Source organism: Tinamus guttatus, unplaced genomic scaffold (assembly GCF_059628265.1).
Source record: "Tinamus guttatus ecotype Peru unplaced genomic scaffold, ASM5962826v1 Tinamus_guttatus_pri_ptg000044l, whole genome shotgun sequence".
Classification (NCBI taxonomy): domain Eukaryota; kingdom Metazoa; phylum Chordata; class Aves; order Tinamiformes; family Tinamidae; genus Tinamus; species Tinamus guttatus.
In genome coordinates, this window is record NW_028288578.1 from 359,616 (window position 1) to 420,563 (window position 60,948).

A 60,948-nucleotide genomic window follows, 5' to 3' on the forward strand; every position below is an offset into this window, starting at 1 on the left:
CTTCCAGACTTTACAGAAAAAACCACCAAGCCACCTCCAGTACTCATTCCGCAGGCTACACCAAGGTTTGGAAGGTTTATTCTCAGATTTCTGAATACAGCTCATGTCAATCACTCCCAGAGAAGACTTTTACCAGTATCAATGAAAACACTCTCTGCATACTTTATATTCAACCCCTGTAGTGGAATCCTACAGAGAGAGGAACAGAGCACTCCTGACAGTTACTACCTCTTTAGCATTCATCAGAAAGCAAGCATCTCCCAACATGTATTTGGAAGGGGAAAAAAAAATAAAGAAAAATAAAGAGGAGGAGACTCCTAAATCATGCAAGCTCACTAAAACAACTTCATTTTAACACTTCCAGTAATGAAATGCTGCCAGGCAAAGTTATTGAATGGCTTCTGCCAGTCATGCTGGACATACCACAGCTAAAACTCCTTCAGTTGCCACAGCTACAGGAAGGCGAGTCTGCAAATGGAGAGTCTCAGTGACAACCCAAGATTCTAGCTAGCAATCCATCTTTGAGCCTGAGGTTATTACAGCAAGACTTGCATCCAAGATGAATGTTCTCACTTGTGCCAGCCACACTGCTTATATTCGCACCAGAACCTGCAATGCATCAGAAGGTGGCCCGACCTCTCGTTCCCATTATTTCTTTGAGAATCATTCAAACCCACACACGTTGCACTTCAAATGTTGACAGTTTCAGAGAGAAAGCTAGCCTCAGACCCTCAACCCAAGAAAAAACTGTACGAACAGTATTTAAGGGGAAGAAGGTAGGTCATTGTTATCCACACAAGTATAGTGACAACCATACTGCTACACTCAGAGATTAACTACTGGGCAAAAACATGGAGAGGAGAGAATGAAAAAATGCAAATGCATCCTTATCTACCACCATTAGGCCACTATTCAATTCTTAGCCCTTCTAGGACTACTATACACTGCAAGCAGACCAATTTATAAGAGAAGTGTTAGAGGAAGCCACAGTGGAACACTGCAGCAACTGTAAGAGAAGGTAAACAGGAGCTTTTAATCACTCAAGAAAAGTAGTGTCCTTTCTCTACCCCAGAAGTTCTCCATTGTTTCACCAATACTGGAAGAATTTGCATTTCTCACACATACGGCTTGCAACTGAAAAAAACTTATTGGCAGTTGGAGCAATCCGAGGCAGGAGGAAGATGTCTTCATGCAACAGCTGCCCTAAGAGCTTCAAGGAAGCTAAGTCAACTGTACTTTGAGGGAAGATGCTGCCACAATATCTAGATGCTGGACTAAGAGCATGCAGAATACTTGCCATATTTTCTCTCCCTTCCTCTAAAGGTGCTACTGACAAACTAATACGATTCAAATCTTTCATCTCAGGAGCGTTGACATTTTCGTTGCTTTGGTATAAGAGGTTATAAATGCATGATCAGACAGAGCAGTATACTATTTTCTTTTCATAAAGATGATAATTCACAAAAATAACCATATTTCAAACTTCATAAACTACTACTTTGGTTTTTCACTATAAAAATATCTGAAGTCTTCATCTTCTACTTTAATACAGTGACACAAAGCAGGACTGAGATAACAAACAAAGCAGTAGCTACTGCACAGTACCTCCTTGCAGCTTCTCAAAGACAAGGTAGTATCTTGCATCATCTTCAAAAAATTCGATTAATTCCAAAATGTTCCTTTAAAAAAAGGAGTGGGTGTAGAAGAAACAACACACAGTGTAAGTACAGCAGTGGAGAGTTGCAGCATGGATAATTAGAAAAAAACAGAAATAACCAGAAATAAGAATGCTAATTAAAGAAGTTGCTTTGGTTGCCTATGGCATTAAAAATAAGTATTTCCAACTCATACTGAAATTTAAGCAGTAGAAACATGTCCAACAACAACAACAACAACAAAAAAAAACCCTGCAGACAGGACCACTAAACGGTTCTGCTACTGTTCAATTGACAGGAAGATAACTGATAATACATTGTATTTAGCAATTTTTAAGTGTATTTGTGGTGAATGCAAGAACAAATAATAATAAATTGGCATTCCTTCTCCTTGGAAGTTACAAGGCAGTGTCTTGTAAGCAGACAGACATCTGTCAAAAGAATCTTAGGACCAGCACGTTAGTTTCCACTTTTAGACTAAACCCTGTTTAGACAGTCTGCAGTGTTTGCAGCACAATGAAGACCACACAGGTCATCACAATAATATCAAACAGATCCTTACAATAAACAGAAAAGTTAAATTCTGCATGTGGCCACAAGGGCTTGTGGTTTTAATCAGTTACATTCTGGATGACCGTATACTCTTAACCACAGACAGAACAAAGATATCTGCTTCTCTGTTATACAACCTAAGCTCAAAAGATGGCTAAATAAGCTTTATTTTAAACTGTCCTTAACTATTGTACTAAAAATTTATAACAAATGCTCAATATGAGATACACAGCTGTACAAGACAGTTGTAGGTTACTCCCCCTTTTCAGTCACAAGTTGCTTCATCCTGTGGCTGTGTGAATTCAGCACACTCATCCAATGAGACCTATATTAGTTTTTGGCTGATGCAAGAGCTCCAGAGCAAAAGCAGGAAGCCTCACACAAAGATGAGGGCAGATCACACAGGAAGGAAAGGAGGAGCAAGACTGTCCCTTTCAGCAGTATCTGGTAATGTGGTCAGTTTTTGCTGGTGGTGAAATCACCAAGGAGAGTCTCAAAACGTTAACTCCTTATTTGGTTGAAATCTCTATATAACTGAAGAGATTGGGGCTACACTGACCTGGCTAAGATTGGAGTTATGTCACTTTTAATTTACAAGCATTTCCTTAAATTTCACAATTACAAGAAGAAAATCTTGTTCTGAACAGGTTGCAAGTCTAAATTTTAACTGGTGTTAAGAAGACTACTACAAAGGTCCTAATCTAGTCCAAAAGAAGCTTCAAAACACAAGATAGTTAAATAAACATGAGAATCTACACTTACTTGTTACCCTGACACTGGTAGAGTGTTTCTATTTCACGAAATACCCGACTCCGACTGTGCCCAGCATTTTTTTCAATGATCTGTGGAAAGAGAGTTCATGTTGAAAATTTACTGCAGGAACTGTATACATGGCTCTGGCTTTGGATAACTTCAATCTAGAGCCTGAATCTCAGACATGCCTGGTATAAAGAAAAAGTCCACCTTTGTTGGCTTAAATCCTCATCTGCCAATTACTTATGTGCCAGCAGAGCTCTGGAAGGCATTCAAAGTAAGGAAAGGAAGAAAGGAACCAAGCCAACATGTTACCACTGACACAAGCTGACAAAAAAAAAAAAAGCCCTCCTTGGTAGCTCTTTGGCATTTTAACTGTGAGATGCAGAAAAGGAAATCCTTTCGAGTTCTCACAAAAAATAAATTTGAGCATTACAAACACCTAACAGTCAAGATGGTAGAGATTAGTGCCTGTAAGCATTAAAGAAAATAGCACCAAATCCACTGCAAAATGAGAATTTGATTCACAGTGCAAACCTCATGGAAATCCAATACTAGAATATATCCTATTAAAAACGACACATAGGGAATCTCAGTGCCCTTCTGCACTGCCATCAACATCACCTTCCTTCATGCACTCCTCAGACTCAAAGAGGACAAGGACAACAGACCTCCACAGAGACTGCCCTCATATGACATCTCTGCAAATACTACCATCTATATTCAGTATTTCTTATATTTACAGTTAGATGTCTCCCGTAAATAGTGGGTAACCATCTAAATACTAAAGAGGACTTGATGCTTCAACACACCTAACAAAACAGCTAATTGTTCATTCTAGATTTTCAAATTCAAACATTTTTGCAAAGAATTTACAAAATCTCAGCATTCATGAGATCAAAGTTTTTTAAGGGGCTTAAAACTTTGTCCCTGTGTTTTTTTGCAACAAAATCAAGCATAAAGTTTCCTAGTACTATTGCTTCTGCTTGCAGCTAATTTGGAACTCAGAATAACCACAAACCTGTAAAAGCACCCTACCACTCAACACAATGGTATTGCAGAAGTTTCACCTCTACTAAAAAAAATAGCAGGGAGCATTCCATGAACTGCTGGCAGTAACTGGGGCTCTCTGAGCAGCTTTCTCAAAACCTTGTATTAGTTGGTAGGCCTTTGTAGATAATGACTCTTTTCTTTCCTAAGAGAAGAGAAAAACCACTATGACTATCTTCCCATCAGGACAGGAGAGGAAAGCAAACCCTGAGACCTACCCATCACACTGCCATTTTTGAATTCCATCTGTGGCAGATATCCCAGCCCATTCTGGTGGCACAATACTTAAGATGACAGATCTATCAATGCTTATAACACAGGCTCATTTCAAGCAGCAAGAATTTTCTAAAAGCTTTTGCTATTACCTACTCCATTACAGCTTTTCAGATCTTCATTGAGATATGAAAGAAGACGTTAGACAGAAGCGACATTGCTGTTATATTATACTTACTTTTACTGCATATTCTTTCCCAGTTTGGAGGCTCACAGCACCCTGAACTTTGGCATATGCTCCCTCACCAAGCATCTCAGCAGTCAGCTTGTACAAGTCTGCCAAAGAAATCCAGCACAAAAGACACATTAGCCAAAGTATTTCATCATATAACATCAAGACAAGCTATTTATCTGATAAGCAACCCTCATATGACAGCAACTGAAAAAATTCCCTTGGTAATGAAGATGGGAAATAGCTTTATGCACTATTAGAGTGAAAGCATCAGCTTTAATTATATCTCATTTTTCACCTTTTCCCCTCAAGTTCTAAGCAATTTAAAGTAGATTTCATCCCAGTAGCAAAAATACAATTTGTTCATACAGCTATTTTATAACTCGGTGATTACTAGAATCTCATCTCATCACATCACCTTCCATGTCTTCATTTAAAACCCAGGACTGATTCGCACATGGAAAACATTTCATTTCTCCTTGATCAAAAAACACCTACCATACAAGATCTACTTGCAGTGAGTGTTTTAAGTATAATTGAGACGTTAAGGTTTAACCTTAACCACCATCTCGATTCATAATCTGTCCCACAATGCTACTTCCCCACTAATAAGTTTTACAGTGGAACTAAATTCATCATTAAAGAAAAAGACGAACCAAGTTAAAACTCTGGGGATGAAAAAACACAAAACTATTAACTTATGATGTTGGCCAAAAAGTAATGTTTAACCAGGAAAACTGAGAACAAAAGAAAGAAATCAGAACAATATAAGTAAGAGACTGAAAATTGCCACCAACCTTCAAATTTTCCAGGGACATGATCTGTGGCTCTGGTTCTTTTTTTCTTTTTCTTTTTCCCATTTTCCACTATGGGGACAGGCTGACTGCTGACCATCTCTGTGTGGCAGAACATAAAGGTGTCTTTTAACACAAAAATCAATTGCTTTACTTAGGAGACAATGATCAGAGGCTCACGCGTTTATGTTGTTGAACTATCCCAAAGATTTTTTTCTGCTTTTCTCTAAAGGTGCCATCTCTCTCCCTGAAATCAGAGGAGGCCTAAAAAGATAATTTGAGCACTAATTAAAAAAAAGGGGGGCAAGGGAGGCTTGATAAACAAGTGTAAAAGCGTAAAAACAGAAGAAAAAAAATGTGTGCTTATTAAGATTCTTCCTCACAGAGCACACTAAGCCAAAGCACAGGGATAACCCTGCCAACAGTCACCATGAGCTACGATCAACACAAAACATGTGCAGAAGTCAGGATTTTCAGCCTTCACAAGGGTGCTATGTGTAAAGCCATGCAGCTGTTCCAGAAATATTTCCAAGACACTCTGCTTAGGGAAATGTGCTTCCAAACAAAAGGAAATTGGAGAATTGGAATTCCCCAACACACCAAGAAAAAGTAAACAAGAGTTAAGAGGTCAGAGGAGCAATCTAGGTCAGTTTATACTTCTAACACACCAGCCTAACATTCCTCACAGAACCAAGATGTCCCCTCCTAAACCGCAGATCAGCATAGATTATGCTTCACAATAACTACTGCTTGAGGCCTTTACATATTTTCTCTGCACTATATATCTGCAGATGTTAAAGGACCTTAGCGAGAGGTAACAACTCAGCAAGCTAAGCTGACAGAAAATTAAAAAACAGGCACTTATTCTTAGGGAAAGTCTAACTAAAAGGAGCACATACACGGCTCTGCCATAGGCTACTCCATGCAGCTGGCATATTTCTGAAAAGGTTAAATGATTCCACACTCAACTCACACAAACACTTAGTTCTAAGTCTAGTCACATCCTGCCAACTTGGCCCTAACTGTTAAAAATTTTGGTTCGAATCTTCAGGCTATAGCAAAGCACTAAAAAGATATTTTACAGCAGTGAAATTTTCAAATAAATTCACATTTAAAGAACCAGTACTACAGAAAAAAAAAGTAAACTCCCTCGGATAGTGAAGTTATGAAAATACCAGCAGTGAAAAAGAGCAAGTCCTAAATAAAACAAAATAAAATTCTCTAGCAATTCTATTTTAACAAAGGGCATTTTAAAGTTGCTGGAGGGGGCTGTTAGTTTGCTATTTTTAAAATTAAATTTTTTTGTGCCTTTCACTGTTTCAAAAGTGTTCTTAAAACACAGGAGAAGCTCTAAGACAGAAAATATTACACAGCAAACTACCAATACATAAAACACAAAGGTGAGGAAAAAGTATTTTTCTTGTCAATAGCTGTCAGTAACAGCTATTCCGAGCACTTCTTGGAACTCACAAGCTGTCTCAATTTGAGACAAGCACTATTTTGAAAACCATTTCACTTCTACAGCAGCTCGCCAAAACATTTAAAAATGCATCTCTCAAAGCCAACATCATCTACTCCAGATTGTAGTAAATCATCATTTTCAAACCTTAAGGAAAATGCTTTAAGATATCATCATGATGGAAGACACATGTGACTTCTAAAATACACTGAGAAATATACAGGCATATATTTCACCAACTTCTGAAACAACAGCTTCTTTTTAACTCAAATTTACACCCATACAGTTTTGAATTTTGACATAAATGGAAGGCTAGACTTCAACAGCAAGTTCTAAAATGCCATGAGTTCGATCTAATCTACATTAGAAGTTATTCAGAGTTGGGGATCAAAACAACAGACACAGAGCTATTTAGAGGTAGTTACTCTACTTGAAGAGATGTTCAATATCCAGGTGTTAACCAAGTCACTTTAATGACCTGAGCTTCTTCAAGTCATACCTAGACAGGTTCTATGGCATTTTAAATATTACAGATTCGGGGCTTGTAATAGAGGATGAAAGTTACACACAAAGATGCGAGATGAATCCTGCACCTTAGCACAGATGACATATCTCTTCACGATTCTCCTGCACTCTACTAGCTGACATATTTACAATCTGATGTTTCATAGTTTGCTACATTACTTCAATTCCCTTTAGTCTGACTCAATTCCTAAATTACAGAGAAGTGCTTCCTTGAAACCAGGAAGTTCACTATTCATGTATACAGAAACCAAATTACTGAAAAGCTAATCTTTCCAACCTCTAGTCTAGATCAAATTTGCTATTGGCATGAAATATTTGCTATATTAACTTTTTATTACCCTTCTGGTCTGCCATTTCATGTTATTGTGTTGTTCACTTCTCTAACAAAAGAAAACCTTTTCCTTTAAAGGTATTGCAATTTCATCCTCATTTTTCATTTTGTTATAATGAACCAGAACCAAGCTTAAACAACAGCGGGACTTAGAACAAAATGCCTTTAGTCCAGCCAAATACTTTACAGGTTCTACCTCCTTGATGAGTTATTCTTCAAATTTCCAAACAAATCAGTGTTTTTTATGACCATATAAACTAAGACAGCTTCTTTTGGCACTCTAAGACAGTGACCCTCAACCATCCGTGCCTTGTTGAGGTGTCTTGAAAGCTGCAGGATCTCCTTCAGTGCCACAGGCACTGTGGGCACTTAAGAAACTCACCTTGCCAGATGGGACGCTTAGAGTCAGCACAAACTGCTCCAGAGTAAATGGCCCTTGGACAGATCAGGTCCAAGAGAAAGACTGACCTCTGTCATTTAAAAGTCATTATACGACATAGGTGAACAACTGTTGACTCCTGCTTCCACCAAACCAGCCTGTCTCTCCACTTTGCAGGCTAGTTGGAGTACAAAGAGGTCGGAGCACAGCACTACGTTGTTTTGTGAGCATTACTTGCAGCAGATAGGGAAACCCTTTGATAAAGAGCAGTTCTTAAATAACTCTCAACCGTAAGAGTTGGACTGTTTTTCTCAGGGACTGTTTGCCTAGCAGTTTGACAAAAGCTGAAGAAAAACAACAGTTCAAGTTCTGGTTAAGAAGCAGATACCTTGTTTGTGCGTTTGAGTTCAGTGGAAGAAGGCAGCTTAAGCAGAGATTTTGACTAACAGCATGTCCTTCAAAATCAGATCTTGCCTTAGCAGGGTTGTTCTCTAACTGAAAAGTAACAAAAAAAAATAAATAAAATCACATTTACATTCAGAAATCATGTGAATGTTGTTATATACATTAAGGTAGTGCCCAGAGTCTCAAAAGGCTGGAAGAACCTGTACTATTGGGCTCCATGTGAACACACAGGAAGAGCATGCCCCTGCATTAAAGATTTTGTAACCTAGAAATACAGAAAGCAGAAGATAAGTTCCACAGAGCTCTATTCACTTCCACAGAAGAGCAGGCCCCCCTCCTTACATTCTTGCAAAAACAAGAAAGGGATCTCTGGTATTTCTTAGTTCTAATTGCTGTAACACTGTCATATCATTATGAGTTTAAGAATTACTCTTCAAGGACAAGATGACTCCTATTCCTACCTTAGATCCTCCTACCTTAGTTGGCTACCAAGACGCCGAGCACTACAACTACAGATAAAAAAAAACTTATCTTGCAACTGGTCTTGATGACAGCTGAACAAGTTCAGACAGACCAGCAGCACGAATAAACACTTTTCACCAATGGAAATTTTCTACTGAGGATAGATACTACCTGAATTCACTCCTAGCTAATGACAAGTAACAGAGATCAGATGAGACCAGTTGCCATAACAAAAAAAAAAAAAAAAAAAAGGAGAATCATGACACTCAAATAAAACCTCAGTGGATTTACAGAGAACAGCCACAAGCCTCAATTTGACAGGGGAAACAAACTCTCAGCTGATGTGTCAGCATGAGATGTTTTGGACCACCAAGGTGATACCTAAACATATGCAACTACAGAAACATTATTGTCCCACTGCAAAAGCAAAGATTTTTTTACATAGACTGAATAAAAGCCCACCGAGATTTTTGCTGAGGCTTCCCTGAGGTCCGGAAACACTATTTTTGGCTAACTGAGCAAAAAACGTTCTGAAGAGCATCTAACTTCTCTCTCTTGATTTAGACATATTTTGAAAGCTAAGGTTTATAGGTCCAATCAACTACTGTCAGAGTCAATGAAACCAGTCCCTAGATTCCACAACGATGACATACCTATGGCACTTGAGCTTCAAATGGAAACGCGTATCCTCAAAACTCTAAGTTAAGCCACTTCAAGTTTCAGACATCCAGGGCTTTAGACAAAAAGCCCTAAATGAAAGCAGCCTTCAGTCTCAGCTTCCTCCCAGCTCAGGTGTTCATCAGGTGCTCACATGATCCTTGGACGCTCCCTTCTTCAGGCAGCACTTTGAATTATGCAGTTGAAACAGGAATCAGTCAGCAGGTGCCAATCCTGCTGAGACCTGACAGTAACAGGAGGCTCATAAAAAGTAACTTTTGTAAAAGTGACTGCACAATGACTAATTGTGGTTCCAACATTGTAAGTCAACAACAGTTCCTTAGGGTAGTCCAAAATCCAGAGACTGATTATTTTAGCACTCATGTTCTGTAGGGCATTAAAATTTGAAATAAAACTCTTTAAGTGAGCATTCTTACAGGTCATTGATTTTTTACAGTAGTTTGCCATAATTCATTCTTATTTGTAAAAGCTATCTTCTCACCCTCTCTACAAGGAAGTTTCTAGTATTATTTCTCAATCTGCATTATGCCTGGAGAAGGAGGAACTTGAACATTCAGACATCTTCCCAGTAAGATGAGAGAGCATTAACTTTTAAAATGAACATCCAAAAGTCCATAGGAAGCCTGGGTGACCTGACTTCATGAAAGAGCAAGTTTGAGGAAAAAAAAATCTCATTTTTACATTCTTTTCAAAAGCATTACTGGAACACCTGCTCATTATAGTAGCTGACACTATCCTTGTAGAATTCTTCACTCTTCAGAATACACAGGTTAGAACAACCGCTTCCTTCTATTTGTACTTCTTTTTCTGATTCCCTTCCGTCATGCCTCTAGAAGACCAGAGTCACCACATCTTTTCCGGCATACACAAGGTGCAGATTCTAACACTTTGCACTCTCAGTCACCCACTTCCCTTGCAAATCAAGCATGGGGGTTTTGAGGGCTCTGAGTCATACCCTCCAGCAATGGGTGGATCTCACTTTGCAGTATAACAGAGTTACTTCAGATGGATTCCCACCCCAATTTATCACTTCACTGTGATTACTACTGGGGAAACAGGGAGAACATTAATACAGTGGAGAGTATTGAGCACTCCATTTCCCCCTCCTGTTGAGAGGAAATAGGGTATGTTTGCACACATGCTTTAGACAGCAGTTCTGCTGAGGTCAATGTTTACAGGCACACATGCGTTTCTTTACATGCATCACTTGACATTCAGAATAACAGCAAGAGAAATGTTACCTCTCCACTAGAAAGACACAAAAGCAAACAAGTGAGCTGACACTGCTATGAGTTAGCAGCAAGGATAACAAGCAAGACTGGAGGTGGCTTAAAATACCCTGTAATTTTTTTCAATTTCTTGGTCTAGGATTAAGTGGTAATGCCCCGAAGCAGCCACATGACATAATAGGATGTTATATTTCACCAGGCTAGCAAACAAACATAAATGGTAAGCCCTGCCTGGGATGATAAGGCACACACCCTGGGTAGAGCACTCAAAACTATCCTCCTTCCTTCCTTGCAAATACTTCAGTACAGCTAAGCAAGATACTTAATGCTACTGACCAGATGATTCCTATTGAAGAGCTTCTATCACGCTGCAGTAGGAAATCAATTACAAAATTATTTTAAACACCCGATTTTATCGATTTCAAAAGAAAAAATATCCATGTAATAGTAATTTGACTCAACTACTTGGAGTTTCTCTAACCCCTAGAGCAGTTTTAAATTGAAAAGGCATACTGGGCAAGTAAGCTCTGAGGGCCACTTACAAAACCATAAGCTGCTTACCCTCTTCCACACCTGATGGCATGGAGAACTCTCAGGGGACTCTCCCTGCATCACCAATCAGCTTCTCTAGCCTCAGCTGGCTCTCTCACTACTTTTCAAGTGTAAGCCAAAGACAAAAGCGTCTCAGGAGATACCTTTTCATTTAACACAGCTACAAGATAAGCATTTCCTGCTGCTAGTCATTCGCCCTGAATGACCAGATGATGACATTTCCCACCAGAAAGAGACTACACAACCTACTCCCATATCAGTAAACAACCTTGTTTCAAGAGGCGAATCTAAACAAGTTTTAAAAGTCTGAAGCAAGACTGATTTTTATTCCTTTTTCCCCTCCTCTGTACTCCCAGCTCTAATTTTAATATCTTTATCTACTGAATTGTCAGATTTTCTGTCATATAAAATTTGCATCTATGTTTTGACACCTTCTTACCCAGAAAGGTATTGAAACGTAAGTGCAGACTCCTCACACTACTAAGCAAATTTCTGAAAGCACCAAGAAGTTCCTATTCAACATTTGTATCAGGATAAAAGTGTCATGACTGGCAATACCCAACTTCAAGAGACTTTCAAGGGTCCAAGGCACCCAAACCTACTTTACCTGGAAGCCTGCAGACAGCAGGAATACCTTAGACCTGTAATGGATGATCCTCAGCTCCGCAAGCACTGTTTTTCCTTACTTCCACCCAGCACCTAGAAGGCATAAAGAACTGTGTTCTGAAAGAAGCCAAACTATAGTTTTTCAAAGTTACGAGAAAAATATGCCAGTCCTTTTGAACTAGTCGTATGGCATAAGTTTGTGAAGGAGAAAAAAAAAAAAAAAAGACTACCGTTTTGACCACGTCTTACAAAACTATGAAGGGAAAAGAAAATAAAGTTAACCAGGGCATTATTTTTAGACAAATCCCCGGTGCTTCCCACAGAAGCGCCAGCCGCGCCAGGGCGCGGGACGGTTCCAGCCGCCGCAGAGGCGGCAGCGGGGCCAGGACGCGGACGTTGCCCCGCGTTTTACTGCTCTGCGCTCCGGAGGGTGACCCCGGGCGGCCCAAAACACCCGTTAAAGCCGGCCAGGCTTTCGGCGTTCCTGGAGGGGCTCGTAACCACCGTTGTTTTATGAGAAATAAGCACTGCCAGAACTGGAACATGGAAAGATCGCTTGCGAACGGTCCAGCGACACGTTCCTTTACTTTCCTTAGTCCAGTCTTCTTCTGCTCCGTAAACCTCAATAAAGAACATCAACCATAAAACGTTACAGCCTATCTAAAGGCTCTCTATTAAACATATTTGCATGTTATACACATAACGCGGCGGTTTAAGCCTTCGGGGAACAGCCACCTCCGTACGGACAGAAGCTCCCCTCTGCTAGGGGTGTCCCGGCCGCAGAGCCACTTTCCACCCGCGGGCGCCGGGCCCGGGGGGAGCGGCGGCACCGGGAGCCCCCCCGTCCCCCCCCCCTCACCTCCATGGCGCGCGCGGCTCCCGCGGCGGGGCGGGGGGGGGCTGCGACTCCCGCCCCGTGCGGAGGGAGAACGCGCATGCGCGCGGCCGCTCCTGAGCGGCGCCCGAAAGAGGGCGCGCACGCCGTGCGCATGCGCGCCAGGCGAAGCCCCCCGCCGCAGCAGCCCACCGAGCGGGGCGAGCGCGCAGGCGCAGAGGCGCGGGTGCGGGGAGGGGGGTTGGGGGGCCGCGCGCAGGCGCAGTGCGGGCGCGCGGGGGGCGCGCGTCGCTGTCGCCATCCACCTGAGGCCACCAGTGAAGGGACCTCCAGAGGGCTGGGGGTGCTGCCCCCGAGCAGAGCTGGCACCCTTTTAGAATCACAGAATCATTGTGGTTGGAAAAGACCTTCAAGATCATCAAGTCCGACTGTAAACCCATCACCACCATGCCTGCTAAACCATGTCCCTAACTCTTCTTCATGGGAGACCTGACACCCATCTCCATGGGGCAGGAGGGCACAGGGATCATGGGGGGAACTACATCCCTGTGGGGACCGTTGGGCTGAGCCATGGGGCCTGGTGGCTGTCAAGGCCACGAGCAAGGTGGGCTCCATCTTGCATTGCTGCAGCTCTCCCTCCATGTCCTTCAGCCTGCTCCTCTTTGACCATGGGCTCTTGGCTGTGGGGTCCTGGCTAAGGCCATGTGCGCTCTTGTGCAGTGAGGTAGCCAAGACATCTATCTGTGAGACCCTCATGTTAGACCCGTGACAACCCCTGGCCTGAGCTCGGGACACCCAACATGGCGCCAGAGGCTCCGATCCCTGAGGCATCCTCAGAAACAGCGAGTTCCTCCCTAGGGGCTGAAAAACTACTGGTTGGGAGACTAATCCCGGGCCCATCTCTGCCACCAACAGCAAGAAGGGTGCTTTCCCTCTTTGTGTAGCTGTGTCTCCCTCCCTTCTTGTCCTTCCCCCTTGACACATCCTGCAGGAGAGCACTCCTGAAGGAAGCTGCCCGGCAGCCCTGCTACAGCTCTAGTGTGGGCGCGAGGTGGATTAGCACCACTTGTGTGGCACAGTCAGGCTGCACCGGGAGCTGCTTGTGGAGCAAGGCAGTAATTAATCCAGCAAAATTCAGGATAGACTGATAAAGCAGTACGTGCTCAGAAGACACCATAGTGAGATCAAAAAAAAACCAAAAAATTCAGCTATCACATCTGTCTGTATGAAATATTTGCTCTTGCAGTGCGTTAGGGCACTAGGGGGATGACAGAGAAGACTTTCTAGAAACCTCTGTATTGAGATTTCTTTTTGTCTCAGTTTTCCCACCAAATTGAAACCATACTGTCTACGGCATGCCAGCAGCATAATATTGGAATTTCATTTCCTTGTCTGCTTTCTGTGTTTCCTCTGCTCCCTGCAAGCACTTCTGTACAAGCCATTGATTTTACACAGGTTTAGCCTGAGGTTTAGCCACCTACGTGCTTGCACATCGCAGCCATGTGCCAGGTAGCAAAGGGAGAGCCTTCTGTCTCTTTGCCTTCAGAGCACTGTGCCTGAAGAGGATGCTGTTTGTGTTGTCTCCTGGTATTCAGTAAGCTAGATATACCTTCAAGCAGATCACACTAATAACATAAGAAAAAAAATAAGGTAGGACAAACCAAGAGGATTAATATAAATCTGTTTTCATTCTTGTTGTCAACCTGGATGTCCAGAAAAAGTGCCGCTGTTTCACTCAACTTTGTTATCTACTTTGTGTCTCGCTGCTCCATGGGAGGCTTCCCTGAACGTGCTGGTCTACAAGTAGCCTCGGTTATTGCTCTGAACCTTGGTCAAACACCTCTTGTGAGATATGCAGGAGAAAGGAGGTGATATTTATATCACGCCAAACACCTGTCCAGTTGCGTGGAAAGGAGGTGACCTCCACTGTCCAGCACCTCCGTCAGAGCTGAGCTCAGCCATGCCAGAATGTCACTCTCTCCATCCCACACATGCACCAAAATCTCAAAAGGACTTTGAGAAATCAGTGCAGGACACTTGTTTCCTTTGCAGACAGCAAACACAAACAGCTTATCTGTATTCCAGCCTCGCCTGCTTAAACCTCCTTTAGTTATGATAAGCCCATAGCTTTCTCTGTTAGGATGCATTTTCTCATTTTTCCATACTTTTGACTAATTCACCTGGCAGCCTTATTACCCACACCTATATCCTCAGAACTGCTGCCAGTGGAAGATAAATCTTCATGCTACAGTGCAGGTACAGCACTGTAGCAGTGGAGCAAAGACAAAGCTGCTGCCCAGATATTTGGGGGCCTTTTTAAATGAGTGTTATTGAATGGGGATTCTATTTTTTACAACTTCATCTCTTCTAGAGATTTGCTATTTGTACTGTCTGTAGAAAGTATTTGACTATACAAACAATCAGGTTGTCTTCTGAGGAGAGACACAAAGCTCTAGCTCTACACAAAAGCAGCCTCAGACACACACATATACAGAGGGAATAAAAAAAAGCCCCAAACCCCAAACAAATCACACTAATAGCAAGGCTCTTGCTTTGAGTCTAGCAGATGAGCTGCTGCTTTCTGTTTTACAGAGGGAAGCTGCGATCTGCGTCTCAGGTGTTGGAAGGGCTCAGGCAGAGTTATCTGTGCGGGATATTTCCCACCATGAGGCTGAGCAGTGGATTTGTTGCAGACAAGTATCCCTGGAACAAAGGAGCTTTTTTCTTACCAACTCACATTGACATTTCGAAAGGTCGTACTCAGTTTGGTTGACATTTCAATCCACCATTCTCAGTAGTAAACTAAATAAAAGATGTAAACTTGGTGAATTTAGAGTCAGTGTAAAGAAGTGTAGCTTAGAATCAAGTCCATCAAAACTCCTGCAAGATACAACTTCCTACCTTATTTGTAATGAATCTTCTCCATAAGGATTTGAAGCATCAGTAGAGGGATTAGCATTCCTGCTAGCACGTGTGTGTTCGTGTATATTTGGCTACAGGTATCAGATAGCTAATGGGAGTCTTGGACGCGAACCTGAATAAGACTGGAAGAACTTGAATTCCAAACAGTCTAATTAGCGGGACTTTAACAGAAACCATACAGGAGGCTTAGCCCGTTTTATTTTGCATTTGCTTAGAGGTGGGAGCTCACTCCCAATCTGTTAATATATTTCAGCCAAGAGGTGACAACTTCCATGTAGCAAGAGCCTGTGCAGTGGTGGGTGACTGGATGGCAAAGAGGTGCAGCCTCTCCTCCCAGAGCATCAGAAACCATCCCTAAGCTGGCGTGTGGGGAAAACAACCTCCTCTGGTTACGCTGGCCCAACATTTTTGTCTGTTCTGACACATATTGGGCCAATAACTAGCTGTCAATAGCAGCATTTTCCACACAAAGCTATATGAATCAGCCCTGCTGGTTTTTGCTGCTGTTAAAGAGGAATACCAAATTCAGCTGGATTAATGAACTGCAGTTTTAACTTATGAGCACCCAAAAGATTGGTTTTTTTTTCAGTCTGGCCATGCAGCTTGGTATCCACAAACCTGAAAACCAAAAACTCTGCAAATGTGGGCTGAGGTAGGGGATGTGTCTAAACCTCAGGTTTTAGAGAGCTGCTAGTTCCCCACAGGGGTTCGAAGGATGCAGCCCAGAAGCAGAGCTGTGCCCCAGACAGATGGAGCATGCGGGTCGTCCGACGGGGTGGGAAGCCCTGAACATCAGGGTCCCATTTTTATGGGACCTGTCCCAGAATGAAGGAGCACCGTGCTCTTTCCACCAAGCTGGGGTGGAGGAGCGTTTTGTCCTCCAAGCAGCATTCCGTAGGGAAAATGCTGCACTTGCCTTCGGAGCGCTCAGTGCCCTGGTTTCTGATGAGGTGGAGTCCGTGTGGATATTTCTCCACAGCGAAGTCATGGGATGAATCCGTATATAGCGGCCCATACAGGTTAGGACCCCTCACTGCTTCCTTCTCAGTTTTCTGTCTTTTCTCATTTTTAGAAACTTTTTATCCCTGATGGATTCAAGTGCTTTGTCTGAACATCTGTCCTGTGCAGCTCTCCTAGAAGAGCAGAGCAGAGACTGGGAGAGACATTCAGATACCTGCAAGGCAGTTGAAACCCTCAGCGGCTGGAGCTGCATCAGCTAAGAGGAGATCAGCTCAAGCATTTGTAGCCTGTTTTCAAATTGAATTTATGTGGCTTTTAATGCGTTGCTTCTTGATACACCTTGTGTTGAAGGACTCTTACACAACAGTATTTTTTCTGTGAAAGTAGGCATACATTTTCAAAGCAGGGTCTATGTACTTAAATCCTTTATCTTTCCATCCTTTTTGTTACCTGCAGGATAACCCCAGCTGCACAACACACTTAACCAGAGACCAAGGCTTAAGTTTCAATCTAGCTTTTTATAAAGCAGGAAAAACAGGATTTGAATTTTCATTTGAAAAGAGTAGGCACGGCATTTCTAGGAAATACTTATGCTAATATATCTGGACTAAGTTCTGTGAGGAGGAAAGAAACAAGAAGCTTCTGAAATGATGTAATTGGGCTATTAAACACAGTAAATTAAATAGGTTTTCCATATGCCTTTCCCTTTTATTTTTTAATGGATTTCCAAGTTTTTTACCCATGCAACACATAGCAGAGAAAATAAGGAGCTATGTATACTGTCTCTTAGACAAATAAAAAATAATTATAAAGCTAGTTTTGATTTAGCAGCGTTAAAATTAGATCGCAGTACTTTGGCCTGTGTTTTATTACTAACGTGATTTTAAGTCTTGACTAGAATTATCCCTCCATTATCTGCTCACAGCCAAGCACCTAAATCTGTGTTTAAGCACCTGCAGCCTAGTCTGGCTTTCAAGACACAGAGCAGGTACCATTCCCTCTGCTGCTCAGGAAGGCGGTAAAGGTTCAATTGCTATAAAAATTATACTTCTCATTTAGGCAGTTAAACCCAGACACATACTTTTCCAATTACATTTGCCATGTTCAAGCTTCTTCGTTATCTTTCTGTCATGAATATCCCTTACACACGCACACACAAAAGTAAAAAAAAAAAAAAGAGAAAAAACCTTGCTGTATCTTGCAGAAAACCCTGCAGCACTCATGGGTGATACCCCTAAGAAGTACTCAAACCTTCATACTCAAACCTTCACACAGTGCATGCCCCTAAATCCAGGAACTGGATAACATACTGCCTGCTGGAGGCAACCAGCAAAGTGCTTGGCTCTACTGCACAAGGTGATCATTGGAAACCATTCCTGCATGCCCCTAAATTTCCCTCTCTACCCCAAACAGCTGTTCTCTCCACCTGTATGTGGCCACCTAAGCCAACAGGCTGATAGTTTAGTCTGGGGCTGAAACACTGTGTAGGTCTCAGCTCTTTCTTCCAGAGCACATTAAGCATGAAGAATCCTGGCATTATGAGAAAACTGCATGAGGTAGATCCAAGGGAGAGGGACCACGACTGCACTCTGCTCCTGGCCTCCAGCCCAGACAACTGCAGGGAGCTGCCCCGATGCAGACAGTCTCACCTGCTCACCTGGCAGCCTTGTGGATGGGTGGCAAAATACCTCACTCCGCAGTTAGGATGTGGCCCGAAGCAATTTGCAGGTGGGCATCACCCCGTACCTCAGAGCATTGGTGCCTCATTGGAGGCTTGTGGATTGTCCTCCACTGAAACGCTAAGCTGCAAGAAATTCACAGGCAGACCATGCTCTGGTTTTATTTCCCTCCAGCCAATGCTACAGGGTGGCACTCTGTTAAGCAAGATGCTTCATTTGCTATTGATAAATTTTATGTCCTTGCAGGCATTCAGTGGTTCCCCACACACTGCTGGCATTTCAGCTCTGACTCAGGGTCACTTTTCAGCAGGGAGTTATTGCCTCATTCTTGCTTCGGGGTTTTCTGACACTCATGAGTCATTTGTCCTTCTCTGACCTGCATGAGGGAATCTAAGCGATTTGCACTAGCAAATTCTTCAGTTCCCGAAGGGAAAAGCCATGCACAGGAGACACTGCTGCCTCTGGTTGTGAACACTGCTCCTAAAATCAGCATATTCCCCTAAAGAGGCACTCCAGGAATGGAGACTCCTTGGTATCTAGGGTAATTAACCCATTTCATCCCTTCCTAACACCCAGTGACTTCATATTCACCTCTCATCACAAACAGCATTTTATCCCTTGGTAACCACAGCTCTACCTTAGCTTCCCTTCTTCCTTCCCACACATTTTCTTAAAAACTTTCACCAAGGGAGAGGTATCTCTGACCAGATCACGTCATGGTTATTGTGACCGGGAGTCAGAGGACAATCCACCCAGGATCTTCCAGCTTCTTGCCCTGACAAGGACAGGTTTCATCCCAGGGGACATCAGCGCCCATATCACCCCTTCCTTGGCCCCACATCATTGGTGTTGTGGCCACCCTTTCTATGGGTTCATGGTGGTGTGGGTCAGCCTTGACATCTGCCCGGAATGTCTCCTGTCCACCAGGAGAATCCAGCGACTTCGCAAAGGGACATCTGAGTCCCAGGACCCCACAGCCAGCTGAGCTAATGAGTCATTCAAGGAGCTGGGGCTAACAAGAGCTGCACAGATATTTAACCTATTTCTGGGCACTGCCTGCTCTCAAAATGTGCCAGGTTGTTTGTTGAAGCTCTAGGGAAGCTGAGTCCTCGTGGGCGCCCTTCAGCCTTCGAAAAGAAGTTGTTTCACTTAGATACACTTTGTGCTTCCTACTTAATAAACGTCTGTGCTGTACTCGAGCGTAAAACAGCCCAGGCTGGGAGGCACTGAGATAGATGAGCAACAGGGGAATATCTCAATGTCTTGGAAGGAGACAGATAGACCTTTCTGGCAATGGATGGTCCTACAGGGATGCATTGGTGCTTCATTCCTAGCCCTATAAAAGTGGTAGTAATTCAGCCAAGAGGCTCAGACATGCACAGCTCCCCTGCTCCCCTCCAGCGAGATGGGGACTCTCAGTGGAGACTAAAGCCATCAAGTGAATGGTTGAATGTGATGAAGACCTTGAGGGGAGCAAGGCCCTGGACAGAGCAGCTAATGCCAGCGAAAGGGAAACCATGAACACAGAGGTCCAAGATCTGCCTTCCACATTGCATAAGCGTCGCGTTGGCAAGAATCTGGGGGAAAGAGGGCAAAATTACTGAGCCCTTGCATGCAGCCCCCCTCTGGGTTGGACAGTGCTTGCAAACATGGTTTTTCTCCTTATTCAGACTCAAATCTTGAACAGCGCAGATGACTTGCTTGCTACAAGATGTTTTCATTCATGTAAGAGAATTTGCTGCACAACATTTAATGGCTAACAAGGAATCCAGTCAGTGGGGAGCCTGTGAACCTGCTTGGCTTTGATGGTCTCCCACATGGGCTCTCTGGTCTATCATAAGCTGGTAGCGCTCATCTGCAGAACGCAGTGCAGACTTTCATTGCATTTACCACTTCCAGAATTAATGAGGATGCAGTTGTCATAGCACATTCAGTGAGCTTTGTTTCCTTGGGAAAACCAAGTTGAAAAGAAAAGAAAAAAAAAACTTTTAAATGCTTTAAAAAATTGCTGCCTGAGACAAGCCTATGGCTGGGTCTTTCAGGAACATTCAGTGCTTTCTGCTCCACAGGAATCTGTGGGAGCTCTGTGGTTCAGAGCAGGTAAACAGGAAACACTTATTCACTGCTTCTCCCAAGTGAGAGGGTTGAAATCCTCAGGCATATATTTAAAAATAAACAAAATAAACTTCCCATTTTTAATATGTAATGCAAAACTGCCTGATGGAACTCCTTGCCAGAGGATAATGTGGAGGGCAAAAATATAAGCAAGTGGCTGTTTAATGAGCATTGTTCACAATGAGTCTTGTTAAACACAGAAGTTTTGATGCAACGTCTTCTTTAGGATGTAAAAGAATCATTGAAATGTTGGCAGGGACCTTTGTGGCCTCTTGGCCATACTCTTCCTCCCTGCAGCACCCTCTTGAGGTGTATTCTCTTCCTGAAGATCTCAAGTCACTACTGTGGCCATTTGCCCTGTCTTGCCACTGTCACTGTTGAGAAGAGGTTGACTGTTGTCTTTGTGCCTCACCTTCAAGTAGCTGCACAGCTGCTACCAGATCTCCCCTTAGGCCCTGGTGCTGAGACAGTTTCTCCACAAGTCCAAAATTTCCTGATTACGAGAAGCTGGGAGGGCTGCTGGGTTTGAATTCCAACCAGGCCTCATTTCTCAAGAATGCAGCAGGTTCCTGGTAGAGCTATAGAGACCTCCTGCCTCTGCACTATACAGCAGTTTGTGCCTGTGGTTCTTCTTTATATGAGGATGCTCCAACACAGATCCCAGAAAGCAAACACCTTTGGAAAAAGTAGTGAGCATCACTGCAAATATACCTTTGTATGGGATGGCAGTGAAAAGCTGGGAAGAGGGAACACTGACCAGCTATGTTAGCCTTTGTCAAGCTCCTTTCTGAGATACAAGCTGGGGAGAAACACCACGAGCTGAAATCCTCTGTCCAGTCAGTGGAAAGCAACAGGCACAGCCATCTGTAACTATGTCCAGGAAAATTAGGACTTGTGTCCTTGATCAGGACTTCCATCAGGCCTTTTTCAGTAGGCCCTGGGTAGTGTTTGCAGCACATCCCAGGGCTCTGCTGGTGGAGGCTGGGCTCGAAGCCAGTTTTCAACAGCTGTTTATAGTCTTCTTTATCGTGTTCACTTTTTGCAAAACTGGGAATTGCTGACCTCTCCCTGTGGTGCATCAGTGCTGCAGTTCCTGGGGAGGATCCACTGTTCCAAGTTACTGCAAATGCCTTTTTGTCGTGTCTTACTTACTACAGAAGGATCAGGAAAGAGTGAAGGACACCAGGCTCATTCATGTTTCTTTAATGAGTAACAGACCAAAACATTTGGACTTTCACACATTATTTTACACAAAAATTGTTGGAATGGTATGTTGCTAGTTTTGTCTCCATTTTGCTCCTTTTTATTTCCATGTAAAAATATAAATCTGGTACACGAGATTAAAAAAAAAAGAATATTTTCACATCAAAATAAGTGCTTTGGGCACTAAAAATCCATTTGTGCACTTTACTGCCAACATAACATTGACATTTTCTAGCCATACCCCCTCCCTTCTTGAAAAGTGGGCAAACCCCTGTTTATAAATATTGGATGTGTGTAGTAAAGAAAACTCTTCTGGAAAAAGGCCAGGAAGCACAAATGTAACAGTATTGCGGCTCAGACAAATTGATTTTAACTCTCCAAATAATAATAAAAAAGACCTCACCTCTTATCAAAGGAGGATGTCACAGGAAAAACAGCAATAGTTAATAGGCATTGGAGGTATAGAGGGGAGAAATTTTGAAGTGTGATACTAATGCCTTTCAAGGGAATAATGACATAGACCAATAGAGTTGAGGTGGTTTCTTTCTCAAGCTAAAGAAATCCCAGGGAACAAGGTTTTAGTAGAGCAGATCTTGCCTTTTTGGAAGGACAAGGTAGATCAGATGTCTCTTGATGTCCCTCCCAGCCTAATTAATTATGATGCATAGTTGGCTAATGAGAAGATAACAGTTTCTACAGCCAACATCTGCTGTTTTTGAGCCAAAAACACATATCAGGAAATGCTATTTGTTTTTTTGGCAACAGTTTCTTTCCCTCACTTGTTATCCTGATTTCTGAGTCTGGAGAATAGACAGGGCTGATGACCCTGGAAAACAGCCTAGTTCACCTCTATCTGTCATGGGGCCATCTAGTGAAGAAATGCTAGGTGCATTTTGGAGTATCGTGAAGTCCACTTTGCAAAGTGTGAACGTTTGGGGGAGTGGGGAAGTAATGGTCCTCTTGGTAAAGCAGGACTTGGTCAGGGCAGAGGAGACAGTCACAGCTCGCAGTTAAAATGGTGCTTTGGGTATTAGCTCATGAAGGTAATTGGGATCAAACGTCACCAATTTTGCAGAGCTGACCTCAGGTGGAACAAACCCAGTCTATGTGGCGATAGTAACAAGCATTACTCAGTAGCCAAGTTCACATCTGCTCACGGATGATCTTGGCTACCAGGATCAGAGTACCCTCGAGCAGGTATCTTACTCAGGGATCGATATAGCTGAGGATAAAACAAGAGGAAGGGTAGTTGAATGGATACCACCAGACCTAGGGCTAAGGTCCTAGAGACCAGAGAGTGTAGAAGTCAGTCAAACTTGCCTTGTTCTCCAGTAGTCAGTGGCTTTTTTAGATAGTAGCCAGATGACAGACACTGGGGCCTATTAAAAAAAATGTCCAGAGATGTTGAACAAGCTCAGGATTCAGCCCTGGCCTGAAGAGGCTCTTCTGCAGGTTTCATAGTCTGGTGGATGGAAATGACCAGAGCGAGTCTTTTAGAATAAATGTCTCACCACAGGGAGGGTGTCTTGTCCCACTGGACTCTCAATGAGTCAGCTGTGTTTTTCTGCCAAAATCACTTCAGTGGCAAATTCGTTCTGTCATTTCTTTCTGCATTGAAGGGCGAGAGAGAAAAGTGAAGCAGTTAATACAAAAGCAGCATTTGAGTAAAGTAACATACAAGACAGTTTAGTAGAAATCCAAAATCACCAAGGAATTAATCATGGAAACTCAAGGATAGTTACACCCTTTCCCATGCCAGCCCTCCCAGAACCCCTCTGCTTGTGTCAGCTGCTTTTTCCTAGGATCCTCCTTGATCTCCATAGCACAAGGTCGTTTTGGCTGTGTCCTAACTTTGAAAGCAAGTCCAAGGAAAGAGAAGTCAAAAGATCCAGGTGCTGCTGCTGACTCAGTCATGGAGCAGCCAGACAAGGTGGCTTCAATAGAAAGGTACAGTTTTCTACATTAGAAAGGTGTCCAGCTCCAAGAAAGTGGCAAATAGTATTTGTTCTCAGCTTAAGAAGCACCACTAATAGCTTCCAAAGTGGATACATGGCTGTAGTGAGGAAAGCCTTTGATTCCCTCTGGCTCATCGGGTTCACAGTTTGTTAATCTGCACAGCATGCAGACAACCTCCCACCACCCCAAGGAATGTTTGAACATCTTAAAAGTATTCCCAGAATAGATCTAATGTCTGTTGGCCTCTTGCTCTTTGGAAAAGGAAGAATGTGACTCCCAAGAAATGCCGGACTGGAAAACTAGGGTCACTCTTGAGTAAACACATGGAAGGCTTTTCAGTGCTATGATGAAGGGGGCTAGGAACTGCAATCTTTGCTCTTCGGTGCTGAGCTTTGTTTTTGAATTCCATCAAGGGGAGAGTGGCAAAGACAGGGCTTCCTTAGATGACAAAATCACTCAAGTGCAGAATGCTACCATGAAACGAAAAAGCAGTGCACTGCCACAGAGCCATTCTGCAAATGGGAAGTGCCTGCAAACATCTCAGAAGGCAAAAGAAGAGGGGACGAGAAGAATGTGAATGTCCCCTCACAGCAGCATTCAGCCCACCCCACCACTGCAGCCTGGAGTGGGATGGGTGGGGGTGGTCAGTGGATCCCCAGGCTCCTCAGAGCAGCCCCGAATGCCCACGATGTTCCTCATGCTCTGGAAATGCCCCCAGCTCTACCTCAGTGTGTAACCAGCTGCGCCTCGGCCGGCAGCGCTGCCAGTGCCCTGAGCCGCAACCACCATCCAGGGAAACGAGTGAGCGGCTTCTCCCAGGGCCCTCGTTCCTTCATTTGGTCTTCGCTAAGAGAGTGAGTCAATGGCTGCTCTTGCTGCCCCAGCAAAGGGTCTACTGAGGCAATCAAGAGAGACTGACGTTCTCAAGGCCAGTTCATTTTATCTCACCCAGAAGATGGATCACCTTTCCATAAACCTTGAGGTTGATCTTAGCCACCCTAAAAAGAAGGAAGATGCAGTCTGTCCTTGCTTGTGTGTCAGTTGAGGATCCATCGGGACTTAAAAACACGAAGAATCATAGAGATAACTATGGTGCAGCCCAGTGAGAAAAGGAATGATCAAAGCAAATCTCCCAGGCTGGAGAGAGTAATTTGCCAAAGGAAAGTGGGCTGAGGTCAAGTGGAAAATGCTGCAGAGGTTTGATCCTATTACTTGAGCTCACAACTGCTGAAGCACAACCAAAACAACACAAATGCCACCCTCCAGATCCCCACATGTGCTCCAAAACACAAGCAGAGTTCTCCTCAACCCCTGCCAGCTTAGTGTCTCCAAAAAGGATTATACAGAAAGACCTGGGGTAACACAGTCCTGCTATCACTCATGCATCAGCAGGGACGATCTTTGAAAGTTTTTCACAAGCTCCAGCAGTTTGTCCCTCCCTCCAGAGCCCAGCAGTGCATCCAGGACGCAGCCGTTCTCCAGCTGCACGAGGCCACTCGCATACGCACGTACAGCAAGTCCTTGCCTGCAGGAAGGTCTTCCAGGTGCTTGAGTCTGCTGCCGGGTTCAGATGCCAGGCCATGGGCATACCAACAATATAAATGCTCCTCCCTTCCTTGTAGTTTAGCCCTGGTTTCATCACACTGGAGAACCTATTCATCTGAGACTCGTTCAGAGCCATAAATCATGCCACAGTGCATGTGAGTCACTGGCACTGGAAACCTATTTAGCAATGCCAGACTCTCCTTTGGCTATTAGCTGTTAATTATTTACATTAGCAAGCATCAGTCAAAGGAGATGACACCATTATGGGCTGTAAATCAATGCTAAAGAAGTTTGTCATGAAGAGTGGTGGTGAGGAAGAGGAACAGAGGACACTGCGACTGAGCTGCCATATTTTATGGCTGAGGCCGTCGTGACAACGTAGGTCATAATCAAACTACATGAAGCAGCTAACACAGATGCTGTTGTCTTCAGGTCCCCCTGGTTAAGTTATCATCTCCCTTTCTAAATCAGGATTAGAGCAGACAGGCAGAAAATTGACTGAGAGAAGTGAAAGCAGAGAAGAAATTAAAGCACTTAGTACCCAAGTCCCTATTTTTTTCTCTGTAGGCTTACATGCTGTTCATCTTCGCTGGCTCTGTGCTATTGCACATGCTCTTTTCTGCAATCCATCCCCCTATCACAGCATATTAATGAGTAGGTTCCCAATTAATCGTTTTAGCTATTGCTACGTGACCTGCCTAGGTCAGACCACACTCAGCCTTGCCTGTGACACACTTGCTTCCCTTACAAACACAGCTATGTGGGTTTTCTAATTTATTTGCCTGGGCTGTCTGGTCTCTGCTCCCCTTCTTGTCCTGCTGTAGCTAAAGACTCTTGCTGTCTAATTGCTTCCCAAGGGAGGATGGGGAAACTTGGAGCTCCAGGGAGGCCTCTCCAATTCCATCTTTGTAGCTGCTGTGAAAGCTGTGCGCCTTGTCGGGGTTTGCCTTTCTCTAGTCTCATTAAACTTAACGTTAGGATCTCAAGCTGGAACATTGGTCCCCTCATGGGAAAATTCAGGTCTGTGGAGAGGAGATTTTTGCATTCAAATCTTATCCTTGAAGGCCACATGGACACAACTAGCTGAAGACATTTTGGTCTGCAAATTTCTTAAGAGCTACCAAGACAGTATAGAGGTGGACCACTATGTTGTGGTGGTCCTGAGTCAGAGTGCCAAGGAGTGATTCTTGGCAACTGTGACAAGGCGGAGTTTAAGGAGTTTTTGAAGACTCACGGGTTGTGAAGCTCTCCCTCAGAGAACCAAGGGTGATAGTCACATGAGAGCAAACATGGTTGAGCTCTTGAGGTCGGGTTGGTGAGAGTCCACAGGGGGAGGCTGCAGTGGCCAGGGTCCAAACCCACGTGAATTCACCCGTGTTGTATTCAACCCATGCTGCTCTCAGCCCCTCCACCTCCCCATCCCTGGGACATCCTTACCAAAGGCTCCAGCTCCCGATGGTCAACAAGGCTGAATTCCCTGATGAAGTAGTAAAAGTGCTTGTAGCAGGTGTTGACGTGAGCCTCAGCACCCATGTTGATGATGCTGTCAAAGTGGTGGATGTAGACATGGACAAAGACACGGAAGAGACGGGTGAGGATCTTAGTGCAAACTTGCTGGAACTGCTTGGGGAAGGGAACACCTGCAAAGCAGAAGCAATGTGGAATCTGTTTGAGCATTTACAAAACAAAAGCACCTTGAGTTTAAACGTCCTGCTATGATTAACAAGCGAGTAGGGATGATGAAGGGTTCCCTTCACTAATGTCAAAGGTGACACGAACACCAGGGAAATGTACCATCCAGCTCTGCCAGGTACTTCCTTGTTACTTAGCAGTCAGTTTTATCCAGGAGTTTCCCTGGGAGGGAACAGTTCAATGGAGGGAGCCAGATCCATCCACATCTGTCCAGCCTGGCAGAGGACCCTTATGCCCTGTCTCCCCACCTTTCCTCTGCAAGTCTATGCAGACACAGCAAAATTCAAGATATCGGGGAAGGACAGAGGCAGTTTGCCATAAGGAGTCATTCCCTCCAGCTGAACCTGCAGTGAGTCATAACACCACTCTGTGCCATGGCCATGCATGGTCCCACTCCCAGCCAGAGCAGTCCACTTCACACAGACACCTGTATTTACCAGGCCCTTGAAAAAAAAAAAAAAACAACAACAACAACAAAAAAGAATCTTCTTCCAGCAGGGAATAAACCTGCCCTGGGATATTCTGAATCAAATGCTTGGTTTGTACTGTTATTTCTCCTAACACCCTCAAACATCAGTTCTGATGCACCAAAAGAAATGAGTAGGGTTTCTACTTTTTTTTTTTCTAGGTTGCTGTTTCAAATTAATACCTCATTAGAATAAAGTGGGAGGAAAACTGTCTTAATGATGCTTGGATTATAATTTTGTTGCAGCTGTATGATGGTACCTTCTGAAGTGTCCGTACAGGGTGCTGAAGAACAGGACCCACCACAGGGATTGCTGCAGACTCTGTTCTTTCAGTCTTATCCCACACAAGGACACAAGTGCATTTCCTACACATCCATCCTCACCTAAATACAACCTCTGCCTGTTATCACAGAGAAAATTTCACATGTGTCAGTACAGTCAGTGTTTGGAAGCTTGGGGTGAATCTTCAAAAGACACATGGCTTTGAAACCCCCAAACATATTTTTTGGAAAGAGAAAAATAAAATGGTTCAAATTTGTTTTCCTGAAGATTTTTCTGCTCCCCTGAGCATCCGAATTCAAATTTGCAAATAACAAAACTCTCCTTTCCCACAGCTGTACCTGCCTCTTCCCTTAGCTTCTTACTATTGCAGCACTTAACATTTTGAAAACCTTTCCAGATAACCTCTGACCAGCCATGGCCAGCTCAGGGGTTTTCTGCTGTGAGAAGCATCAGCAAATCAGTAGCTAAAATAATAAAAATGGAAATTTTATCTTTGAATCCCAGGATTGTTCCCACAGCAGTCCAAAACCCAGTAGGAGCCTTGGTGTGACCCATTCCAGTGCCGCTGTCTCCATTGCCAGCTCTAACACTTGCTCTTAGACTCCCCAGGAAAGGTATTTGCATCTGGCAAAGTAGAACCAGGACTTCCTCGCACCAGCAGTTCCTAGATGGCAGCAGGGATCCATTTCTGCCCTTTGACTGTGGGACTCTCCTTGCCTCCTGGTCGGATACAGAGAGGGATCAGAGCACAGACTCTGCACCCAGGAAGGACCAGCTGCTTTACTGAAGTCTTCATTTGAGCTTTTTGCACTGGGTGAGAATTTGCTGAGCAAATAAAAGGCCTAAGCACCAAATCAGCAGGGGAGAAATAATGTTATGGTGGCTTTTACAGTCCAGCTTTGAAGAATCAGTCAAGAAATATTGAATATCCTTGGCGGCGCGCCGCTTGGGGAATGCACGTTGTTCTGAACAGGGAGTCCCGCTTGGGGAATGCACGTTGTTCTGAACAGGGTCGCCCTGGGGCTCAGAGCCGGCAGTGCCTGGAGCGCAGCGAGGTGCTGGTGGGCGGACAGCGCCGTGTCCACGGTCTCCACTTCGTCCCCGTGCCGTTTGCCCAGGGACTGGCTTGTTTGGTCAAAACAAGCAATGAGGAAGAGATCAGACGTGACCAGCCAAAAGAGTTTGCCTCCAAACTGCAGAAACTGCTGGTGAGGGAAAACAACAAACCTCCACCCTGTTCTGAGATGAGAGAAATAAAATCAAACAGTAAACAGCAGATGAAAAGGATCTGCAACACTCAGGACTGATAGCATCTGTGGTCCAGGTAGTGCTGTTAGATAAGCCACATGCAGAACTGACAGATATTGAAGAGTGCCTTTCCACTACTTTTGGTCCTGAGGTTAGCCAGGAACCCTCCTGCCCTGTAATCCCAAGTCTTCTGGGACACATTGGCAGCTGAGGGACTCTGAGGGACAGGCACAACAAGATGCAACACATGTTTTCCAAAAGCATTTGGGACAGGACCCTTAGCACAAATCTTGTGGCCAACAGCAACCGTGTGGCTGTGTCTGGGAAGATGCTGAGCTGCCATGTACCTAGACATGCCTACAAAGATCTCATGGTGGGTGCCAGGTCCTAAAAGTATCTTATTAATAAGAGCATCCCACTGTAGTTACACATGAATCCAGCAGTAACATCGGCTGCTAGGCCATGCAGCTGAGCTGCTTTTCCTCATGTCCATCACAAGGTGTCAGTGTGTGGCTGTCCCTTCCAGACATGGCCAGGCTGCAGTGTCACCAATGGACTTGGACAGGCCAGCCCCATGTCACACCACCACCACCTGCGATGGCCCTTTGGCCACAGGAGCAGTAGTAGCCACATCAGTCCCTTTCTCTCTGCAGAGCAACCCCCAGCAGCACAGGGCCATCAGGTCCTCCTTCCACTCCCCATGCTGCTGCCATGGGTGGCCCTCCTGTGCCACTCACACCCCAGGACCCTGAACACAGGCTGCAGCCGATGGCCTGGGCCTCGCAGCTGGGGTCACAGAGCAGAAGTCAGGGCATAGCTGGACCTGCACCACCTATGAGGGCCCATAGCGCCCAGCCACATGTCAAGAGACACACAAAGGCTCTCGACATCCTACATGGAAGACCTGTCCATCTGATCCAGGCATCTTCCTTCAGCTGAAACACATGCAATGTAGTATAGGGGAGTTAACGACTTCCCATGTCCCTGCCCTGAAGGGCAGCGACTGGAGCTTGGAGCCTGGTGCCCTCTTCATGGGGTGGGTTTCAGGGAAGGGCTCTCTCCAGCCCTGTGCATGTGCAGACTTCAAGCCGGAGCCTGTTGTCTCTTTTAAGAGCAGGGAGACATTTCACGTTTGAAGAGCTGGGGACCTGCTTGGCCAAGGACCTGTGTGAGCTGATTAAAGCACTTCCCGGCGGGAAGGAAGCGGGGCGGATACCTGATAAGTAAGCTGCTGTCCGGGCTTGCGCTGCTCTCGAGCTCCGAGCTTCTCCTGCCAGGCTGCCACAGGAAGGCAGAGAGCAGCACACGCCAACCCCAGCATGTGCTGGTCACACCAGGGGGCAGCTGGAGAGATTCCCCATCTCCTCACCCAGAATGGAAATTAAAGGGCTCTCCAGTAAAGAGCAAAAAAGGTGTTTTTACTAGCCCCTGCAGAGCAGCATAAATACGTGACAGAAATGCCATTTGGCTTGGTTCATGGCTGCTAGCACAGTGGATGTCAGCAGGTAACTCCTGTGGCCTCCTCTGCAGCCCACAGACCGACACAGTGGAGCACAAGGGGACAGTGGGTCACGCTTGCTTGACACTTAATGCGCCTCCTCACACAGGTCTGGGTGTTACATTACAGGTAGCACATCCCGAGCAAACACAGAAGACCCGTGGAAAGGATCTCAGCACTGTCCAAGCACCAGCCCTTCCCTTGCAGATGCTTAACTTTAAAAACAGAAGTCAGGCTTCAATACATTCACCTCAAAGCTGTCCTACCTGCTAGGAGGGATCACCCTGACGGCAAGCGGAGAAGGAACAGGGCCCGTTCATCAGAAGCCCTCGGAGGAGCCTCCTCACAGTTGGCCTTCCCGTCCCTGCCAGCTCAAACGGGCCTACGTGGCACCGAGAGCGCGTGCACCGCGGTGTGACGTGGCAGGGACGAGCAGCCCAGGGATGCGAAGGGATAAGGCAGGTGGCATCAAATGTGGGACAGAGCAGGGCTGGGAGGCGGGGACCAAGGGACACACACACACACTAGGACGATGTGAGCTCGCTCCCATGTTGAGGAGAACATTTCTGCACGTTATCAGCTCTTCCCGTCCACCTGCCACAGCAGGCGCTGTGTCCAGGGGCGGATAACTGACGGAAGCATCGCTTGCCCCACAGCAGACACGCAGTCCCGTCTGAGGAGGAGCGGAGACAGGCACCGTCCACCGGGCAGGCAAACGGACATTATCACCTGTACCCAAAGCCAGGGCGAAAGCTGGAAATAGCAGCAGGCACAATCTCACTCCCTGCAGCACAGCCAGGGCACCGGTGTGATTTGCAGCTGCGAAATGAATTAGCACCTTCAGTTTATCTTGGATATTTTGCCTGAACCCCCAAGAGGCCATTTAATGCTCAGAGAAGTCTGTTTTCCACACTCCACACTGATTGCTTCAAAATATAAGGAAACCATGTGAGACTATGTGTAAAAGGAAATGAAAATGACAGGTAACAAAAAGCATGTGCTTATGGTAAGGCAATGCACATGGTCTTGGATCTTTCCTGCCATCTCTGCGATCCCTAGACCTCATGCATCAGCCAATTTAATTCTTTTCACGATGAATCAGTACTATGAAACTATTTTGCTCCTTGGCAATTGCATTTTTTTTTTCATCTACAAAAGCAGTAATTCAGCGAACTATGCAGAGATTTATATTGTTATTATTATTTGTAAACCCCATTTTGGCCAGTTTGGTTCAGTGAATCATCTTTTCCTAAAAATAATCCTTGAAAGCCCCATTTAAGACTATTGTCATGGCAGCAGCTGCAAACTGGTGTGGTGTTAATTTTGGAAGGAAAGACAGAGGAAAATAATTTACAAAAAAAAAAAAAAGACAAATTGTGTAAAAAATAGCCAGCTGAGAAAACTCCAATAATTGCCTGAATTCTGAACATTTTTCTTCTGCTGTTATGGAGAGAAAGTACTGAATAATTTTGGAACAAGTTTTCTCTTTTAATATATAATTGTTTTGGGAATAGGCTGGCATGGCAGCACTTGAGTTTTGAGAAGCTTGGGATCGCTGCGGGATCTCCCGTGCCTGCATCGTCCCCAGAGCCGCTGGCAGAGCGCGCGAGTCGTCCCTGGCGCTGGGTTTGCTGCACGTCCCCGTGTCCCCACCGATACCGCCCGCGCACTGGGAGCGCTCGCTTACGTGACCCGTGCAGCCCGGGACACCCTGTCCCGCAGCCCCGCGGCCAGCACGGGCGCCCGCCCAGGAAAACACTCTGCTCCCTCGTCTCAGCCGGCACCGCGGGCCGTGGCGGGTACCAGGGAGCAGCTATTCTCCAGGCGGTAATTTGTTCATATGCCCACTCGCTGAAGAAATCTACAGACACAATTTTACCAGCTGGTAAAAATCTATCCGCAGACCATTTATGCTTATCCCTGCGTGGGAACAATGCTTATTCCCCATTTAAGCATTTTTGGTTTTTTTTTTTTCAGCATAAGTATATTGGTTGGAAGAGTGAAAAAAAGCGCACTAGCACATGCAAACTGATACGGGTCATCTGGGAAAGCCGTTACTGTAGAGGATTTGCCGCCATTGGGCTGGCCTAGCTCGCTCCATGCAGGGAGCTATTTCCTTTCAGCTGGCAACGGGAGAGGTTTCTGCTGCAGGAGAAGGATTTTACAGCAAAGCCTTTAAGTGAAACTGAGGGATTTCCCTGGGGATGGGGTGACACATATCTGTTCCCTCACCCTTGCTGTAGGCAACATGCCCCGTTCACGGACAGCTCAGGTGCCTCCTCCCACCCCATCCCGTTGAACCTGCAGCGAGGTTTTCCTCTGGGAAAGCCGCACTAGCGCAGGCCGGCTCTGCCACACGGCAGCGTCGTCCTCACCGCCGCTCCGGACGCCGCCTGCCCGCCTGGCATCGAGCCAGAGCTGGCGCAGCCCGGCCTCGCCAGCGCGGCTGAGCCGAGGGGGAAGGCGCTCGGATGTCCCCGTCCGATCCAGGCCCGATCCGCGGTGCCGGCAGGCCTGGCCTGGTCCGTGCTGCCCTCCCTGCGCCGCTCTGGCACACGCGAAGGGAGCGGGCGCTGCGGCTGTGCGGATCAGCAGCGCTCTGCTCCGCTCCGCGCTGGTTCACGCCAGCCAAGGCCTCCTCCAGAAAGTGAGGGGACACAGGCCGTTCACAAGCCAGGCCACCATCTCGTTTCCACCCGAGCCTCCTACCTGAGGGAGAACGATTTTCCCTTCTGACCTCAGAGGTACCTCTCGCTGCCTCTCAGAACCGCCAGCTCCAGCCCTGCTGAATTTCGCACTCGTTCAGGGGCTGCCGTTTTTGGATGGACAGGGACGCTGAGGTTAGCCTCAGACAGCGTTAGCAAGTTTGGGTAACTCTGCTTCCAAAAAAAAAGTCTGTTTTGTCTGTGGTTGGGTGGCCTTAGGCAGGGAGCCATAGAAACTGTCCTGGAATGGTTTTGTTATATATGGCAAAGAGGCCATGAGAGAAAGCTGAGGTGGATGCAAATGTGGGAGAGGGAGCCCTCCCTCCTGCTGGGGTTTAGGAAGCTGAAAGAGAAAAGGAAGGATTTTGTGCCGTGACAGTCACAGCACAGAGGGAACGGTGCAGTTTGCTCTGGGGCTCTCACCACCACGGCTATGGAAAGCTGCAGGAGCGGCTGTCAGAGCTGGGTTCTATTAAAAATCAGTGGCTCAATGTGCAGAGTGGGGAGTGGATCCATGCCCTGGGCAGGACCCGTCCAGCCCGCAGAGCTGCCCCATGCAGCCCAGGAGCTCCTCACGCGGCCAAGGCAGGGCCCGGAGCTCTGCGGGCAGCGATGCCCTTCCCGCGTGGAGGCCGAGCCCAGGTGTCCTCTGAGAGCAGAGAGGAGGGCAGTGAAGAGCCAGGCGTGAGGGAGCCCGTCTGCAGCAGCAGAGCAGCAGCTGCAAACCTCCCCTCGAGACATTGGCAGTGCAGGGCTCCTCTGCAGGCAGGAGCAGCACAAACTCGCTGTATGCTAAGTCTCATCTTCGCTGCTAATAGTTAAGTGGTTTATTTGAAATTTATCATTAAAAAAAAAAAAAAAGAAGAAGAAGAAAAGCAAAAAGAGGAGCGTGTGCACGGCAGCAGTGCTGGATATGCCATTAGCCCTGGCGGGGCTGTCTGCAGCCGCGTGTCCGACTGGGGGGAAGGCTCTGCTTTCCATCCACGCCTTGCACAGCAGAAGCGGTTTCCTTTCATTCCTTTCATCACCTTGGAGCCTGCAACCTTTTGCTTTCCCTTGCTGGGCTCCTACTCTCACATAGTCAGAGAGAGGGAGGTGGAAATAGGAAAACGTGTCATTAGGGGAAAAAAAGAACTTCAAAAATTCCTTTAAACAGCTCTCATCTGCCCCGTGCCTCCTCAGTGCGCTGTAGCCCAGTCTCCTGGGTCCTCTCCAAGAGCCTGGTGCTTTAGGGAAGAGGTTGAGCATCTCCGTTTGGTCTGGCTCCTCTCCCAGAACCCCATGTCTTTCCCTGCTCAGAGCTCCCTTAGCCTCATCTAATTTTTTTGGCACAAAAAAAAAAAGGGAGCAGCCCCCGTCAGAAACAGGGAGATGTGACATTTTCCTTTGGCCAAACACCTCCATCTTCTGAAATGCCAGAGCTGCCGAGCAATTAACCCAAGCACATGGCAAGACAGTCAAAATCAGTTAATTGGGAACATACTGGTGACAAAATGTGACAATGGGGACATACAACAAAATGTGACCGTCCCCTGCCTCCCACAGCAGACTTTCCCACTCTTTAACACGAGCTCTCAGGCAGAGCTCCCTTTCACACATGGGTATATGTCATATACATATACGTGATGCCAGAAGCAGTGAGACACACCAGCAGCAGGACTGAAGCCACTCGGTGACATGACAGTCCCCGCGCGAAGAGGCTTGAAAGATGGGCCAGGGGCAGGTTTGCAGGTGCCCCCACCTCCAACATGAAACCTCCCCACACTGTGAGGTTTTACACCCCGAAAGGGAAATACCAGGGATGAGATGAGAACCACCAGGACATGACTGCAGTATTTCAAAGCAGGCAGTGTGCAGGCAACATCATAGAAGGGGCACGGAGCAGCCAATGGCACCAGCAGGCGCCAGCCCCTCTCTCCCACGGTGGCCCAGCGTGGTTTTTGGCAGGTTTTTGGCAACTCCACACTGGGAGCCAATGCCAAGGAACACTTCCAGCACCCCAGAAGACGGAGGCTGTATTGGCCTGTGATGGAGCTGGGAGATGATTTGCTTTGGGAACCCAAAGTGAGGACCAGCTCGAGCTGTGGGTTTGCTCTGCTCTCCTTCTGCAGGAGAGGGGTTTCTTGAGCCCCGTCCTGCTGCGGGGTTGCACCTCTCCGCAGCAGGGCAGAGCGGAGAGCGCCGTGATGCCACCGCCGCATCCCCCCTCTGGCAATGCCAGGACTCTAGTCCTGGCTCCCCAGAGCAGCTTGCAGGCAGGATCACGTCCTAAATCCCACCGCAAAGGCATTGCCTTGGACCAAAGCACCCTCCTCTCTAGAAAGAAAGGCCAGCATAAAACTGTCTGCGGCCCCCCTTCTGTCCGCACAGAGAGCTTCTCCGTGGGAAGAAGCAGCCTCTGGAACAGGAAGATCCGTTCTGTAGCCCTGCGGCTGCCGTGTCCTTGGCAGCAGTGACCCCCTCCAGCTGCGCGCGCAGACCCCGGAGATCCCCAGCTGCAGCCAGAATCAACAGGGACTTTGTTGCCTCCCGGCAGCGCTGAGGCTCCCAGAGCTGAGCAGCCCTCACTGGTGCTCCCAGCCAGCCAGCAAGGAACCCTTCCTGCCTCATCCATCTCCCGGGATGTGCTGATACCACACGGACCAGAGCATGGGTTGCCTGGAACGTGGGGATCTCACCATCGAGCAGCCAATGTCTCCGAGTGATTCCTAGGGCTGGCTGAACCCTGCAGTGACCATCACACTGGCTCTGAGGGACTTGGGGGAACTACAAGCAGTGTTGGCCAGGGCTGTCCCACAGCTCCCAAAGACACCCCCAAAGGCAGATGAGGGGCACATCCATCGGCACAAGGATCTTGGCGCCAGGCTATGGTGACAGGGAGAAGAAGCAACAACTGCTGGCAGATCTCAGCTCATCCTTAGGGTGATGGAGAGGGAGGAAAGAAACCCCACAAAGGGGATTGTCCCATGCTACCCATTGTTGGAGCCGGTGCAGCCAAGGCAGAGCAGACACCCGCGGCAGAGCTGCCCTTGAGTTGGACACACCGGGGCCGCACGCACTGCCTCTCGCGGCACAGAGCGGTGACGGCCCCACGGTCACCCCTGAGCCCGTGGTGAAGGTGGAGCTCCGAGGGCCAGCGCCGTGCCCAGCGGCAGCCGTGGCACCCAGCTGGACCCTGCAGCACGGACACACGAGACTGCGACAGTTAGTGGCACCCAATAATCCCACGTCACCTTCACAGGTTTCTAGGACTCTCCCAGCATGTTAATGCAAATCCCAAGTCTAAACCGCACTGATTTCATATAGATCTGTCAGCTCTGCTGCCTGGGAAAACAGAAATGGGGAGGCAGACTTGCAAAGCCATGCATTTCCACCGTAAGCTCCTTAAAGCTTCTTTTACATTCAAGTGGCTTTGCATTTCATCTAAAAGGAAACCACTCTGTGCACGACCCAAAGCTTTGGCAGCCAGTTTGAATGCAAATGACCTAGTGAAAGGACGGATCCTGTAGAAGGGGGAAAGTTTATTTATAGAACCCTTCTGCTTCATGAAGATGCCAGAAAACCACCAGATCAGCCCCTCAGGAAACGGGAGAGGTAATAGTTGTCCTTCAAGCAGAACAATTCCCTGGTACCCACCAGGCAACACATTCAGCTCCTATCCTTGAACTCACCTTCCCGAAGTACAAGAAAAAGCAGATGTTATTAGCAGGGCTAATAATAAGTAGCACTGACAGCTGCCAAACTCTGCAAACAGCAGTAGGGTGGTAATTTGCAGGCTGGTTTTGCCTTTGGCAGTTGATACAGTTTCTTAAGGCAAAGCTTTTTCAGTGGTTGTATCGTACCTGGGTATTGGGTTGGCAACAAGAAAGGTGAGGTGGTTTGGTTAGGCACATCTGCTGCAGAGATGTCCCAGCTAAATAGCAAAATGTGATGTAAAACCAGGACTTGGCTGAATTAGCAGAGATGGAGAGCAGCTGAGAAGTGAAGCAGCAAGGATGAAAAAATGTTAAACTTTGGGAACATGAACCTACCTGCCTGGAAAACCAGCAAGAAATGTAGCTGGTGAGGCAGAAGAGTGCTGTGGAGAGGTGGGATAACTATCTCCAAACAGCCTTGAAGCTCAGCTCTCTATGAAGAAGGGCAGGGGAAATGACCTACCAGCCCTGATTTCTCAGAATCAGAAAAGATTTGGAAAAACTCGAAGCACAGAGAAAGAGAACATTGTTTTCCATTTTCCCTGGGAACAGGATGAGAAATCCCTCGGGCTCAAACTGCAGCAAAAGAGGTGTGCAAGACAGAGGCTGAAGAAAACCTGTAATGGGAAAGGCCACAATCCTCAGGACTGCAAAATTCAAGAATACCAACCCTACTAAGAAGCCATTAACTAGCTCTGAGGTCCACCACCAGCTTGAGAACTTGCAGCAGCTCCAACCACAGCCTTCCTGTGAGGAACCCGGGCACACTCACCTATCCTGGTGGGGAAGATGTCTTCATTGTTAATGAGCATCTCAATCCAGTCCATCAGCATACACATGTACTGGGGGGCCGACAGCTTGGTCGGCTTCTTGTATTTGTTGTCATCCTGCCATCTGTATTCGTACTTGAGCCCACCCGACATGATGGGGCAGCTCTTCTCTGTGCAGTACTCTGACATGGTCCCGTAGATGAGGTTGATGCGGTTGAAGAAGTCCACCACGTGCACTGCAATCCAGTCATTGATGCTCTCCCCGGGAGGCAGCTGCACCACGGCCTTCAGGTCCAGCCCGGACTTCAGGGAGGCCTGAGCTTTCTTGTACAGCTCGAAACGCTGAGTGCCGGGTTCAAATTTCTTCCGGGGACGAAATGTTTTGTCCTTATTGAAGACTTGTTTGAGACACAAAGCCATCATGGGGTAGGCTGGCCAGGATTGTGGCAGACGCTCAGCACAAAGTAAACTCCAGGACTGGGATCTTCAGGGCTGGAGATTGCTGGAAGGAGAAAGAAGCAAATTTTGGTCATATGTGAGGCCAACGATGCTTGGGTCTCACTCTCACAGGGATGCATCAGTGCCAGGATGTTGGCTCACCCTGTTGCTGAGGCAACATGCAGGGACTGGGAGGATCAGGGCTGAATCCCTGGCTCCTCCACAGGTTCACACAGCCCCACTGCACCATCAGTGCGGGGGATTCTTTGTGTTGCCCCGTGTGTTTGTCCAAAAGAACAAAACTCGCGTGCGGAGAGGGGAGGCAACAGCCGGGAGCAGCGTGTGACGGGCCAGGATGCCGGTGTCCTTCTGGTAGCAGCACAATGCACAAAGGAGCAGGCAGCAGGGACAGAGCAGCCACCTCACCCACATCCACGGCGGGTGAGTGCCTCCATCTGGCAACAACCGCTGAGCTCATCCCTTCCTGCCTGTCTGAATTGACCAGCACGGATGAGCTCTGTGCTGTTTCCTTCTATTTTTTTCCTTTTTTTTTTTTTAATTTTCCTCCCCCCATAGCTCCCATGAGAAGCTCACCCACCCTGCTTGTTCACAGACCAGGTGAGCTATATCCTCCAGTTACCTGCACTCATCACTGGTGTCACCAACGCGAGATCAAGGCACCCTGGTGCTGAACGCTTTCCTGAGGCCTGGGGAAGAGAGAGTCCCCGAGCAGCCTGCCCCTGAAGGAAGGAGGTGGAAAGAGGGTAAACAAGGAAGAAAAAGACTCCCAGAAGGAGGAAGTGACTTAGCCAAAGTCACGAGCAGAAGGGAATGGTATCCAGTGAAGTCTGGATACATATTCATCGTTAAAAAAAAAAAAATCTTCTAGCCAAAAACTTGCTGTATAAAATCTGCTTTTTAAACCCAATCCAGAGCTGTGGGCACATTCTATTTTGCCAGCAAAGATGAGCTAGACATCTGGCCTTCTCCTCCACCTGTCCCAAGCAGTTGGCTCCAACTAAGTCAAAAATTTTGTTCCCCACCTAGAAAAGGGAGCGTAAGCTCTCCAAGATGCCAGGAGGGAGCAGGGGAAGATCCTGATGGTTGGGTTCATGTCGTAACTCCTACCTGTCTTGCTGGCAAGGAGGTCTCCGGGCAGCAGTCCCAGGAGCAAGCAGAACCCTGGGGACTCGGCCGCACAGACTGAGCTTGGCACAATGACGCTGTAAAGAACAGACCTTATCTGGGGACCTCCTACCCAGCTGTCACTTATTCAAAGCACATCCTGTTGATAACACTTCTAGGAAAAGCCTGCCAGGGAGTATTCTAATATATATAAATTTCTTACATATACATATACATATGTATATATATGTATATACATATCTGCTGCAATGGAGTTCCTGATCCAGTAGCAGAGGAACTGCTTGGCTTTCCTCTGCACAGGAATTCCCCTTAGGAATTGAACAACCTCCAGCCAATTTCTTGTGCCCAGCTGAGCCACAGTAGCAGTGTTGCACATGGGTTTTGGTGGTGCATGTTCAGAGGAGTAGGCATCTGTGCAGACCTCCCCTCTCGTAGCTGGTCTGTCTCCTGCTTGCTGCAGATTGGAGCAACACTTGGGCTCCCACATCCCGGAACCACGGCACAAGGCCTGGCTGATATTGTGGGCCCTGAATGGTTTCCTGCTCGCTTAGCCCCCAAGTGCCATGGTCTTTCCCAGGACAGGGCCGTAACCTGGATGATAAGGTTGGGTGTGACTGCTATTGGGGGACACCACATCTCGTGCAGATAGACGTCCCTCATGAGGCTAGACGGAAATCCATCGTGGCAAGGAGACCACCCACCACCCATCAGTAACCTGACCGAAGCTTTGGCTGCCCTCAGAAGCAAAAATTGTAATTCCTGGCTTGACTGTGCTTCAAATCCAGTGCCGTTGAGCTTGAACTGACTTAGGTTAGGTTATATGAACATCCTTGAGTTGAAGCAGACACAGGCATATCTGAATTAATGGCCAAACATCAACAAAAGCTTCCCAGCATGGTAAAGCCTGAAGATGGGATTACTCCTCTGGAAAACTGGCTGGCTTGAGTATCTGACCCCAGCTCAAGCCATGACAGCAGTGCAGATACTGGCCACAGCTTAGGTAGGGCAGGGTGTAGTCTGCCCATCCACAGCGAGGTGTGATGTGATTGAGACACCCCTGGTCATGGAGCCAGCAGCACTGGGGAGACATGGCCAGCAACATCTATGGTGCTTTTGTCCTCTCCCAAGGCACTTGTCACCAACGGCTCTGCCATCGCACAGGTGAAGACTTGAACTTGCACTGCTGAACCAAAAGAAGGGGCTTTCCCACCTGACACTTTCTCTACCCTTTTCCTCCCACTCTCTCCCTATGACCAGCCAAGTGCAGAATGCTCCAACTGAGAAAAGCCATCAGAATGAGCAAAAATAAACAATTTTGCCTAAACAAGAAGTCAGGATTTCCCCATCTGACGCTTAGCAGCTTCCCAGGCAGGGATGACGTGGCACAGGAAAGTCCCCTCTAATTCACCCTGCAGTTCCCTCCATCCTGCTCCAGGCCCCCCAGGGGGGACAACAATGAAGGGTCTCTAAAGAGCCCTGATTTTTACCCAGAAAGATGGGACAAAGTCATTGCACTGCGCCACACAAAACCTGTGGCCAGAGCACAGCCCCTGGTCTCCTTGCTGGGTGGATGGAGGAAGATAAACCTGCATGTACCAGTGTGAGGTTGGACCGACCCAACAAAGTCACACGGCCCTCTGAGTTAAGGGCCCTATAAACAGGGCCTGGGGCCTAAGACAAGTGGTTTCCATGAGGGATTTTAGCAAAGTGAGTAGTGCCAATAGCTATTTCTCTGGGTCAGTATTTCTGCTGACCTCTCTGTTCCATTCACACTTCTCCATGAGCTATTTCTCCTCTCACAGGGGTGATGACAAGCCAGTTTGGCAGAAAAGCTCACATAAAACACATCACTTACACGTGGGATCAACAGTGAAAATCCAACAAATACACAGGGTATAAATACTCCTTGCCTCACACTGCAAGTCCTCTGTGAATACTGAGCTGCTCTTTGTGCTCCCTGGGAAATAAATGCTGTTTTCTCATCTCCCAAAGCCTCCGTTTAGCCCCATCACTCATCCCACAAACGCCTTCCTCTGCGTCTCCTCGTGTTATGCCACAAGCTGCTCTCAGTCGCCAGGCAGGTGGGGATGTATTTCACACTTTAGTGCCACTCTCTTACTAAAACACCATTTTTAAAAAGCACCAAACGTGCTGAACATCTGTCAGGTGTTCTCCTGCGGTGCATCTGTTAAAGATGCCCAGAAATGGAAGAGCAAAACCCAGTGCTGCCCTCATGCTCACGCCTGCCGGATGCGCAGGACGACCAAGGCACTGCAGCCTCCCTGAGCCCAGGGTAGGCATGGGCTGGGCTGGGATAACGGGAGCAGTTTTGCTCTCGGGACCCTTGCCAAACCAACTACATATTTTGGAATTTACAACTGAAAAAGCCAAAAAAAAAAACGAAGCGAAGAGAGGCACGAAGGTCAAGGAACCAGCTCCTTTCTCCTCCTTGCTCCAGAGCTTTCAGTGCACAAAGAGGCTGATGTGGAGGAGGAGAAATGAAAGGTATAGCTAGGGACTGCGTGGTGGCCACAACCTTACTTTTAAACATCAGCTGGAACCCATACAACTGGGGCACTAAATGGGGAGTCACCAGCTTGGAGCGAGTGCTCCTCACTGCCCCAGCTTCCCCCCTGGCCTGGACTCAGTGTGGGACCCTCCTTTTGGGGGAGAGAACCCGGGGAAGGGTGTTCAGGGGCAGTTTCGAGAGCGGGTGCTTCACAGCCAACCAACAATGACTCCGGCAGGTCTCGTGTCCTGGTCAGTGGCTGCAATTTGAAGGGTGGAAATGAAACGTCCATTGGAATGGGCCCAGACACATGTTGCAGAGGAGACAAGCAGTGGTGGGGAACTCAAGAGCAGGCGTCTCCTGCGTCCACACGGATGCACCTGCTGTGGAACAGCAGCGAGCAAACCAGTCCCCCCACGGGCTGGTGCCGTCCCGTCACTGGCTGAGAATTTGGGGCAGCTCCATGGAAAGCGTAGGAAAGTGGGAGATCTTCCAAGTTTTCGCTAAGGCGCAGAGTTCAGCAGCATCTGGCTGAGCCTGGCTGTGGTGGCTCCGCGCATTCCTGGAAATCAGGCCCTTGTCCACAGGGACCTGGGGGTGGGAAAGGCGTACGGGCTGCTCCGCTCGGGACACATGAAGGGAAAGCTGTGGCTCAGCAAGCTTAGACAGCGGCTTCCTCCAACGTGTCCGTGCTCATCCCGCCGCCGAGGCTGGCCCGGCGCCCCGGCTGCAGCTGGCAGGGCTCTGCCTCGCATTCCCACACGTGACGTCCCAGCTTCTCCAAGGGAGCCCTTGGCAGCGGCGCGGCAGCCCACGGCGGCCAGGACAGGAAAACGGACGTTCCCGAAGGCCGGACGCCGCCGAGCGCAGCGCGGGGCTTGTGAGGAAGGGGAACGGGGCGGCAGGACGGAAAGAGGCCAGTTCCTGCGGCCAAGCGCTGAAGCGGCCTCCGCTTCCCACGGGAGCTGCCACGGCCGGGGGTTTGTCCCGAGCGGGGATAAAATCCAGCTCAGCAGAAGGAAAAGCCCTCGGGCCGGGCTGCAACCTGCCGGCTTCTCCATGGCCTGGTTTGTGCTGGCAGCAGCAGAAGTGAAACCTGGCGGGTTTAGCAAGAGTCAAATCAGAGCGGGGAGAAACGTGGCAAGGGGGAGGCTGAGCAGCCAGCAGGGATCCAGCAGGCAGAGACTTGTGAAAAACTCATTTCCTAGATGAGTTCCTGGCAACTCCAGAAAAGAAGGAAAAAGGTCTGGGAGGAGTGAGAGGAGATAAAAACTCAGGGTCAAAATGAACCTTTAATTTCAGATTTGAGGGATTTTTTTGGGGCATATAGGCCTTATCCTTTGAGGACAAGAGAGGAATACTGCAAGACAAAGGCTTTGGTTTGAATTAAGAACAATGCTGAGAGTTCTGTTTAGAAACTAGTAAAACAAAAGGGTGAAAAATAAAGCAAAACAATAGGGAGGGCAATTTCCTCTCCCACCACAAACAATTCAGCAGGTTTGAAGCAAGGTCAGCAACTAAAAACCTGCATTTTTGGTGCCAGATAAGAAAAAAGAACAGCTGGAAGGTGAGCCAGAGGCAGCACCGATGCCCGGGTGATGGAGAAGGGCTCCCTCTCGCTCCTCCGAGCCCTGGGAGCTTGCAGTGGGTTCCCCCTCGTACTTCCTGTGGGATCTAAGGTTCAGCTGCCCAGATGTTTACTTCCAGTTTCGGGCTTCAGGGGATTCCCTTCTCCACAGTCAGGGCAAAAGTCCCTCTGGTCACATCCCTTCGCATTGCCCAGACGCTGCCTGCTGGAGCCCTGGATCTGTCAGATGGTCTCCAGATGGACAGTGCCACCAGGACCTGCTGCCCTGCGGCTTCGCTCCATCTCCCGAGTGAACAGCCCTGTTCCTAAACCTCCTGTTAAAAACCCAAGAAGTCCTGCTGCAAAGTCGGGTTGGTTACTTAATCTTCAGCCATCCTGGAGAATCGGTGCCGGTGGAACTTTCAGCTGGTGGAGCTAGAAGAACATCAGAAGTGCTCAGGAAGGGGCAGTTGTGCAGGAAGGCGCTGAGAGCCTGGCCTCAGCCTCCCTCGATCGTGTCTTTGCGTCCCGCAGGAGCCAGGCCCCAGCTGGGCTGTCCGTGAGAAGCGGGGTTATTGGCTGCCGGTCCCAAATATAACCCAAACGATGGAAAATTCCGGGAAAGGAGCCAAGACGAGATGCCGGGAGGGGGCTGGCGGGCTCGCGGCAGGCTCCGGAGGAGGCCGCGGGCGCTCCGTGGGGCAGGCTGCGCGGATCCGGAGCGCCCCGGCAGCCAGTAAGGCCTTGGCTCCCACGGAGCCATGCTGGTGCTTCCCCCGGGCCTCCTGGGGCTCAGGAATCCCCATCTCAGGCAAAACTGAACAGTTTCCAGGAATGGGACTGCTCACGCCTTCACTTACCCCTGTCCGGCCCTGCTGTCCCCTCCCTTTGGGCACCATCCTCCTCCTGACTCCTTTCCACCAGCAAACCGGGAGCTCCCCTGGGACACCATGTCTGGGGATGCGTTTCACTCACATCCCCGTCCAACACAGTACAGGATTGGGCTCATTGCTTGGCCAAAAGCACCAAAAAGTTCTTCTCATGTCGCCCAAGAAACCTCCAAGCAGAAGGTTGAAGCCCTGCGGTGCCTTCAGGGGGTGATGTCCTGTGGAGCAAGGGGTTTGGGGGGTACGTTGTCCTTGGGGACCAGGGTCTCGCTGCTGCCGCTGCAGTTGGCTTGGAGCCCTGCACGGGCGCCCACCAGCTCGCTCTGCTCCGGGTCCTGCTGCCCTGGAATCCCTGCCCTCCCGCAGGCACCAGCAAAGCCACTTCCAGCACCCTCCGTGTCCGGCCCGTTACAAGGGCAGCAGCTTTAATTGCTGCTTCCCACAGGCAGTCGCTGCTGATCAAACCACTCGCTCCGGCCCGGGCTCTCCGCTGGGGCTGCGTGTCCCCCTTTGCCAGGCACAGTGTTCCCTCCGTGCTCCTCCCTGTCCCGCGGATGGTGCTCCCGCACCTCCCCGATCCCAGCAATAGGATCCCGCCGCATTTACACACTCACCAGCTGACCAGACACAACGGGAAGCGCCTTCTGGCACGCGTCCATCCCCATCTGGGTGAAAGGTTGCTTCTTCCCAGGTTATCCCCGGGATATTTCATGCACCCCGTGCTCAAACCCGCCCTGTGGGCATGTGCTGGGACCCAGAGCGGGACAGGCTGCCTCTCGGGTCGGGAAGCAGGCACTGCTCTGTGCTCTGTGCTGTCCCAAGCGTGGGGACGGATTCGCCCTTCCCTGTGGCAGCCGCTTCGCGCGCAGTCCTCTGCAGGCAGAGCACTGGCTCACAGAGCCCCCAGACGCTGTCTCGGTGACGGAGTCTTTTCTGCCCCAAGCGCTCACCTCATCCCCCCGCCGATCCGGCTGCCGGCGCCGCTGCCGTTTCTGCTCTTCCCCAAGAAGCCCCCCGCGAAAGGGGAACCCCCACGGCAGACACTCAGGGCCCCTCGGGCCGCCCCATGGCCGCGCCGTCCCAGGAGCGGGGCGCGCGCCGGCCCTCGCTGCCCTCTCATGAAAGAAACTCGGACCCGGAGGGTTCTTTCCCCCGCCGGTGATGTCACATCCTGACCGGGCGCGAGCTCCGGCTGTCCCCGTGCGGCGCGCGCCGAGCAGCCCCGCGCGCCGCCCTCCCGTCCCGCCTCAGGCCTGCCCGCCGCGCACGCACCATTCCTGGATGCTGAGGGCCTCCTTGGGCGGCGATCCCGCTCCGCTGGCGGCCGCTGTGGATGGCTCCGCAGGGGCAAGGGGATGAAATCCGGCAGGTTTTTGTCTTCTTTTCTCTCCCGCCGTCTCTCCCCCCTTCATCCCTCCCACGCGCACACCTTCAAACACACGCGCTCAGCCCAAGGGTTTCGTCCCAGTGCAAGCTGGACGCTCTCCAGAAAAAGAGGAGAGAGAGAGGAAAGACGGAAATTCACTTCACAGAGAACAATTTAACAGACTTTTGTTGGTCCAAGAGGTGGGGTGAGTTATGAAGTGCATTGCGATATTTAAATACCACTCAGCAGGAGAAAGCCTGAGCCAGCAAGTTCAGTGCTGAGAGAGAAAATAATAATAAAAAGGGCAGACGGCGTGGGATTACTTGGCAGGAGAACAGTGTGCAGGAGCACAGCACGGTGCCACATGGGGCTGAAACTCCCAGGAGGGGATTGCAAACTCCCGGTGTATGCCCCACGCAAGCACGAAGCTTGCAGGTATTTTAATGGGGGAAGGTGAGAGCACACTCCTCCTCAGCTAAACGGCTTGCAAATGGCTTTTCCCAAGGAGAGCCCATCTCCCTAGGGATGCTCCTGGGTCCCTTTTGAGACCAAACTTTGTTGGAAGTGCTTGAAAAAGCAGCCAGCGCCAGGACAGTTACATTTAGGGAAATATTGCTGGACTTTGCTTAGACATGTATTAAATACAGGTCAGACCAAGCACATCCACCTGAGAGGCGAGGGCTGTGGACCAAGGCTCAGGACCACAAGGGGAGCTTCCAGCCTCTTCTCCGTGCCCGTCCCACTGCCCGTTCAGGCAACGGGTGAGCAGAGCCCGGGGCAGCGGGGACAGGCGCCCACACCAGCCTTCCGTGGGCTTTCCCAGCTCAGCGAGTGAGAGTGTGAGAAAGGAAACCACAACCCTCCCGAGCCTGCAGCGCGGTGCCGCGCTGTCCCCCTCGCTGGCGGAGCTGAGCAGCCAGCGAGCAGGCGAGGAGAGCCTGTCCCTGCCAGCACATCCCTGTTCCCAGGAGCGCCGTCTCCACGTCTGGTGTGGTGTAAAAGAGTGTCCCCCCACACACAAACCGGCAGAGCTGCTTCCACCTGCAGCAGAGATGCTCTGTCTTCCTCTCTCTCTCTCTTTTTTTTTCCTCTTTATTTTCCTTTTTATTTATTTATTTTTCAGAGTGACAGCAAAGGGGATTCTCACCTCTCTGGGATTCCCCTGTCAATGCTGCTATCTGAAGACAGGAGTATCTAGTAGCTGAGCATGGCTGCTTTAAACCAAAGGTTTGGGGTGATGGCTTGGCTTCCCTGACCCCTGCTACCTGCAGCTCCTGCAGCCATCACAGCTTCACACCAGCCCCAGGCTTCCTGCGGCTGCTGCGGGGTGGCAGTGGGCATTGGCCATGGATTTTGCATCCTGATCCATGTGGATCGTGCATCAGCAGGACATGAGGTGGTGGGATCAGGCCTCCATCCTCTGTAACGTGGCTTCTCAGTTAGGGGTGACACCTTAGAGTCCCAAGGATCAGAGACAATCCCTACCAAGCGATGGTAAATCGTCCTGGAGTGCGGAACAGCCCTGCTCGGCACCAGCTCCAGCCTCCTGAAGCAAACAGCCCCCGAGAAGAAAGAAGACATGGGGGGCCCTATAGTAGCCATCGACAGGGACCATCAGCTGGCTTTACTCTGGGGTCCTGGTCGGGCTGAGTAGTCACTAACGGGGTTTTGGCACATCCCAGGACATCTCTGCTTTCCTACCCTGCGCTCCTAGGACAGAGCTGAAGGAAATTTCCTTCCATGAAGGAAATGTAGCCCTAAACGATTAAATGCTAAAGAATAGAGCCAGGTTCAGCTGTTAGGTTGTTTACCATTGCGAACATCAGCTAATTCAATGTGGCAGACATAGCCCTAGAGCTCTGCTCTGGGTACACATGGATGTCCTCCCCCTTCACCCCCAGTATCCACAGTTTATTTTTGAGGCAGAGTTTTTTGCCACAGCAGCTCCTGTCCTCACCACCCACAGAACTAAACTTGCTCCTATCCACATCAGCCTGGCCTCACTCCTCAGTCAAGTTTTTGAGGTGACTACAGATGGTTTCAGGTAAAACTAACACCAGTAACACAAGGATGTGGCCCAGGACGGCCAGCAGGCTTCTCACAGGAGCTAGCTAAGGCCATCTTGCTTCAGCAGGTTCAGTCAATGGCAGCCTCTCTGCAGCAGTTTTTCTTTTTCTCAGTGTTACCAGATGCAATTTTTCAGATAGGGTTTTCCGAGTGGGCTGAGATTAATTCTCCCTGCACCTTGGGCTGTTCTTATCTCCCCAAGCTCAGCCCTTACATAATTGTGATCACCACAGCTGCGTCTTTGTTTCCTTTTTTCAGCCAGTTGCCCAGATTCAGGCCATCCTGCAATGCCCCGTGGTAAAACCCCCAAACCAGTCTCCCTGCCTCCCATGGTTGGCTCTGACTGGGTTTGTTGGTGGCACATGAAACCACAACATCTGTAAGCGAAAAAGCAGGAGCACCTTCATGGCTACAGCCTACACTTGTGGAATTCGGACCCAATTCCCTCTCTGTCCCTAGGTTTATTTGACTCCATTCCTCACCCTACAACCTCCCTTACCATGACAGGAGATACCGTCTCTCATCACATCCTTGCAGCAAGAGACTTGCGGAGCTGGAAACGCAGGTAGCTCTACATACCCTGGGAGGGCCAAGCGCTTGCCAGTTCAAGTGCTTTCTGCAGAGAGGGAGGTTCGGATGAGCAGGGCTAAAGCTACAAGATCCCAAAGGATGTCAGCTGGGGGCCTGGATCCCTGCTATTGCAGGGCAGAGACAGCCTACAGCCTCTTCAGCCCCGTAATCAGGCAGTTCCTGCCTGCGCAAGTCCAGCCTCTGCCTGGTGCAAAGGTAAACGGTTTCTTGCAAGGCAATGGCTGAGGGCAGGTCCACCTTCCTCTGCCTCCCGAGAGGTTGCAGCAGCTTCATCTTCCAGGAGCTGGTGAGTGCAAGAGGAAGAGTTCAAAGGGCAGAATGAGATCTCAGATCAGCAGAGCTAGAGGGGAAACACTCTCCCAGGAAACAGCACAGAACTGGCATGAGGAGACATGGGATCAAGCAAGGAGCCATGGCTACAGGGCGGCTCTGACCTGGACCAGTGTCACAGCAGCAATGAGGGAGCACAGGCTTTGCACCATGAACATCAGGAACGCTCTGCTTGGGAGAGCGGAGAGCAGCAGCCATCCAGAGATGTTTTTCCTCCATCGCTGCTGAGTACATCTGTGCGCTTTGCGCATTTCAAATAGCCTGAAGGCAACAGCCTTCACAAGGCCAGGACCTCTGCGCCAAAGGCAGCAGCGATTCCCAGCAGCACCTTAGCTCAGCAATTAAACATAAGGGAGACAGAGGGAAGAGAGCCCGGGTCCTTCTTTAGGCCTTCAGCATTTCCAGGCCGACGTGTTGGCCAACCTGGCTAACTACACACCACTGGGTACGCAACATGGCAGAGACCTGTGCCAACATCTGCCACGTGTTCCTGAAGAAAGGGATGGAGGATGGAGCCATGCAGTAAGGAACGAAGCTGGCAGCAACTTGGGGAATTGATGGGTTTACAGCTGGACTTGATGATCTTGAAGGTCTTTCCCAACCATAATGATTCGATGTGTCTCCAACACCACATACTCCCCGCTCGCGTGTCAAGAACAAGTCTGGGTCCTGCTGAGCGCTGAAGCAACCCTGCTGTCCTCAACACCAACAGGACCTCAGGCTCTTGAGTCTGTGCTCGTCCTTGGGCGACGCAGGAAACCACAAAACATCCTCAGCCCTCGTGACCGAGAGGCGAAGGCGGAGGCAGGCGTCTGCTTAGCAGATGTAACTTGCAGAGCCAGGGCCCAGCCAGCAGGAAACCTTCAGAGGAACCCCTAGCAGGAACACAAACATACTCAAAACATAAAAAGTTATCTGAGGAGGCCTGGATGCAGAGCAAAGTTGTATTGTAAAAAGGACTAGGGACCCAGGAGGGAACTCACAGCCAAAATTTACATGCAGGCAGATGAAGCCAAAATACTTGCAGGCAAGATGAGGTCCTCCCACCCTCTGAAAGGAGTTCGGAGCCACAGGAATCGTCTGACGGAGAGAAAACTGCTAAGGGGTGGTTGGGAACGTGTCACTGCGAGGAGGGCACCGGTCTGCCCCGAGGGAAGGAAGAGGGGGGTCTGGTCCAGCTCTGGAAAGCAGGTGCTGGATTTATCGGAGAGGAAGGAAGCAGGCAGGAAGCCCCAGGAGCGCTGGGCTACCACAGCAGCCTCGCAGGCGGCCAGGGAAGGGGCCGCAGGCAGCAAGGCCGCCTCATGGAGGCCGCCGGCGCCTGGCTGCAGCGCCGGGACGGGCTCTCTCCTGTGGGGCTTCACCCTGGCTCAGTGTGGAGTCACGGAACAGGCCCCTCTTCCACCACCCCAGGGGCACCGGAGCCTCTGTCTCCAGGGCAGCCCGTGCAGACACCCCAGCGAGGCCTTCAAAGGCGGCCGGAGTCTGAAGGCTGTCAGGGACCGGGGGGTTGGCAACGCAGGGCCACGGGCTCTGCCTCTCCCGGGAGCAGCGTCTGGAAGACCCCTCCGTCACGGGATAAATTCCCTTCCCAGCCATCTCAAGCGCGGGGATGCGTGTGGAGCAGCACAGGTGCCCCAGGCGCAGGGCAGGCCCAGGCCAGGGCCCGCGGGCCGAACACGGTTCTGCTGCCACCGCGTGGCTGCGCGAGCCCGGCCCACGGGACATGGTGCCTGAGCTGCCAGCGCCAGCGTCCCAATCCCTTTGTGAAAGGCACATTCAAAAAAAAGACACCGCGCAGCCCAAGCCAGATTCCTATGAATACTGCCATGCTGGAGCAGCTGTGCGTGTTCACATCAATGCATTTTTTTTCATATGAATGGTTGCTTGGCAATTGTGAAACTGGTTGGTGGCTCCGTGAGTGTTATTACGCCATCTCATAAGGCTTTTATTACAGATTGTAGCTCTCCTGAAATGGGAATGAGAGTTATTTTTGCCCCTTCAGATAGCCATCTAGTCAGCCAGGCCTACAAATGCTATCTGAGAAACATTATTCTATGAAGTGTGCAGTGATTCCTCTACAGCACTCCAAAATACACAAAAAATAAAATCATGGTTATAATATCCTACTCCACAAGATAAATATCTGTAAGAGTTGTAGCAACTGGATGAAATTAATATAGCAATTAAGAAGAATTACATTTCCAGAGCAAATCTAAATCCTTGAGTTCTTTAGTCCTGAGAAAAACACAAGACAGTAGATGTGTATAAGGAATCTCACAAACAGAGCAACAAAGAAGAGTCTGTTTTAGATCACCACTCCTATTCTCTTTCCTTGATGGACAAGGGTTTGCAGGAATTCCACACAAATTAAAAAGCACTGGAGCATGCAATTATAATGGTGGAAGGCATTTAAAATGCATTTACTGAGCAGAAATATTGACTGTTATCTCTCTCCAGATGTTAATACACTCCTTTAAATAGTTTCCCCTTTTGTCATTTTATTTCAGATTTCAAAAATAAAGCATGCAGCAGTTATGGGAAGGGAAACCAGCCCATTCTGATGGATTTACACTGAAGTACAACGCTCCACTTTGGCAATTAGTTATGCTGCCTGAATGACGAAAGTCGTCATCTTGCATCAGTGCCAGACAAGCTTGACTGCCACACTCCTGGGATGTCTCCTGATCCTTTCTGCTGTCAGACCAACTCTGTAAAACAAAAGAGATGGGAACTGCCCCAGCTAGGAAGCCCTCCGACTGCCTCTGGCTTCGTTCACTCACAGATGAGGCTTTATGACTTGTCAGAATCCTGACTAGGTCTCAATCCTCTTCCAAGTCCACTCTGCTCAAGCTCTGCTATAACTGACATGTATTTAAATTCACTAGGTCTGTGGTTGAAGATCTCCACTAATTCATAGGTCTCCGGACGATCTGTTGCATAGAAAAGCTGCACCTGATTCGCCAAGCACTGTGCTTCATGGACGACCTGGAAGTTAAAACAAAAAGATCTGTTACTAACTGTTGGTTCTGTTGTATTAAAGTCTCCCTTCAAAAAGGACTCCTTGAAAGGCTGCAATCCAGACTTGCTATTCATCAAATGACTCAATTCCCAATTGTCCTAGTTTTGCAAATCTCTTCACAAATGACCTCCTGTTGTTGCTAACCTCCTTACACACCTTAGTACAGTGTCTATAAATTAATCTCCTGGTGAGCACACATCTGAGGTCAAAGACTCACGCTGTCTTTCATGGTCCCTGCCCACTGTAAGGCACTGGAGAGAAGGCTCATCTTCCCCTTCTTATTAAGGAAACTCAGGTTGACCTAAGTTACGTTGCAAAAAATGACAGTCTGCTCTGAGTTGCAACAGGCCGAACGTTATCGGTCACCTCCTCTGCACATAGTTGCAGAACTAATTCAAACAGGTCAATTAGAGCTGGGATGCTTCAGTTCCACCAGCAATAATCCCTACTGCTATTAGTCCCAACACTATTCCATTAGACATATGCAAAAAGCAGCAAAACCACACCACAGGGAAAAGGGCAGAAGCACAAGGAAACTTAACACAGAATTAAAGATCTGGAGATCTCGATTTGAGCAGCAGCCTACAGCATTAAGCTCCAGAACGTTGTTTTAACTTGTTGGCAGGTAGCAACAATTTCTTCATGTAAATTTCTTCCATTAATAAGAAAAAAGAGCCATTTCTAAATTTTTAATAATAGGAAAAACAATAAATCATAATACCCAGTGTAAGAAAAAAATATGCATCAGCTGCACACACCAAACAGTCAAAGATGGTTGATTTCTTTCTTCTTCTCCCAAGCTTATTAAATGGATTTGGTTAAAGAAATCTAGTAAAGAAAATCTTTGAGAAAGAGTCTTTAATTTTAATTGTTCTTTGGAAACTTTACATTTTAATTTTTGACTTTTCGTTCTTAATTCAGAACTATAGGAGAAGTTACAGCATAAAATGAAGCAAGCCAACAACTAGATATCTCTTACCAAGAACTTGGAGTCCATTTCTGCTGTCATTAGTACTATTCCTTTTTCCTTCTGCAGCTCAGGATAATGGTACAAGACCAAGTGACTAGGAGCATTTTCACCTTGGGTCTGAAGGAGAAAAAGAAACCTGTTTGTGTCCCATGGAGAAATTTAGCTTTCTTGCATATTTTAAGACTTGATTACAAAACTTTTGAGTACTGGTTGCTATGCACATAGTCATTTTTCAGAGGTCAAAGATTAGTTTTAATTGAGAGTCCATTACTGTGAGTATTTATAGCAAAGGGTGGTTGGTGAAATTAAGTCGGCCTTTTTCTTGACTGAAGACCAATTTGCATTTGGATAATTTGCAGTTTCCAGAAAGGCATCTGATCTCACAGCATCTTCTGCTTTTCTAGGTAGTTTGTGCAAACATTTCCGAGAAGTTTGGCCCTTGCTTTACATCATTCTCCTTTAAAGAGCAACTTAGTACCCATAAAGTTATTAAATACCTATAATTAATGGTAAATTTTCCAGTGATAATTCTTTTCAAGTTAAGCTAGACAATCTGTTCATTTACCAAATATACCATACTGATATTATCGATTTCTGGGTCGGAAGATAGTTTCAAACTTTTCATTTTAATCACTCACCTGAAAGTTTATAAGTGAAGTGAAGTGCAATTCTGTTCCTGACCACTGCCCCACGAAGAATTCATAGCCTTCCTTTCTTGGCAAAGCATACAGAAACTGCAGAGAAGTAATAAAAACATAATTTTGCCTTTCACAAAACGAAATGACCAAGAATCTCCATCTCTACAGGCCTCCAACATAAACTCTTTAGTGAGAACCACTACACAAAAAAAGGGGGACTTGACAGCTATAACCTGACTTTATGATCTGGGAAGCTGACTGCAGTCTGATAAACCACAACCTCAAGGCTTGAATTAAGTTTGAAATAATGTTTGTTTGTTAATATGTTTGAATTAACTTACTGTCAGGGCAACACAGAAAAGTTTGCACCAGTGTTTTTTAGATGAGCAGAGGACTTTTTTTTTTTTTTTTTTTTAAAGTCTGGTATAAAAATTAAAGAAAAGAAAAGAGGACAGCATTACTTTATTTGATTAGAAAATCATTAATGTTGGGACATATTTTTGGATTAAAAAATAAAATGACCAGGAAAGAAACAAAGGAAATGACTGCAGGAAACATTCAGACTCTGACCTACCAGCTCATTTTTACAAAATTAACAGCAAAAATAGTCAAATATAAGATGAGGAGTACTCAAAGCTTTCAAGTTTGCCATTTCCTTCACCAATTGTTTCAGAACAGGCAATAAGCATTTTCTCTAGAGAGATTTAGTTTATTTGGCTCCAGTTTGGCCAGGGACTTGCTCACGTGCCACTTCCCCATACCAAGAGAATGGGCAAGATGGGAGCAGACACCAAAACCAGACTGAATGCCAGAGCACTGTACAGCAAAGCACTTAAAACTACTTGTTACTTGGGAAATTATTTATAGTTTTAAGATGCCAGCTATAACTGAGCTTGCTCTTGTCAAGCGAAATATGCAGGATCAAGCCATCAATCTGGTAAAGTTTCCCAGTCAGAAGCACAAAAGCATTCCTCTTCAACACAGCTAAGTCTAGCTGCACTTTGCTTTTATAAAGCAGCAAAGCATTTAATTTCTGTCTTAACACAGTGCAATTTGCACTAAGACCTTGCTTCAATGCACACATTATTGTAAAGACACTTTATTTTCATCAGAAAACAATAGTAATCCAGCAGCACGTGGTAGGAAAGTGCACACAGATACTCTTTATCTTGTTAGCTGCTCTGTTCTGCTCCTTTGCAGTTTATTTTCCTCAATGCAACAGTAATACTTATCTGCACAGGAATCTTCTGATTGCAGCCTACACGATACCCTCCAGCCCACATGAGAAATAATGATCCTACCTCTTGGGAATCCATTCATTTCTGAAATAATACATTAAGCACTCTCCCCATTCTCTGCTCTCCTGTGCTGTCATACACATAACCCACAGACTGTTTACTCTGTATTTGTAATAAAGGGCTCAACTACACCCAAACCTCCCCTTCCTCCCCCGTCACAACCGCTGAATCACAGTGCTCCTTAATCCAACTGGCACTACTGGATTTTGCAGCATGTGACACAACCTTTTCTTCGCAGCTCTCAGTCCCTTAGGGACAGGGCTGCATTATTTACACTGCAGAGTGCTTGCCTGCCTTGACTTCCATCCAAAGGTCTCCTGTTCATTTATCAATATTTACTAACCTCAGCTGGCCAGTCTGGTGAGAAATGCATAGCAATGCTCATTTATCATCAAGAACTGGAGGTTTACAGGCTACAAGCTTCAGCCTGTTCTGTGGACAGAACCCAAACATAGCAATTTCTTAGCTTTTCCCTTTTTAGATACTTCTGCCTTTCTTCCCTGGCACTAAAAATATGTGAAAAGAAATAGATAATTGCCACTCATGTACATTATCAAACAAGAGCACATACTTATAACAAGGCTCTGCTCATGAGCAGTTTTAGGGGGATGGGAGATGTCCCTTTGTAGACATCCACCGTGACAGAGCTGTGATTTGGGTGCAGTACAAGGTTTATTTTAAATCTGTGCTTATTCCAGGCCTCAGGGTCTCTTCTCAGGTACAGAGAAGCAGTGGTGACACTTCAGCTATAGCTAAGCAACAGCTCCTCCAGGCTGCCCTTCAGCAGCCCTGAGCAAAGCCTGTCATGGACACAGGCTCCATGTGTGGGACACACAAGGCCATATTCAGTCAGAAAACAAAACAAAAGCAAAGCAAACTGGCTGTGATCAAGTTAGATTTAACTTGATCCCTGGCTGATCACAGCAAGGATGCTCTAAGCAGTAGCGAAAATCTTCAAGAGCATCAGTGAATTTGACCTTCCAGGTTTGGCTCTTCACACCACTGCATGCAAGAGCTTTAACCACAGGATATTAATTCTAGAAACCAGAGGTGTGTAGCTAAATTCATTGCCTATTCTCTAGTTTCTGAACCCTAAGCATCTTACATCGAGATTGAACCACTTGACATCTACAAATAACATTGCTTTTATCTGAACACTGAGACAGTATGTTCTTATGTCCCTTCCCCAACATGTTAATATGCCCCTTCCAACCTTAACCATTCTGTGATTCTGTGAGTATTTGAACACCTGGCTTTTATTAATCAAACCAACATGTAAGTCAGAACAGTTCAGGGTCAAAAGTTTATGAATTAGGCTTTAGACATGAGAAATTTAAGGCAGTTACACATACACACTTTGTAAGTTTCCACCATACTTACAGAGGGACATTTCTGGGCTCGCTTCCATAACAAATCAAATTTCTCTGCCTTTGAGGAAAAGAAAGAAATTAACTTTCCATAACACCGAAGTGCACGCACCAATTATCATTCAGAATCATCTCATTAACCGCAGCACGGTACAACTTGTATCTATCTAAAAGTCTCACTGCGGAAACAGTCAACAAGGAGTACACGGAAAAATATATTTAGCTCTTCGTTACCCGTTTTAACAACGCTGTCCTTAAGAGGCAGCAGCAAACTCCAGGAATCCAAAGCACAGACTCCTTGGAGGGTGGGAGGCCCACATTTTAGGCTTACATCTTTTCGTACTAGCTCCCTAGCAGCACGTTTGTGTCTACAGTTGAGCCAGATAATATATCCCTGGCCCCAAATCATGCACTTTACACCAGAAACTCATCTGTTCTTCAGCATTACAACGCAGTTCCAGTACTAACCTGAACTACATATTTACTGGTTAGGTTTATATTAAAACCACAAACATAACTTGGTAACGCTGATGAAAACTGGCAATCTCACTCCCATCACCTCTGTGCTCCCCCAAATTCCTTGCCTGCTCTTCCCTTCCCAAAACCATAAATTAATTCCTGGCATGAGGTGTTCAGGGAAGAAAACAGACGCTATTCATCAACACAGAACTCCTCCGTGTGTGCTCTGAGCACTAGAGAACTAGACCAGCCCATTCTTCCAATCAATAAAAAAGCTTCTGGCAGAAGACAGGCAGTTTCTTCCCTAGATGACACCATGAACTAATTCCCATCTTACTCAAGATCTGGTTTGCATTAAAATCTTAGAAGCTTCCAAAGTTTCCCTGAAAAAGAGTGCAGCTAAAAACTAATGTAAGACCTCCACCATCTTAACTGGAGTCTGATGTTCAAATAGCAACTGAATTCTGTATAACTCTGTGTGTCATCTTTGAGAATGCTGTCAATCAGAAAAAAAAAATCCTAAGGAGTTAGCTGCCACTTATAATAAATAAAAATGAAAAAACAACCAAAAAAGGCAAAATGAAAAAAAGCCCTTCAGCCTTTTATTTACAACAAATAACAATTTTTGAAGTTATCAAGAATAAGAAATGTGATCTTGGAAAGCATCATACAATCTCAATGAAAGATAGTGACATCAATAATTTTAAATAAATTAACTCACGAACTACTAAGCAAGTGTTCTAACACTGCTATATTAAAGGTCTATGCTAGCAGCCTTTGCTGCAGAGCAAAGATCCAAAATAAAGGTCAAAAAGAAGCAACTCTGGAAAGAAATGATATGGAAACATGAATGTTTCCTCAGAAATAGGAGAGCCCTGCAAACAGTCTTGGATGTTCAAAAAAAAAAAAAGCCTGAAAACCAGGGCAGGTGTTCAGAAAGAAATATTAGCTTTATTTAGGTCAGGTTAGTTAGCTCATGGAACCTCATTTTCTTTCAATGATTACCTTAAAAGCAACAGAATCACAGCTAAAAAGGAGTGTTTTTGTTTGTTTTTTTTAAACTGGCCTCTAGAGTGCGTAAGTGAAACAGAAATTACTTACAGGAATAACAGCATAAACTGTGTCTTTTGCAGAAAAATACTGATTCCAAATCTGTTGGAAAGAAAGAAAATCAAAATTAAAAACGCAGAAATTAACATCGCACATCCAGAAATAATATGACATGCTTTAAAAAGAATTCCACTTGTGAACTAATCTTGGACGGCAAGCACTTTAACAGTCCATTTTTCATCCATTTTTAATCAATCCTGACTGACTTTCCCGCCAATGCACTAGACTTTCACTGTCATTCCCTAGTACTCGCGCCAGACTTCAACAGCCAACAGAAACAGCAGCCAGCTCAGAGGGTGCTCCAGGTTTATTGGCTATGAGAAGTACTCTGGCATTTTTCACACCACACTAATGACCTTTGGACTGCTTTGGTTTTTTTTTTTTTTTTTTTTAATATGTATGAAGAATACGGGCATTTGTGTAACGAGTGTGTTCACATAATCTTTTTCCTCCCATAGGAGTTGTCTGTATCTATATAAAGGTTCCACAAAGTCCTTAATAAATACACAAGTAGGAGTAAAAATCCATAGTGTAAGACTTTTTTTAGCCCTATATAACTGATGAGAATTCTCAGAAACTTAGGAGGTGGAAAGAAACTTAGAAGTTACCAAATGCTTCCTGCTATAACTGGACTGACACCATCCTCTGCAGAGCAGAAAATTGATTCTGTCACATTATCAAGAAAACAGCTAGGATTCTGCTCCAGAAGCCCTGAGAGGAGGCTCCAGTGGGCATGCTGCTGCCAGTAAGATCCTTGCCACTATCAGGATCTCCCCCCACCTGCCTGCTAACCTTCAAACAGGCCTGCATATGAATGTGTTTCTTGAAAATATACAGCCATATCCATGTTTCATTTGTACAGAGGCAGAACCAGCTTCTTTCCATTAAATCCGTTACCTGTTTTATTTCCTCTGCTGATTTTTCTTTCACCATCTCAACATGAAGAATTGAATCAAGTGTCTGCAAGACAAGGCATAAGAAATCTGGCATAAGGACATGTTTTCTGGTTCATGTGAGAACGCAAAATGAATGGGTGCGATCACAAGGAGCAAAAACAAAACGTGGGAGCATTTCACAGTAATTCACACTGTATCTGAATACTCCTAAGCACCAAAGAAATTGGTAAATCACAAATACTAGCACACTGAAGACTGAATTCATGCACTGAAGGATGCAAAAAATTCTGTCAGGGTACATAATACACTTTGCTCCAATACTGCAGTTCTCTAACAGCAGCTGCAAGATGAACTGCAGCCTTTCTCCTTCAGCCATTTCAGACATAAGCTCTGTTGGCAGCTTTACACAAAAAGTGTGATGAAAACCAAAAATGTTACTGAGAATAAAACCACTCTCCTGTCCCTCTGCTGGCTGAACTTTGGAAACGGGTCTATATGCGGTAAAAGCAGCTCAACCTTTCTTAATTTATTACTACGTGCATTCAGTACAGATTCCCCAAGTAGTAGGAACTTCCAGAATTTCAAAGAGAAAGGACCAGGTAAGAAGAGCCTGGAGTGACAGAAGTTTTCAAACTTGAACATGACTCCAACACTACACAAAACATTACAATGAAGTGCAGAATAAGGAACATTAATTTTCTATTTCAAGAAACTCTTGGTGGTAGCAATCCAAGTTAACACGCATGCTTGGTAGTATGCTCTTTCTTAAAACTCAGGTTAATTTGCCTTACCTTATCTTTCGTGAATTGCCCCTTTGATGTCTTTGTGCCCAGGGCTTCTGCCTAGAAGAAAATGTGTTTTTAGTTTTCATAACTAACACTCTAACACCAAATTTTAATTGCCTTTCCAGACACGCACAGCATGTGTACCGATAACATTTTTGAAATATGAGCTCATCTTTGAGATAAAAATACTTGAAATTTGTTTTACTAAAACATATTACTGATAGCAAATAAAAGAGTAACTTCATGAGAATTATGGATTACAAGGTCATGAAGCATTCTGGACCCAGCACTATTGAGCGTTTTTTTTTCCATTTTCTACAGGATAAAAGCAAGACCATGTCACTGCATCTACCCAAACTAATCTGAAATAGATTAAACTATTAAACAAGGCTCAAGCATAGAATCTCCAACTTTAAAAAAAAGCAAAATAATATGTTAAATACAAAATGATATTTTTAGGCACCAGAGACTGAAACATGGCTTGTTACCAGGTGGAATGTTGTGTACTCACAGCGTGATGCAGATTCAGCATAAATGACAAAACTATAACTTCAACACGTGTGAATTGCATAGAATATTGGTCTTGCCTTTTCATCCATGCTCTTGATAAATTCGGCTTGCTTGGAATACCCCACCGGCTGCTTTTTCACTTCATTTCTTTTCTCCAGGCGGGATTCAAACACATCTGGACTGGATCTGAATCGGGAAAGAGGCTGCTAATAACGCCGACTAACATCGATTGCCGCTTTAAAAACACCTCCCGCAGTTTTGACTGGAATTCCCTGCTCCTTTTCCACACAGCTCGCGTATTGCCGCGGCTAGTGAAGGAAACCCGAGGCAGCGCTCGGTCTGCGCTGGGATTATTTTCCGGATAAAGGCACAAGGCTGAAGTCAGCCACCCCCTTCCCTCCTCTCCCCGCTCCAGGCCCATCCCTCCAACCTCGTCCCAGCGCTCCACAACCACCTTCCTCTCCCCGAAGCGCCCCACGCACCTGCGCAGCTCCTGGATCTTGTGGCGGTACTTGCCGTAGAAGGGGTTTTCCTCCAGCGCCGCCTCGCCCGGCCCCGGCCCCGGCCCCGGCCCGGCCGCGGGCCCCACCAGCTCGCGGCTCGGCGGCGCCAGCAGCCCCAGCGGCCGCAGGGCCGCGCGGCTCCGCAGCGCCGGGCCTCGCCACAGGCCCCAGGCCTGCTGCAGCGCCGCCGCCATGGCCCGGCCCGGCCCGGCTCGGCCCGGCCCCTTCCTGCGCCCCGCGGCCGCCCCGGCTCCTCCCCGCGCGCGACGCTCCCGCCCCGGCCCGGTCGCGGCCTGCTCGCAGGCGGCCCCTCCGCACCGCGGCGGCGGCTGCTCCCCATTAAAAACGCAAGCCGCTCACTAAAAACGAGATTTTATTGTGATAAATTAAAGTCGCGTTACATGATAAAGTGTGTGGAGTGCAGTTGCTTTAAAAAAAAATAATAATAATAAATGCAGCTTTTGTTACACCAGTCCCCGAAGCTGCTGTCTCCCAAGGATACAGAGCTTTGGTTGGAGGAGGTGCTGCACAGGGAGGTAAAAACTAAGCAAAGGGCACAATCCGGAGGAGGGAGTCTTTGAAAGAGAGAAAAGAAAGCGCAGACTGATAAATAACACTCCAAAGGGAATGAGCACGAGTGTGCGATGAACAAAACCAAGAACTGCAGCTAGCAGCAGCTCCCGGGCCGGCGCTTTTCTCTATTCCCCCCACAAAGCGGCTCTGGGAGGTCTCCCCTCGCAGCTGCCCCTTAGTGCCAGCACCTCTGCCCCAGAGGGAAGGGGCAGCAGCAAGAAGCAGCCCCCAGGGACAGACACAGCGCTGGCTGGAAAGCTGCAAGCCTTTAGGGCCATCTGCGAGAGTGCCACATTTCCACGTCACCTCCCATTGTCACAGGTTAGCCCACCACTCCTTTCGCTGCCCCCAGTTTCTCCCAGTCCAGACTTTGCACCTTCTCCTCGCACAGGAACTCACAGGCTCTCCCCTACCAGCAGAAGGGCCACAGGCCATTACGTGCATTCAAGGGGCTCAAAAATGTTTGGCC

At 47.4% G+C, this 60,948-nt stretch overlaps 3 protein-coding genes across 4 annotated transcripts in view; all 3 read right to left on the bottom strand.

Annotated features, from left to right (window-relative positions):
* MKNK1 (MAPK interacting serine/threonine kinase 1) overlaps positions 1 to 6,393 on the bottom strand; it is a 15,792-nt gene extending 9,399 nt beyond the window's left edge. The window contains exons 1-5 of one of the 2 annotated variants that reach the window (XM_088536517.1): positions 6,235 to 6,393; positions 5,253 to 5,351; positions 4,462 to 4,559; positions 2,970 to 3,049; positions 1,606 to 1,679 (exon numbers count right to left, since the gene is read on the bottom strand). In XM_088536517.1, the coding sequence (XP_088392643.1) occupies positions 1,606 to 1,679; positions 2,970 to 3,049; positions 4,462 to 4,559; positions 5,253 to 5,349 (349 nt within the window). In that variant the 5' untranslated portion in view covers positions 5,350 to 5,351; positions 6,235 to 6,393. Of the gene's footprint in view, positions 1 to 1,605; positions 1,680 to 2,969; positions 3,050 to 4,461; positions 4,560 to 5,252; positions 5,438 to 6,234 lie in introns of those variants that run through there. The other variant, XM_010223037.2, reaches the window with a different exon arrangement.
* Positions 6,394 to 23,008: 16,615 nt separating this feature from the next.
* Positions 23,009 to 44,997, bottom strand: MOB3C (MOB kinase activator 3C). Its single transcript, XM_088536525.1, has 4 exons — positions 44,945 to 44,997; positions 37,450 to 37,949; positions 26,528 to 26,730; positions 23,009 to 23,197 (listed from the first exon to the last, which is right to left on the bottom strand). Exons 2-4 carry the CDS (start codon positions 37,868 to 37,870, stop codon positions 23,168 to 23,170), a joined length of 654 nt encoding a protein of 217 aa, XP_088392651.1. The 5' UTR covers positions 37,871 to 37,949; positions 44,945 to 44,997; the 3' UTR covers positions 23,009 to 23,167.
* A 5,657-nt stretch (positions 44,998 to 50,654) lies between these two features.
* Positions 50,655 to 60,100, bottom strand: ATPAF1 (ATP synthase mitochondrial F1 complex assembly factor 1). Its single transcript, XM_088536899.1, has 9 exons — positions 59,886 to 60,100; positions 59,481 to 59,589; positions 58,900 to 58,950; positions 58,110 to 58,172; positions 57,204 to 57,254; positions 55,657 to 55,704; positions 52,979 to 53,074; positions 52,350 to 52,457; positions 50,655 to 51,336 (listed from the first exon to the last, which is right to left on the bottom strand). Exons 1-9 carry the CDS (start codon positions 60,098 to 60,100, stop codon positions 51,142 to 51,144), a joined length of 936 nt encoding a protein of 311 aa, XP_088393025.1. The 3' UTR covers positions 50,655 to 51,141.
* Between the last annotated feature and the right edge of the window lie 848 nt (positions 60,101 to 60,948).

What these genes read in the sequence shown, in the direction of transcription:
- ATPAF1 (XM_088536899.1), bottom strand. Translation starts at nt 60,100, where the DNA reads ATGGCGGCGGCGCTGCAGCAGGCCTGGGGCCTGTGGCGAGGCCCGGCG. An exon ending in GAGCCCAGAAATGTCCCTCT is followed by an intron (nt 53,075 to 55,656) that starts GTAAGTATGGTG and finishes ACTTCTCTGCAG; the next exon opens with TTTCTGTATGCTTTGCCAAG. An exon ending in AAATGGACTCCAAGTTCTTG is followed by an intron (nt 51,337 to 52,349) that starts GTAAGAGATATC and finishes TTTAACTTCCAG; the next exon opens with GTCGTCCATGAAGCACAGTG.
- MOB3C (XM_088536525.1), bottom strand. Translation starts at nt 37,870, where the DNA reads ATGATGGCTTTGTGTCTCAAACAAGTCTTCAATAAGGACAAAACATTT. An exon ending in CATCTTCCCCACCAGGATAG is followed by an intron (nt 26,731 to 37,449) that starts GTGAGTGTGCCC and finishes TCTGCTTTGCAG; the next exon opens with GTGTTCCCTTCCCCAAGCAG. An exon ending in ATCGGGAGCTGGAGCCTTTG is followed by an intron (nt 23,198 to 26,527) that starts GTAAGGATGTCC and finishes CCTTCAATGCAG; the next exon opens with AAAGAAATGACAGAACGAAT.